Here is a 72,089-nt window from a genome sequence, read left to right as displayed (position 1 = left end):
GGACCCGGTAGAGGGCAATGGTCAGATGCCCTTTCGACGTTCGCCAGCCAAAGCACCTTCAGCCAGAAACTCGGCAGACAGCCATTCCCGCGCCCTGGGCACTGTCTTCTCCCAACCACGTCAGCCTTGCTTCTCCGTTCTTTCGAATATTTTCCACCGTGGCGGGCGCTCATTCGTTGAGCTTCTCTCTTGCACCGTTACGTACCGCAGGTGGAGCGTCTCATTTTCGTCTTCTTCTAATTACAGTTGCCATTCCTCTCGCGCACCACATCACAGTGGCATAGTCTGCGGCAACGGCAATCCATCTATTTCCAGATACAAACGTAGCAAGCGGACCAAGTAAGTTGATCCCGACACGATGAAATGGCTCATATAGAACGTCTTACCGACCAATACATCTCTGGCCGGTAGAACCGACGGCGTGCACGATCACAGGTGCAGGAACTTCCGAGGTGCCCCGATGTTGGCGCATCGTGAATCTGGGCCCGAACAGGCGAACGAAGGCGTGCCGGAATCACATGCAGGAGGTAAGGACCGTCAGGTAGCAAAGTGAGACGAAGCAAGGTGTCATTGTGTGAGCACGAAGCGACGAAAGCAAGAATCAGGAGTCGGTGAGCTGAGGCGATGGATGATCTTGCGTAGAGTGGGGTCACGGCGTTGCACAGCGGAAATCAGGTTTTTTGTTGAAGTGAATAGCGCAGGATAAAAAAAAAAGCACTTTAATATCGTACTCCGCAAGTGACAGAAGTGCGGTCGCGAGCGAAAGGTGAGAGACTAACTTGTTGCAGCCATATCTTGTTTGTTTTCTCTGCAGCCTCCGTATGTTGGTTAAAATCAATTCTGCATCCTGAGTGCACATTATGACTGGCTTTGCAACACACACAAGGGCAAGGATACTTTACTTCGCTTACTACTATTTTACGCCGCTTTACTGAAAAAATTACACATCATCTCCCCCTACGGACAAGCATGGTGGGATGCAAAAGCATCGCGGGGTTGCGCATCGAGTTTCAATTTCTCTTATGTGACTTATGAGGCGGTGGTTGTCGAGGCGTTTGAATTACCGCTTGCAGACGCTGACGTTTACGTTCGGCCTCCCGAGCCTTCCTCTGCTCCGCAGCGGTGGCGCTGCCGCTGCAACTACCGCCGACGTTGTTCATGGCGTTTCGCAGACCGTTGCAGAGAGAGAGAATGACGGAAGCACAGCGATCGCGCGCTTTCACTGCTGGTCACCAAGCTGCATTCCGTCATCGACAGTGGCGTCGATGTCCCCCTGCATTGGGTCCCATCTCATATGGGTATTCAGGGAAATGAGCGAGCAGACGCACTGGCGAAGGAGGCGCATCACTGTACCGTCGCTGTCTGCCCTGCTGTGGTCGACTCAGACTATTCGAGGCTGACCTTGAGGCGGCTGTTGCTACGCTGCCACCCCGACGAACGTGTGGCGAGGCTGGAACCTCCGACCCAGCTGCCTGACAGGGGCCTCTCCAGGAGGGAGCAGTCCCTTCTACTGCGTCTATGCATCGGCTGCTCCTGGCCTGCGGCACGACGTCATCGGCTAGGCAGAGCTTCGTCACCTGCGTACAGTGTGTGTGGGGCAGACGAAACAATAGCTCACCTGTTGTATTGTCGTGTGTCTGCCCAGCGCTTCAAGCACAACGAGCTGCCTTGCTCGCCGCACTCCGTCGCCAGGGTATTCCCGCGGCTACACAGAGGGACCTCCTATTCCCTGCACAGCACCACACCCAGTTTTTCAGGGCAGTTCTTCGCTCCTTGAGGACACTGTCTGGCCAACCGGCTATAGTAGCCGCCCGCCGCGTCCTCGGTCATGGACAGCATTCCTCCTCTACTTCTCCTCCCTCTTCTCGTCTTTCTCATCTTCTCATGATGCAAGAGGGAGAAAAGAGAGAAATTTGGCACAAATTTTCGCAGTTCGGAAGATTTTTTTTGCGTATTTCTATTTTTCATATTTCTTCAGAGTGCAATCCTGTCTACATTCAGTTAGATTTTTGTGTTTAATGACATTTCTTATTGTGCCACTTTAAACTATGTATTTGTGTTCGTTTACATGTTTAGATGACTTCATGAATGCTGTAACTTTTTCTGCCTTGTATTGCTGGAATGTGGGGCTAGTCAAGCTGCGTTTGTATCACAGCTTTTTTTCCCACGTTCCACACTACACATTCTATCTTTGTTTCATGAATGACTGCAAAAATGGAAAAAAATTATGTAACAATCTGGTGAAATAAACTTAAACTTCAACTTTGTCGACCGCCCTTGACGTAACGCCGTGTTCCATCGTAACCAATGGAATTCAGCACGCACTGAGGCACGGATTTTAGCTTTTTCTACTGTTAGCTCGTTCAAAAGGGGGCGTCGCCAGAGCTCGGAAAGATTTTGAGTCGCCAAACTCGGGCCATCCTGTATAGCACCGCAGCCTGTGCTCTCACGCTTATCTCGTCTATCGCAATGTTTGCGTTAGACCACACGAAGGTCACTTCGGTTGCTGCAGCGGCCAGTTTGCTAAAGGAGCGAGCCGCTACCCATTCATCGTGGGATCTTCAGATTCATTGCTATCGCATTCATTGCTTCGGTCTCCCGGCGAAACTCTGACTTTTAACAGCGAAGCTGTTCTTGCTCGAAGCTTTAATGTCCGGGATCCGTGGTAACGCTTGTGGGCATCATAAACGGGTATGCTCCACAGACATTGGGTAAATCCCACTACTCACCACTGGTACGCTAAAAATGAAGACAACAGTTAGCCGAACAAACGGGTATGTGCCACAGAAATCTCTGCAGCCTATCAGAAAACTATGATCATCCTAAACGCGTATGTGCCACAGATATTGGGTAAATTTCACAACCCACAACTCTCACTAAAAAAGAAGTAAGCAGCAGTCAGCCCAACAAGTGGCGTGCGCGTCACCACAGTCACACCACTGCCAAGTGACACTTTGTGATTATAAAAGGTGCGGCTGTACTTACCACCCCAAAACTCACCAAATAGTTTTTATGAAATAACAGTGGTACAACTTATCGGAGCATCTTGAGCGAAGGCTTCTTTGTAAACCAGTGTATAAGAGTGGTATATACCACCTCAAAGCGTAGCGGAAAATGTGTATAATAAAGAGCAGTAGTGGAACACATCTGAAAGACTTGCAAAACATAGAAATGCGTTAGCCAGACGAAGGGATGGTCACCAGCTTCGCAGTTTCATCGGTGCCCGCGAAGCGGAGCTGGTTGAATTTTTTGCTCGCGCGTGACGTCCCAAAACACAATATGAAGGCAGTAGAAGCGTAGATGGCGCGCTAGCGCAATTTTCCTTATTTTTGTCACGTATGTGACACCGCTCAGATAGGTATTCTTTTTCACAATAATTCGTGGACCTGAAACTACCTCGGAAGACGTAGACATTTGTTATAGGTTTTCGTTTTTAGAACCAGATGATTTTTTGCACAGATGTTTGATTCGGAACCGCCGCACCCGATCACAAATACAATTGTTTGGGTCTCAACAAATCCTTAGCACTTACATCAAGCTCCGTCACCTTTCATCAATGTGGCCAGTGCGAAGGGATGAAAATGAACATGACAGCAAACCAACCGGCAACATGAGTGATAACACAGTCACAGCGCGCGAACAGCCGCTCGGATGCTGCAGACATCGCTGCGATCGACCATTCCTTTGTTTTGCGTATAGATGTGCGCACTGGAAGGGACGATGAAGGAGGGACATGAATCTTCTTTTCTACTTGGTGTATGCTTGTGCAAGCAGCATATGGCAGGCCATATATCACCGTGTAAATGACCTCAGTGAGCCCTCAGACCATGCACCCTGCGTAAAACAACAGACTATCTATCCCTTCGTTAGAATCCTAAGAGCTCTTAGAAACTGGAACTCATGTTTGCCTCATGGAACCCATGTTTGCCTAATGACCCCTGCTAACTGTTTCCTTCACCCGCCAGGGTGCTCTCGATCGTGGTTATGATGCACGACTGCTGACCCGCAGGTCGCGGGATCGAATCCCGGCTGCGGCGGCCGCATTTTCTATGGAGGCGGAAATGCTTAACGCCCGTGTGCTCAGATTTACGAGGACGTTAATGAACCCCAGGTGGTATGAATTTCCAGAGCCCTGCGCTACAGCGTCTTTCATAATCATATCGCGGTTGTACGACGTTGAACCCCAACAATTATTATTGTCAACAATTATTATTATAACTGTTTCCTTCCTCCATGACGGGAATCAGACCTTTATGCAGGTGCTTGGTGTCGCGCAACACTTCAGTTGGTGCAGGCAACAACGACGGCCGTGCATTCATATCCAAGCAACAGTGAAATGTGGCAAGTGAAATACCAAGCCACCTCAATAAAATATGACATTTCATTATGAGAAATGGCTGATCGCCTAAAAGGCCACGATTAAGAGCGCATATATTATTATAAAACGGCACATACAAATACGCTGGTTACCGGCGCACCTCCGAGAGCCGCATTTTTGTACGCTCGCCAGCACAGCGTTTTTCGCGTACGACGCCGCCACTGAAATCTGTGGGTTATGAAAGCTTCGCTTAGTAGTGATTTACCCCGCACACGCTCCAGCTCTGCATGCAAAATTGCATGGAAGTTCATTTTTCCAAGGGTATGTCTATTAAAAACTAGCCCATACCAACGTTTTCTGCCTGTAAATCGTTAATCAAATAGCTCGTTCGATAAAGGAAGCGCGGAAAACGACTGCATTTTATTTTGCTGCATTTTAAAGTTGCTGCGTCTTGCTGCATTTTAAAGGCTCAAAACACCTGAAACTCGCGCTCAAACCTGCGTTGTGTGCCGAAAACAATGAAATTTGAAAATTGCCTTTTCTCTAAAAAAAGGCCACTTTTATTTTGTTTTTATCTTTATTGTTGAAATCATGCGCATTTTCTACCATTCTAAGTAAAAACAAAAAAAGAGAAAAAAATACATTGCATTATTTGAGTGCCTAACAACTTTTAATGCGATAAATATGGCCAATGCAGCCTAGTGGCTATGCCGTTGATTTTTCTTTGCAAACCGGATACAGTTTGTGTAAAAATACGTGCACACCACATCGTCACCGAAGAAGCTGTAAAAGAAGGAACAGATGCGCAGCCAGGTTGCATGGGTACTTGAGTGGACGATGCTTAGAGGCGGCGCTCGTATCATACCAGTGCCGCTTCTATCGGGCACGAACTCCACTTGCACGTGATAACAACGTTCAGGGGGTGAAGGAGATAAGGAATGCGTCAATGCAACCGGAACTCTGCCGGTAGTTTAAGCGAGCGGATTTGCACTACAACAGGCAAGTGTTTGTTGCTCAGCCATGATAGCCTAAAACTTATTAGGTACACTTTATCAGCAGCAGATGACCCTGAAAGCCAGCCTATGCTGCAATACTTGTTCAAGCTGTTCGAATAACACAAAGTGCAGTTGTTCCGCATCTCGCGCTGGCACATATTGCATGGTTTCAGGCAGGCGTGGCCTTGACAGAACAGTGTTTGGGTCCTTCTGTACGTAATAAAGTACAATTGATACTGCAACGGGCAATCAACAAGACAGCACTGTGCGCAAGTACCTTCCGAAATATTTCACTGCTCCAAGGAAGCTCTGAACGTCTTTCTTGGTCTTTGGCACAGGTTGGTTTAAGAGGCATTTTATCAGGCCGGGATTAAGCTCAATACCTTTAGAGCAAATTTTATCGCTCAAGAAGGTGATTTCATTTTGTCCAAAAATGCACTTTTCCGCATTCAAACTAAGGGCCTCATTAGAGAAGCGAGTTGGGCTAGTTGTTGCGTATTAACTGCGAACATATCTACTAGCGCGAAAAACACACAAAGGACGAGGCAAAGACGGCAGAACGCCTGTACAAAGCGCTAGCGAGGGCACAGGCATCAGCGTGTGCCCTCGCTAGCGCTTTGTACAGGCGTTCATCGTGTTCCTTTTTGCTAGAACCCCACACAAGCACGTCGTCGATGTACTACACACGCTTTCCTGGGAGGTCATCGAATATCTGGCTCATGGTACGCTGGAAAACTTCGGGTGCAGGTGCAATACCGAACGGCGATCTGTGATACCGATAACGACCGAACGGTGAACTGAATGTGCAGACTTCTGTAGTCTTTTTATCTGGAGAAATTCGGTGGAAACAGCTATTTGCATCAAGTCTGCTGACATACTTTGCTTGCGCTAGCTCACCCTTCATTTCTTCCCGGCATGACAACTGATAGTGTTCTCTTTTCACTGCCCTTTTAATTGACCTCGATTCCATGCAAACACTTTATGTCTCCATTTTTCTTCCTCACGATAACCAAGGGACTTACCCAGTCTGACGGCTCTTCCACTTTCTCAATTATGTTCGCGGCGCACATCCGGTCGAGCTCTGTCTTGGGTGGCTTTCTGAGCGCGGAAGGCACACGCCGGGCTGTCTGTACTACGGGGACAGCGTCCTCTCGAAGCACCATTTTGTAATCGCGCCGCGTCCTTCCAGTGCCGCTGAATAGCTTTGGGAATGTCTGCTTTAGGCTTGCGTATCCGTCATTGTTTCCACCGCGTTGACTCTGTTGACGAGACCAAGTTGCTCACTAGCCTCGAGGCCCAAAATTGCTTGCTTTCTCTTTACTATGAAGAACTCAGCCGGAGTATGCCACTTGTCTAACTGCACGTCGAGGCGAACCTTCCCACAATGAAGCGACATGCAAAAAATTGCAGCTTTCTGCTTCTTACTGCGTAGTTTGACGGGCTCCGTAGCTATCAGGTACATCCGCCACGGTGGTCTAGTGGTTATGGTGCTCGATTGCTGACCCACAGGTCGCTGGATCGAATCCCGGCCGCGGCGACCGCATTTTTGATGGAGGCAAAAACGCTTGAGGGCTGTGTACTTAGATTTATGTGCACGTTAAAGAACACCAGATGGTCAAAATTTCCGGAACCCTCCACCACGGCGTCTCTCATAATCAAATCGTGGTTTTGGGACCTTAAACCCCAACAAAAAAAAAACTATGAGGTACAGCTCGATGCGTTGCTTGAATGTCTGCCAGGACGTCGCTGCGTTGTCGCCCAGTTGCAGTGGCTCGGGCGGCCGTAGTCACGATGGCGTCCCGCTTCCACAGGTCGGCAAACTCACTCATGAGTCGACTCACTCAGACTCGGATCGAGCCATGAGTTTCAGTCAGAGTTAGTCCGGATGAGTAATATTTCGGTGAGCTTGAGTCCGAGTGATTCCAGTTGAGAAACATTTTAGTGAGTACGAGTGAGCCCTAAGCGTAAAATATATTTCTTGAGTGAGTCCGAGTGAGCTCCGTACTTCTTTGCCGACCTATGTTTCTATCTACCCAACTTCAGCATTACTATCAGCCGTATGTCAGCTCAAGTTTATACTCCCGCCGACTCACACATACTTCAAAGCTCTAGGGTTCATACGCCAGCTCAATATTTATTATTCAGAGGCGTGAGTTACGTAGAAGGGGGGATGGGCGCAGGTTGACCTCCCCCCATAAACACTTTCACAGGAAGTTCTTGATAAAAATATCTCGTGTGAGTCGCCATTTTCAATAAAAAATGTCCTTAATGGATTGCGACTGATAACTCATATTTGAAGGTTCCAGATCAAAAGCCGCCAAGTAGAGCACCAAATATGCGAGATATTGGTGTTAAATAGCATAAACGCCATGGTCAAAAAATCCAATTATACGCTAACGTACTCATGATTCGACTCACTCAAAGTCACTCAGGCTCAGATAGAGGCGTGGGTCTGAGCTTGAGTGAGCCTGAGTGAATTATTTTCGGCGAGATTGAGTCCGAGTGAGTCCAGCTGAGAAAAATTTCAGTGAGTCTGAGTCTCAGTGAGTCGAGCTGAGTAAAATATTGGTGAGTTCAAGTCCGAGTGAGCTCTAAGGACAAAATATACTTCATGAGTGAGTTTGAGTGAGCGCTGCATTTTTTTGCCAACCTATGCCCACTTCTGACAGCATGCGTTCAGTGTGTTCTGCGTGTTCAGTGTTTTCTGTGTGTGTTGCCTTCAATGCAAAGAGGATGCAACGGGCAATCAACTGGACAACACAGTGCGCTGTACGCCAGCGTTCTTTTTGTTATCAATAAACTAGTCTTGTTGTGTCCACCACTATATGCAGACGCTTTCTAGAAGACGCTTGATACAGATACATAATTGTATTCCTGCGTATCTAGAGACATTAAACACAATACAAACGCTTCTGTCACCACAGCACAAAAAGGAGAACATGTCAGCTGTACTAGAGGCGCTGACTCTAAATCGCCGACGCGGTTTTCGTAGCCTAAAGTGACACTCCTAGCAAAATGAAACTTATCTTCAGAGACTGAAGAATGAAATCAATTTCTTTGATTGGGTATTGCACACCTGGCAGCTGGTAGTTCACGTCACCACGCAGAATGCTCCCACTCTAACCCTTGTCTATGTCTTTTGTTGTCATTGCCTTGGCGATCACTTGTTGATCTCCTAAGCGATCAGCAGATTCTCTAGCACCGTTGCTTTCGCACTGTGATAGAACCTCAGCATTGTCCCCCTGCACATCCTTCACGCGCGACACGGTACATGAATGTACTACATTCGACGCATTTTAGCTGAGACCCCCCTGGCTACCACAGCCGGGATATGCGTGGCTAACAATGTGGTACAAGCAGTGGACGCTGGTGAGCACCCGATGTCCGCCGCGGTACTGTTCGAGACCTATGGAACTGCACCCGCCCACGGTAAACAATACGCCACACCATGTAACCATAAGAACCATAGGCGTGCGCAGGGTTCCCCATCAGGGGGGGGGGCAAAGGTTCATCGCAGCGCCCCCCCCTACTAAGTCAATGTATGGGGCGGATTTTGCGCACCCCCTCCTAGGTGATCAGGGGGGGGGGGTCGCCCCCCTGCCCCCCCCCGTGCGCACGCCTATACGAACGCCGCCATTGTTCTTAGAAAATATGGCCGCTATGACGTCATTTTCCCGATACGTTTCTCCAAGCGTGTAGGCAGGGCATTAGCGTAAGGCTATGCTGGCCCTCTGCAAATTTTTCCTTCTTCATTGGGATAACGAGAGTCACTGAAAACAAAAAATTGTTTCAGTAATTACAGGGCTAGCCCGACGCCAGATCCTCCCGGGTAATAGCTGCGTGCACGTGGCATAGTCTAATTGCATCTGAAAAGATCAGGGTCGCACGACACGAGCCCAAATGCCACATGTCACGCCATTGGTAGAGCATAGTGTTGTTGTATATTAACGCGATAGCGTTAAAGAGCTCGTTTCGCAGAAATTCCTCTGTCGGCGTCGGTGTCGGCGTCGGCGTCGTTGGTTGTGAGCGAAAAATCAGCGCTGTGCGTGACCGAGAGATTCAGTGAGATGTAAATAAGATAAATAATAAAAATCCTTGGTCCGAGTGAGAATCCAACCCAGACCTTCTGTGTGGCAAACAGGTGTTCTACTGCAGAGCCAGGCCGTTACTTGAAACAGCTTCGACAAAAAAAAAAAACACTATATGAATGTATTGTTGTGGGAGGAGCATGCTTAACGCATGTAATATTGCGTGGTAGAAGCGTACAATCACGCCAGGCGTCAAAACATGTGAATTGCGCAACGAGTGGTTGTTTCAAAGGCCTACTCATTACAAAGCGCTGAGACATATTTAATCATCATCCTGCGAAAAAGCATCCGCAAAGTGTGCAGCTGTGTAGGCTCACGTGTTGCCTTATGGACGCGTTTAGTGGGCCGTTTCGCCGATTCCCAAAAGGAAAAATTACGGTGCGCAACAGTACTTGCAGTAGACATTCTAGGATAGTTTGAAACGGTCAATATTACACGCACATGCGTTTGTTTCCTTGCGGTACGGTTCAGGCATACATAGAGAACTCAAGCCCGGCTAGCAATTGAGAAGGCGCGGCGCACGGGTCCCGATTACGCTATCGCGTTCTACTCTTGAAGGCGAAGCTCAAGCGTCCTCCAAGTTTTTTTCTTTCTTCATTGCGCGTGCCTCACGGTCACGATGAGCTATTCCACATTTATGAAAAGACGACTTATTCTGATTGCTCAGGTAGCTCGTCCGAAATAATGCAAGATACATGACTGTTTTAACTAAAGTCGCTAATCGTGTTGAAGCAGAACAACTGTCACCTAAATGACGCCTTTTTCTCGAGACAAGTGTACGGTTATAGGTTTACTACCTAGTTGAGCGGCAAAATCAGTTTTCTCATACATCAATAAATGCTGAGGCACGTGGATGTTCCTGCTCGGTCGAATGTATTGAAATAATGAATTGTATCGCCCACGATCAGCTGAACAGGGTTAAGGCAGAATTAACTGCCTGCGGCGCCGTCATAAATCAATACAGTTGACCGCAGCGCATTCTGTCGATATTTCAAGCAGCCTTGCAACTGTGCAGCTATCGGACAATACAAGTATGCCCCAGCACGTACCTGTACACACTGCTGTGAGATAAGACCTAGGGTACTCACTGTCCTCCACAGCAGAATGCGCCTTATTCTCGCTTGTATTCCGTGGAAACGTAGCTTCCTTGTGCGTGAAATCGCTTCTTGCGCGGGAGGAAGTGAACGTCAACTAACTGTATCAGCTCCTGCGCTTAGTAAATTTCCGCATTTCGAGATGCAGGTACATCTGCACTAAAAAGTTCATCAAGTTGATTTCTTGGAGAAGCGAGCGAAGGTCTCTTTATGGTCGATAGAGGAACAGGACAGGCTACGTGGAATTCATGCACAAACATTATCGCGCACTGTTGTGATAACGTCAGTGCATACATACATGCATACGTACATACATACATACATACATACATACATACATACATACATACACACATACATACATACATACATACATACATACATACATACATACATACATACATACATACATGGGCTTACTGTCCAGAATCGTATCGTAATCAACTTACGCAGAAAACAGAAATTAGGAAAATACGACGTCTATAGATATATTCAGTGACGCCTTTACAGAATATAGACCGCGGGTGCGATATTACATGGAAGTGTACAGAACGTAGACCAAAGCGATCGTGTTGGCTAGACAACATTCAGTGACACCCTCTCTTATAAACCGTCGCTTCTTAAATTCTGCGAATGCGCAAAAATTGTGCACACTATTGCTAAACACTAAAAAAACCAAGCACATTGTTATTTTAGCTCATTCTATGACACTGCCGAAGAACAATGAATCACAATTGTACTGATTATTCGTTATTCGTTTCAGACTTAAGCATTATAAAACAACATACCGTCTCCTATACTGTGCTGTTAATACTGACAGAGTCATTGCGTTGGCTTCGGTTAGATATTGCGGTTAGATATCTGAGCTGGCATCTGCATCAACTGGAGTAAACAGCAGTCTCCACGTGTTCATTCTCAGAAAAGCCATTTCTATAGTAGCATAACCAGAGGGGAGGTGTAAAAAAACGTGAAAGATAAGGTATTGATCCGGCCTCTAATGCTTCCTCGTCGACTCTTGTTATTCCAAAGAAGCTTTCACGGGCGCTTTTCTCATCTGTGAGGAAATGTTATTGTTTACGAAATTATGATTGGTTTAAACCTCTTCAGTTTGTTTCCACAGAACCAAGGTTATATCAGACATGCATATAATGTCGTGAAAATACTTCCAAATCAACGCAGAGAATCCTTTAAAGGAAGGATCCCAATTTGCTATCGTGGGTTTCATCACATGAAGTCTACAAATTAACGAGGTGAGCTCTTAGTCCAACCTCTGAAATTGAAAGCGCACACGCCGTGCATTCAAGGCGTTGCGTGCAATAACACACAAGAAACATTAAAAAAATAGATGTCAGCCTTTGTACCCCCGTGTTTTGCGCTTTTCGCTCAGAGCAGTCCGCGTGAAATGGCATTGCCTAGGCCAGATTTACTTGGCTTACTTATTTTTACCGCTAAAGCCACTGCGTTCCTGAGTAGCACATAAGGACAAGCCTCCAAGTCATGAACACGCACACTCGTCAATAACATAAAATAAGCAAATGACATTGGGTGGAATGTATTTGTACCAGCTGTATGATTGGAGACGCAGTGGAACCTCGATTAGAATTTCTCGAACAAAAGAAGCCACGTTTGTTTGGCGAAGTGATACGCTCTGTACTCGGGATTTCGCGCCGACGTGTCTCGCAATGAAATCAGCTGGCAGACGTGATTAAACATCCGCCTGCCCAATCACTCTGAATAAGTAAGTAGAATGTGGGAGGCGTCATGCTCCAGTGCAAATGCGCGCGTGGCCGTGGTGGTTTCAGGATAAGTTATCTATTGCAACAAGTGAACCAATTGCACCCGGCTATAGACAAGGGCTACTTCAAATATAAAAAGGCCACGGCCACCTGATCAGCTTCACTTAACACACTGACGAAGCAGTGTCAGCAATGAGGTTTCAAGTAGCAGTCGCCCTTCTCGCTACAGCCTTCGCTTGCCTTGTTGCGTCCTCAACAGGTATGATTGTACGTGTTCAGTGTATCTGCACATCATTTGCACGTTCTATGTTCACGTTATATAGCCTTTTCGCCGGGAGGTGCTTAATTCCACTGAAGATTGATGCTCCCTGGGCGTATTGCACTAAAACTGGGCGTATGAAGCAGTTGGGCATGCGGGTTTGGCAGAGTAAATGTGTGGACACCGTCCGTTTAGAAAAAGGCGGGGAACAAACTTCAGAGTTGCGTACCCTATTTCCGAATTTTTCAAACCGGCTTTGGAAAAACAGACATGTGATTATTATTTAGATTTCAGAATTTCTACGGCAAAAATTTTGTTTTTCGTTCAACCTGAAATTTTCCCCTTCAAAATAAAAAGCTCTGAGAAGTCTTGAAAATGCAGGGATCCCATTTTTGCATTTGTCTTCCCATGTCCCAGACGTCTATTATTTCACACTATTGGTATGCATTGACCTAATGTATTACGGGAAATGTGAGCAATTTTAGCGGGACACCACAGTGCTATCTACATATTCTTTGGTGGTTGATTTGATGCATAATTTCCGTTGCATGCATTTTAGAATAGACTTCTTATTCTGTAACTTCTTTTTCTTTAGAACACATGGTATTTTTTGTGTATATACTCAGTGAGCTGTGAAGTTTAATATACCTGTATACTCAGTGCCTTTTTAGCGTACTGTAGTTTATTCACTACCGATTTACAAAGGTCCTTGGTGTACGCGCCCAACAGGACAATATCAAACTTGTCTACATTACATTGCCTGCTTATTTCGATGTCGCGAACCCGCCATTCAGCTTGTTGCCGGTAAAGTCCCCGCACGTACTAAGTGCCTCCAAAATATGTGACACCGCGTACCGCAGAACAGGTCATATAAGCATTTATACATTCCGTTAATATATTCGCGTGAGCCTGAACAGAGAATTTTCTTTCGATGTGATGTCGCGTGTTTCGCATACACTGGATGGTTGCCGTGAGTTCTGATAACCTAGGATGCAGTAGTCAGTATTGTCTCACACTGTGCAAATTAGGAAGACAGCTTGTCGTATTGAGCAAGAATTAAGGTGCACGACGTAAAATAACACCAGACGGTTAAAATTTCTGCAGCCCTCAGCTACGGCGTTCCTCATAATCATGTCGTGGTTTTGGGACACAAAATGCCAACAAAAATTGTTATGTATTGAGCAAATAATATAGTCGCATTTTTTATTGTAGGTCTCGTAATGCGTCATCTACTTCTAGTATTTTTCTTTCTTCTGATGTTTCATTGCAAGTTCTGAGCGATATTTTTTTTTTGGTCGCATTGAAAAAAAGAAAGGTAACGATGTCGTTCCCCATGTCGTTCCCCTTAACTACGGCGCCACTGCGGTTAACCTCACTAATCATGAAGCTCACGTCAATATGTGGCCTATACTTATAATCCTCGAATCTTTATTGAGCGTCGCGGAGTCTGTGATTATGAGAAACCCAAAGTTGCATATTATTAAAAGAAGCAGAAGAACATTTTATTACCCTACTTTTCGGTAACATTTGAACATGCGGTCATATATTCGTCGGCACCCAATGGTGCCAGCAGAAAATGTATGCATCGCCGCCCAGATAAGGTAAAAATTTTACTTTCAAACCCTGTTGTTCAGCACAAATATGTCACTATGTAGAACACTTCAAGGTACTGCTCTATTAACTGAAAGTTTCGGTTTTTCATTCAGGTCAAGGAGACGAAAGGAAATGTGCCCGAGCATTTCCGCTGCCACCGGTAAGGGAGGAATATTTGTCACCATGGATGACTCATTAACTAACGTGAAGCAATGAATAGAAACTTTATTGTTCTACGGCCCAGTAGTTTTTTCCCTTGTAGTGGGTTGATATCGCCATTATTTTCAAAGGATTATATTCTAATATCGACCAGTACTGACATTTTTATTGTGTGGACGATAGTTATGGCTGTTCTAAGAGTGCAAATACGCATTCAAATCAAATGGTAGTAATCACGCAGTAGGGGCTGTAAATATTGTATCAAATATGAAATGTTTTTCCTTTTCAATAAACAAAAGAGGTGATATTTCTGCAAAGTTCACATTGCGTGAAAATGGGGCAGATAACGTGGTCATGTTTACGCGCACGTGAGCAGCAATTTTCACTTAAATGTACGGAGAGCGAAAAACCAGTAAATAAGGAGCATCTGCTTTTTGCTTACCTGCAGCGAAAGTATTACAAACTGGGCAAGAACACGTGAATCGAAACGTGCGAAATATTCATTACTGGAAAGATATTCGAAAGTAGACCTAGCGAGACATTTGAAATACAGTCGACCCACCATACAACAATGTCTTACTCGCTGCCGAAAACGTCGTTAAATGTCAAGTTTCGTCTGCTTCTGAAGTGCAAATAAAGATGATAACGCTTCTGGCATATGGCACCTCGTAGTGAACATAATCGAGCTATAGCAGCGATTATGTCGCCTGCCTTTCCTTTTCATCACCACAATCGTGAAAAGATAAAAAAAAACAGAGTTTAGCCGCAAGAGCGACGCAATAAATGCGATGGCAGCAAATTCTAATGCCACACGGAGAACAGCAAGCAGTTCTAAACTTCCGGCGCGCTGCTAAAGCACAAAGGATGCACGAAAAAAACGCGCAGATTTACACAGGGCGAGCACCAACTAACAACTGTCACACTTCTTTGTGTTTGAGCAGCGCGCTGGAAGTGTCGACTATGCACAACCAACTAGCCCCTACTTTGGCTCTTCTAGCTAGCAGCTCACTCATTTCGCAAACGCGGACTCTCCTACGAGTGAAGTGACCTTCGTGCGCTATATAACTTCAAGTTTAAGGTGAAAGCACAAGACGTATATACAAACGGCCCCCCTCACGAAATAAGCGTGCGCGCACGGGTGACCACGCCCTGTAGGGCCAAGTACAGGTGGTCCCAGTGTAGGCGCGCGCGCATCGCGATTCCGGCGGAAAACGAGCGGGGTAACGACCTTTATAACACGTCCTTCGTGCCACCTCGCTGGTGAAGAAGAGTAGGCTGAAGCGCGTCCGAGCTCTGTGTAGCGCCAGCGGTAAATGGTGTATATATTTAGCTCGCCGTTAGTATGCTGAAGGACGTATGCTCCGTGGCCAATTTGTTTAACGTGGAGCACTGCCGAGCGAGGGTCGCAGCTGGAAATTGAAAAAAAAGGTTACTCGATGGTTTCGTTAAATCGCAGTTCGTTATACCGAGCTTACACTGCGTATTAAAAAAGTGACTTCATAGCACTGGTACCAAATCGAAATAAACGCGATTATACAAAACTAATTTATGAAGGGCCGCCTAAAAGCAATTCATTTACTTGCATTGAGCAACTTACAGAAAATAATTCAGCTGTTATCATCCACCCCTTTGAGAAGCTCAAATTATAATTCCTAGGTAGTGACAGCTCAGCTGCTGAGAAAATTATTTACTCAAAACAGTACGTGGCATCATGGAGAGCGATCCCCTTGTTCAAACGCATGATTGGAACAGGGAAGATGAATTTCCTGCATATGCACACATCAGCATGGTTACAAGCGCTGCAAAGTAACAAGTGAAACTCGTTCGAACTATTTTCATACATTTCGTTATCGCGTGTCGAGGTGCACCTATTATTAAGTCTACATCGCAAATGAAACAAGCACAAGAAATAGTGGGCACGAAATACGCTATTCGCGCTGTAGTCTTGATCGTGTTGAACCAACCAGCCCAACCTTGAACCTAACTAACTGTGCATGTTGTTAAGCAGAGCTTAGTAAGCCTACTTAACATGATGAGAAACAGCACCACGAACAAAGTGAGGTCGACTCGCTTCTTGCATCTCGTGGTGAAATGAATGAAAAAAGTCACATCTTCGCCGCAAGGGCGAAGCAATGAATGCGATAGCAAGAAATTAATGCTATACGAAGTGAGGCTCGCCAATGGATACTCTCAGTCTGAACAGCGCTCCTGTTACAAAGGCGGCCGAAGCAGCGAAGGAAACTAGCGTGCTTCAAGTGTCGAGCTGTGACACTTGATAGTTCGCGCTCATCTTCTGTTTGTTCGTTTGTGTTTGTGAGTTCGAGTGACTTTCGTACGCTCCGAAACATGAGCGCGGACATTACGGTGAAAGCGTGAAACATCCCTCTTCCCCTCAGCACGAGAAAACCGCGCGAGCAGACAGCGCAAGGGCAAGGTTCTCCCTGCGCAAACATAACATAAAGCGAGCGAGCTCGCTGACGACTTTTAAATGCGCCTGTCGTGCTCCTAACGCCATCTCGCTGGTAATGAAGAAACGCTTATAAGCGCAGCCGTCTCTGAGTTCGTCAAGCGGTAAAGGGTGTGTATATAACGCTCGCCGTTACCTACGCGGAGGATCTGCGTTTCGTGGCGTAGTGGCTAGCGCCACTCGCTGCGGAGAAAGAGGTCCCTGGTTCGATTCCGCGCCTCGGAAGCATTTTTCTGAATGATTTTTCTTTGTGGCTTTTATATATATATATATATATACATACTTATACATATGCGGTGCATGACGGCGGCGACGGCAAAACAAAATCCAGCCGATACTGTCCATATAATTGCTATCGCAATAAAACAACTTAATTAGGTCCTGCAGAATGCAAATGATGAACATTTCTTGAACATGGTGTGTCGCTGGCGCCGAGGTTCGGACAAGCGGTCTTCACTTCTTCGAGACCCGCGGCGTTGTGAAAGACAAGACCTCTTTTCGAAACGTTGACTCCAGCGACCCACTGTGTCCACTAATTTGTCATCCCTTCCAGCTTCCATCTTAACTCCTCCCTTGTTGTGGATATCATGTTAGTGTATCATATGCGAGTCAAAGCCCTGTGTACGTTTTGTGGATTACGCTTCGTTTTTCATCCATGAATTACAGTGGCAGTTCTTGTGTCATCCGTGGTAATTTTACCTCTCTGCTCTGCGCGTGCAGTGGAAATCGTCTTACAGGACGGGGTGCACGTACCTATGCCGAGAGTGGCCATTCCGGTATGAAAACGAGCCCGATGGAATTCATTGTGGGGTGAGTGGTGTTATTCTTACCTTGTGAATCCTAGAATGCCGCAGCATCTACATATATATATATATATATATATATATATATATATATATATATATATATATATATATATATATATATATATATATATATATATAACTGAATGAGATGCTCTTGGAAAACACGAGCAGCTGAAAGTTTTCTTCCCGTCCCGGAGCCTTTACCAGAAATGACGAAGGCCGGAGCCCGTAAGAGGATTGCCTTCGTAGTATTACTACGCCCACGGCCACTTCACCACATCGCCTGCCTTACAATATATATATATATATACGAGGGTTATGCAAAACGTAAGAGACGTAAGGGCTGTTTAGTCCCCCAAAAGTAAATATGCCTTAGTAAACGTTTTCATTGGATGGTTTAGTTTAGCACAAGACTACTTCATTTTCTGCATAATCACCGTTAAATTCTAAGTCCTTTTTGTACCGCTGCACCAGTTTCTTTAGTCCCTCTGCATAGAAGTTCGCCTACTGGGAATCCTTTGGTGTTTGAGTTGGTCTGTCAGCATACTTAAATCCACCTTTCACACACTGTGATACCTGGGCTTTTCAGTCACAATCGTCCAAACTGTAGTGCCGCTGACAAGAGGAAATTTAATGCACGGTCCACTTGTTGAACAGTTTCATTGGTCTGGATTCTGGCCCTTCCGCTCCGCCCTTAGTCGTGCACATTCGTGCGGCCATTTGTGAAGTCTCGACACGATTTTATTACCTTTCCTTGACTCAGCACTTCATGTCCATGAACTGGGCACAATTCCGCATAAATTTGAGAAGCTGAAGATCCTTTTTCAAGCAAAAATTTAAAACGGCTCGCACTTCACAACAGGTGCAACCAACAATTTTCGCAGACGTTGTCGTTTGCATTTCCCGACAAGCAGACGAGTACTGACTCAGAACAATGAGTTCAGTACCTGCGCGAATAACTAAGAGACGGCGCTGCACAATTAAATCTTCAGTTTAATGTATAAATATATAAATATTTGCAAACGGCTCTTACTTTTCGAATAGCCCTCGTGTAAATATATGCGCCCGGGGATTCTTCGACCATATCCACTCATGCTGAAAAAAAAGTAGTAGGCTATAGGATTAGGAGTACTAGTTACTCGGGCGCATATGCTGGCAACCTCAGTCATGATAAGTCCGCGCACTCAGACTCACATCGAGCCCTGAATCTGAGTCTGCATGAGTCCCGGTGAGTAATAGTTGGATGAGTTTGAGTCCGAGTCCGAGGAAGTCCGGTATAGCAAAATTTTAGCGAGTTTGTGTCCGTGCGAGTCCGTTTGAAGAAAATTTTCGTTAGTCTGGGCTTCTGCCACAGAGCCACGTCCAGACTCACCAAAAGTTTCGGGCCTACGACCAGGGGCGACGGAGGAGGTGGATTTTCTCCTGACGTGCATTGACTGTCTTTCTAATAAAGTTTTTTTCTCTTTCTCTCGTGGTGAGTCTAAGTCCGAGTGAGCCGAAGGCCAAAATATATTTCATGAGTGATCCTGAGTAAGCATCCTATTTCTGCCGCTATATTCTGGGGCGTGATGTCTCGGGAAAAAAATTTGCTGACGCTTGAGGGCGCTTCGAACTTTGTACAATGAAGTTAAACTTTTTCACGCAAAATAATTTGCACAAAATTACTTCTTTGGGTCTTTCCAGACAAATATAGTTTATTCGTTTTTGTTTCAGTTTTTATTACTTTTGCCCATGACGAAACGTCGCAAAATGCTCGAGGCTTAGCGTTTTTTAAACAAAGCACAATTTGTTTATAAGTTCATTATAAGGCATTATAAGTTCATATAACACATTATAAATTTACTCTGGGAAAGAATGACGCAGAAACACTGTCACATATCAATACATAGTTGGAAAGAATACCATTTTGACGCATACTACGGCTTCATTCTCGCAGTGTAGCCTACCGGGTAAAAATATGACTTTTGCATCGTTGCGTACTATGCTTTATATTTTATTATATACAGACACTTCGAAAAGGGTAATTTTTGTTTGGAGCGAAAAAAACATTTTTTGAACTGAACTACCACAAGGATGTGCAAAGTTTCCCTTTGCCTCTCCTTCATTGCATAGCACGTCTGCGCAGCATTCGAGCAGGCGCGTTCTCACAGCGACTAAAGCGAGTTCTTGAACCGCTTGTCACTTGTTTGAGTAACATCTCGGTACACACAATAATAACAGCAATGACACTTCAAAAACACGCCAAGCGCCTTAGCGTGCGGGCTGGCATAGTTGGCTTTCACGTGGGGCATTTTCAAATATCGTTTATTTAACTTTAAAGCACCTGCGGCGTTGTGATTACAGCATTGGGTCTCGTCACTGTAGACTATAAATCTAAAGGTTATTGTTGAAAGACTTTGATTTCCCTATTTATTTATTTAGTTAGGAGATCTATGTCACCGGTGCTCCCTTTTCTCTTCTCGAATCTATGTTTTTGTGCACGGCTGTACGTTTTAAGTTTGCCTAAAATGTACTGATGAGCTAGTTGATGAGCCATATTTTTGAATAGGCAGCGCACAAGAGGGCAACGAATACGCACACATAAAAAACAGCGCTTGTGTTTGCGTCTTTTTATGAGTACGTATTCGTTGCCCCTTTGTGCGCTGCCCATTCGGAAAGTACGTTTTAAGTATTCGTGTTTTTTTTTCTTTGTTACATCGAACCGAAAGGCCATACGAAACCTTTGACTTAACTGGCATCAGATTTATTGATAAGTACTCAAAGGTACCTAAGTACTATTCGAAATACTTTTGAAACAGCAGTTGCCCTTATGAAAATAATCAATACGCACGTCGGCGGCTTGTACTTTATTCGTATCTTTGTAGAAAAGCAAGAAATAAACAATGCCCTTAACATATCTGCGGCCCCCCAATTTATCAGGTTTTTCATTACAAGTCTGTGGCAAGGTCGATTGGCCGTCCCATTGGACTACGCCTTACTTAGTCCTTTTGCGTGTCCTATCGACTGTTATAACGCAAGGTGCCTTCACCATTTTTTTTCCATGCAGGCCTTGGCAGGCTTTATTAAAACACACGTGTGCCGTGGCGGAAAATGCGTGAAGGCTGAATACGTTCAAACCACGGCTGCTGTTGAAGAATACTTCCGCACTAGGCCTTCGACCAGCACTGAGGCACCCCAAGAAACCGAGTTACCCCAAGAAAGCGAGGTACGCCAAAACACCGAGGCGCCCCGAGACACCGAGGAGCCCCAAGAAACCGAGGCATCCCAAGAAACCGAGATGCCGTACATCACTGAGAAGGTTACCGTTATCCATAGTGACGCTACCACCAACGAGCCCACTGAAGATCTGCAGTTCTCAGAGTTGTCTACGTCTCAAAGCAGCGATCTTGAGTAGGATTATCGACACCTACTTCCGGCGCCTCTCTGCTGAAAATTACTTATTATTACTTAAATTTCCGGTCAAGAAACCTCTAGAAAACATTTTGAATAAACGCAAGCTTGCTCCTTAAAGATATTCTACATATCTCATTATTTTGCTTTACACATAATATGCACCTACAATGTCCAACTTTGTTTTGTTTTCTACATCAAGATTTACTTTGCGCAGGCTCCGCATCCCCGAGTTTTCCTAAAAGCTAAACATATCACCCGACATCGAGTTAAATGCCCATAAATAGACACCTTTCTTTCTCTTGAACAGGCCTCGAATGAATCAGTTGAAGAACTTATCCATATTATCTACTTACGTGCCACGGCATGCTCGGCAGGAGGTAAAGTAGTCTTTGCAATAAATGCAACCACCCTTGAAGCACACGGAATGTTTATGGTCCAGAAACAGTTTTAGAATGGTCCAGTGGTCCGCCACGCTTATATTTCCTGCATTGCTCTTGTCAGCTGTTCGCGCGTGGGCTGTATTCAAGGCATGTTCACATGCAAGGAATTTATGAGAAACATGCGTAAAATAAAAGTTATGACATGTGCCAGCACATGTGAAAGTCTTTGTAGAAATAAGATACCTTGCATAGCTGAAATCTAATATTGACGTCCCTCTTAGAGCATTTAAAACTTTTGTTATACTGTGTGCTTGAGTTTTTAAAAAAAGCTCATAAGGTTTTACAGGGGTCACGTGACAAGTATAGCGCTATATTTCATAACGTGCTTGTGAAATCATACTTGTGTATTTCCTATACCCTAAAATGAAATGCGTAAAATTACAACACCTCTGTTAATTTCTCAGGTGCACTGTTGGAAACTTGATAGCATGCTTAAAACCTTCGAAAAAGTTAACATATTTAATACTAAATATACCGCTTAAAACTGGACTTGCTAGAGTCACTATATCTTGATTTTCACCTTTGAATGTAATAGACATCACATTTTATAATGTGCTTGCCGGAGAAGAGGAAATCACATAAGGCCGACATCTTGGATATGAGTAGACAAGCCGCATGCAATTAATTATTATTGAACTAGTTCCACTCTTTATGTTCCATAGTGATGGATGGCTCACTATTGCGATCATGTGCAAGCGTATACACCTAACATGCTTGAGCCACTTCGCATGTACATCTATCTTTATACCTCATGGCATTAGGCAGTTTTAGCTTGAACGTATAGTTCTTTACGTTGCCGTGTTACCGGATTACGTTTACCGTCCCAGACAACGCAAAGGCATCCTAGGGACATCCAAATGACATCCCTTTTGGGAGTTCGGGACATCCAAAAGACGTCCCACACAAGGTGGAAAAACATCCCAAGTGATACAAAAAAAGACCTTTTTGGGATGTCCCAAAACTGCATGCGTGTGGGATGTTATTGGGACATGTGGCTACTTTTTACTGCAGGATTATTTCAAAAGGTTGGGACATCTGCTCCCATAACATGTTAACTTGCTTCATCGCGCTCGACCACCCCCTACCTGAGAGAGCCAGTTGCCTCTCCAGGAAAGCATATTCCTCGTCCAACCAACCCACTTTTTTTTCACATATATAACTAGATAACTTAAAACCAAGTCATGTGTTCAGAAACCAAGCAACATGCATGGAACATCAAGTGACCAGCAAAAATGATTTATTGCCTCACTATTATATGGCACTACAATCATGCCGAGAAGGACAGAGAACTTGGTATTGATGAGCGTGTAGTCTAAGGTGCACACTTTCGAGTGGAGGGCCTTCCATGGCGTCCAGCAAAAGGGCTTGCAGAGGCAGCTGAGGACAACAAAAACAAAGCCTGCATGTATGTATACGCACTGCACACAAGATGCATGAAAATGGTGAACAACAGGAACATAGCATGACTATATTGTCTTATGTCTCCTGAGACAGGGTTAAACCTCATTCCAGATGCACAAGTGCCTGCTTTTACTTATTGCTTTGTCAACACTAGAATCATGAGAACTCTGTATTTATGAGCATGACATCTGGGGTGCACGCTTTCAAACGCAGAGCATTCCAGCTGGCGTCGAACAGCAGGGCTCGCAGAGGCAGCTGAGAACAAAAACAAAGCCTTAATGTACATGCCCATACTGCACACACAAACGCACAAAGATGGTGCACAACGGGGATATAGCATGCCTATTTTGTCCTGTGTGTGTGTTAAGAGGTTAAAGGGACCGACAACCAACTTTTATGGTACCTATTTTCTTTAACGCGACAGAAAGCTTACCAGTCATAGTGTGTATAATCAAGGAATGGTGATGTGGAAAATGCCGTGAAACATTTGTAATTCGAATTTTTCTATCTGCGACGGACATGAAGTCGTATACACACGTGACAAGACATGTTGCAAACAGTGAGCGTGACAGCGGTTCGTGTTCGAGCGCGGCGGTTTACTGCGTGTGTGTGTACTCGCGCGCATGCGCTGCGGCTCGACATGGTCCACTGGCTACCGCGAAGGCAGCGCCGTTACTTGTCACCATGCAACTCCTTTTACCTCATAAGCAGCACAGAATAGAGCGGGGATGGATAGTAATATACATACTAATATTTTTAGGACCAATAATGGCACACATGACGGTATCAGACTACGTGACTTTGTACAGCAAAGTGATCAACTCCGCAATCTAGCTTCAAGGCTCTTGCGATAGGTTGCACAACATGCCTTTTTTTTGTTACTTTTAAACACAATTTAGATATGTAAATCCTACTCACAGCGCGAAAAGGATGCTGGAATATGTCAGTATATAGCGTGGTCTTTTCATTTCTGACAGGATCTAATCACAAGTTCTGGCCAGTTGTCGGTCCCTTCTCCTTTAAGCCTGGTTCATACTGAAGTGCTTGTAAACAACAATGCACAATTTTACTTATTGCTTTACCAACGAAATTCATGCCAGGAATGACAAAGGAATTGGTATTTACGAGCATGACGTCCAAGGTGCACGCGTTTAAACACAGAGCCTCCCAGCTGTTGTCCAGGAGCGGGGTTCGCAGAGGCAGCTGAGGAAAACAAAAACAAATCCTTCATGTATATGCATATCCACTTCAAGCACAAATATGCATGAAAGTGGCACACAAAACAAACATAGCACAACTGTGTTGTTGCATGTCTGCTAGTTTAAGAGGAGTAAAACCTGCTTCATAATTACTTGCTCATAAGCAGAAATTTCTCCTTTTAGCTTACTCTAATTATGTCGGTTACGACTTTCGCATTTACAAGCATGAAGTCTAAGCTGCACGTTTTCCGTCTCGTAACCTGCATGCTATGTCCAGGAAGCTGAGCACATTCTATGTCATTACCGGTAGGCAAAGGTGCAGACATTTGGGGTAAAGGTGCACACCAGGGGCACCACTACTAGAAGCAGCTGAAAAAAAAGAAAAAAGATCATGTAATATGCGTACACAGCTAGCACATGCAAAAAGAATATCATTGAGCAACAGTGCATATCACAAATGTGCTACATTTGTTTGGAAGTAGAACCTACTTGACAAACAGAGTGGGCTAGCTGGTCATTTCGGTTGTGTGAAACTACTTGACTGCTGGTAAAGGATGAAAACAACATGCACTGAAAAAATGCGGAGGTATCGGGAAGCCAGACAAGGTGCCAGTTGCTAGTATGCACCAAGTGACTGAGAACAGGTTCTGCTGCTTCATAGAGATGTAGCAAAAACACCAACATACACTTTTCAGTTTCTTGTTTCAGTAAGACAAAAATCATGATCATAATCACAAACGATACGGTATATACCAGCACAAAACTGGGCTGTGCCCTTTTCTTCTGATAACCGGCTAACTGATGGCCAGCAGCAGGACTCACACGTGCAACTGAATAAAAGAATAGCAAGAATATGCGCTGTTTTGAACATAAGTTCTGGCTTTTTCTTACAAATGGTGTCATAATGAGAGCAAAAAATTTGGTACTGGGCATAAACTGAGGGCAAGCCAGTCTTGTGTGCAGCAATGCTTAATTCATGTCCACAGCCCACTACAAATGGTTAAACTTGACACATGCATTTGACCATTCCAATTTTTTTTACGTTTATGTCAGTTGCCGTGGAAAACATGTAAAACAAACCTTTGAAGTTTTTTTTCTTTGTCGTCCAGGACTTCTGATCGTTCTCCACGGCACTACGCACGCACCGGCTTGCAGTTATTCGAGGCAGATCAGCCATGTGTTCCACGATCGCGGTGTCAATCTACACACGTGGCCGACAGCAACAACATATCAGCATTGTGAGCTTAACAGTTTCTGCCGAAGATAAACCAAATAGCGTCACAAATAAAACTTACTCCCACGTGCCATTCTTGCGGCGAGGGTCCAGTTCAGCGTACGCCAACCTGCGCGTGGTGGGGAGCCAAAGAAGAAAGTGCTAAGAACGTGCTGATTGCAGTAATCCAGGCATGTCAAGTACTTACCGAAGAGGTGGAAAAACGTTGAAATCGGCAAGATCTTGCAACCAGGCAAACACCTACGGCATGCGCGCTTGTGATTTTTCGACGAAACGTCACGGATCAAACACCTAAAAACGAGGCCAACCCAAACACGCCGGGCGCCATGATGGCGATGGCAATGTCTGCGCAGTGCTCGCAGCAAATCGTCCACTATTTGAGCAGGTGTTGGCTCGCAGTAAGCGCAATTAAAGAACAATTGCGTATTAAACCTAAGAAAGAAAACAGTACAATAACAATATTTCATTCAATTCTTCTAAAGTTAATATGTCGGTGTTTTTATAAATACGACACCACCACACCACCGTTCGTGCGGTGCGGCCGCCGTTCTCTGATCTTTCACGAAAAGCACGGCGTGCGTGGCGCGAGTACGTGCGCCGTACCGCTGTACCGCCCAATTCTAGTAACGTTGGTACCGCCTTTACCAAGTGCAACACTTGCTCACGCAGACAGCAATCGATCCCTCGTCCCAATAACGGCGCAACATTTAGAAAGAAAAAAAAACGAACACTTTCACAAAAAACGCGGATATATTGTTTTTCATGTGCATGTAGATATGCAATTGTGCACGCGCGCCAACCATGCTCTCCGGCGGAGTTGCTGTTTCCGATTGTTTAGGATCGCCAATTTTCAACACGGTAGCTTATTTCACCGCTAACTTGAAGTCCCAATCAGATCCTACAAGGGATGTTTTAGGAATGATCCCTATGCACATGTCTAAAGGACATCCTAAAAACCACCTTGTTGGGATGTGGGACGTTTGGACTTTTTTGGGAAGTCCCTGGGATGTAGTGTGTTGTCTGGGGTGTTACCGGAACTCGAGTTTCAGTAACGTTTTTAGCTACCCAAATGTAAACCTTTACGCACGTACGTAAACATTCTCATTTTGCGCAAACCACTAAATGGTGATGATAACTGCATTTAAACTACATTTAATTTAGATAATTTTGATTTACCGTTGCGGCAAAATCATAAAAGAGGTTTTTAGCGTTGGCAGTATCCCAGTATACGCAAAGGCGTGTAGCAATACCGGGTTACCGCACGATTGTGTCGACATCTTGTGACGCTTCGTGCAACCACAGTCATGGACACGTTTGTTTTCACCTACTGTTCTTGACGGAAAAGATGATTAAAAAGGCAACTCATTCGTGATTATGCCGCTACAAGGCATTTACATTGGAAGTAGAATGCCCGATGTTTCTGCAATAACAATTTCTGTTTGCCTGGTTCACCTTGGCCCCGCTAGATGGCGCCACCTATCCAGCCTGTAGGGGCTTTAGGCCTCTTACGTTTACGGATTCTTTATTCTAGATCACTCTAGCCTCAGTAATCCGGCTGAAACAAGGTGATCGTAAGTGGCGCTCGCACTTCGGCTTCTTTTGATTCGGCGGCTGGAGTCTCCGCAAACCGGATATCGCGAGTAGCCACGAACGAAGGTGGATTCGCGAGATAGGGCCGTAAACGTAAAGCCTAAAAGGCGAGTAGTTTACGTTCCGTAAACCTCTACGTTCCGTAAAAGTTCGCGCTTGCGCAGAGTTCAACCGTTATCCGGTAACGCGGTAACGTAAATAAGTATACGTACAAGCTAAAACTTTCTAATATAGGTACAACTAAAAAAAGTCACAGTTTCACCGCAAGGGCGAAGCAGTGAATGCAATAGCAACAAATTGTGGTGTTACACGAAGTGAGGCTGGTAGCTAAATGTTTTGTATCCGCCTCGCGTAACTACGAAACGATGGTGTAAGAAAATACGGCCGCTCCACAGAGCGATGCTCTCCGCATAGTCACTTCGCTTTGAGAGCGCAGAACGTAGAAGGTATGCGAGCCGCCCGCCCCACTGTGATGGCTTTCGAGAAAGCGCGCGCCAGTGATCGCGACCGCGCCCCTAGATTCAAAGTTTAAAGGTGCTTATCGCGCCCCGCCCGAAAGAAACTTCCCGACTAATCATAATTAAAGTTTATTTATTCATTAATTCATTTCCTGCAGCTTGAGTATGTTGGTTGAAATCGAGTGGTGCAGCGTAAGTGCACATGTTTGGCCAATGCAATCTACTACATCAACCCTACGCGGTGGAGCTATACAAGGAGAAGTTTTAATCTTCTTCTGTATCGTGGTCCCTAAACTATTGCTCGCGACTGCAACGTTGGTTGCTTTTCGTGAAATTTCTTGACCGAATACGTACAATTGCGTTAGATGTCAGATTGCTGAACCGCTTAGCTGCTGTTCTTCTACACATAGCTCTGGCAGAGGAGTAATAATGGTGGCAGTGCAGTAATTAATAGTCATATGCGGAGTCTTGCGTACTCGCGTACGTTGATATTAAAATGAATTATTCAAACCTACATTGTCTTCAGCGGGCTGGGATTGCTGCTACAGTTAACGAGTAAACTGTACGCATGGAACTGTGAAAGAATCGGATACTTTATCATTGCGATAGCAATTATATGGACAGTGTCAGCTGGTTTTCGCCGTCGCCGGCGTCATGCACCGTATATGTATAAGTATGTATATATATATATAAAAGTCCCAAAGAAAAATAATTCAGAAAAATGCTTCCGAAGCGCGGAATCGCAGCGCGTGGGGCTAACAACTACGCCACAAAACGCAGATCCTTCAGGAAGCTAACGGCGAGCGTTATATACACACCCTTTACCGCAGTACTGAGAGATGGCAGACGCTGATAAGCGTTCCTTCATTACCAGCGAGATGGCGCCAGGAGCGTGACGGGCGCATTTAAAAGTCGTCGGCCAGCTCGCTCGCTTCTTTTAATATTTGCGCAGGGAGAACCTTGCCCTTCCGCTGTCAGCTCGCGCGGTAGTTGCTGCCGGTAGGGGGGGGGGGGGGGGGGCACATGCAAATACGCATGTGCCCGGCGCACCTTCGCGAGCCTCATTTCTGTACGACCGCCGTGTGGAGGGTATTTCGCGTACGATAGCGCCACTGAAATCAATGAGTTATAAAACCTCGCTTAATAGCGCCGGCCCTGCACACGCTTCAGCTCTGCATTCAAAATTTTATGCAAGCACAGCCTCCTAAGTGAATATCTATTAAAGACTACCCCATACCAACGCTTTCTTTAAGGTGGGGTGAGACTCGTTTAGTAAAAAAAAAACATGATTTTGAAATTTTGCGATCATGTTATAGAGAATTTCTTTATCTTGCAGAAAACTTATCACACTTGGGTACTCGCGCTTTCAACGATAATTCTTGGTCCTTTATGAAAGTTTGTGAAGTTTCTTCTCGGAAACTATAGTGCACAAAGCAACAAAAATACTCGCATATGTTAAGTAACGGCATTTGCATGAATGGAACTAGAATGAGTAGCCTTGGCGCATTTGTATATTTAGTTTGAAAAAAGAAACTTTCCTATGGTGGCGATTTTCATATATTTACCAACCTAAAAAACATAGCAAATTTAGTTTTTGCTGTAGGCTCACTATTTTCGTTCCAGTTTTGTAAACTATTAGTAGCTACCTTCGTAGAAACTTACAGTTCTTGGCAGATGATCGTAACAAAACCTACACATGTACAAAAAAAATAAAAAAAACGCTTAACAGAAATTAAAATTAATTTTCAGCTGCAATGCAACCTACGTAAATGTTTAAAATTCGTTGCAAATGTTGTAGCCATAGCTTTTATTACCACTGCTGTACAGCCACATTTCGAAATTCACTTTAATAGTGTCACCCCACCCTAAGTGTTAAAGGTATGGACTTATAAAACAAAGGAACATTGACAGAAAATGCTTCCACGGAGAGTCAGCTCGCTAAGAATGCGTGAGGTAATGCATGTGCAGTATGGTGGGTGAGAGGGAAAGCGCTTGGCTTCCACGGCTGAATCATTAATCAGGACTCCAGAAAACTGCCGACGCAAGAGCGGCGCTCTCATTTGCCCACCACGCACATGCCGTAGCATCGAAGCTTCGGCATTTTCTGAGCATTCTAGAAGGACATCACAATGTTCGTGTCCCACCTTTCACTGTTCGTAAACCGATTAAATGAAACAGCTCGTTTGTAGGTTAAATGAAACGCGGAAATCGGTGATGACTAATCACTTTGCATTTGAAACGGCTCAAGACACCTGCAAATCGCGCTGAGGTTTGCGTTTGTTTACCGAAAACGTTGAAGTTTGAAAATCGCCTTTTTGACCGCAAAGCTCTTCAAATTCGCAGAAGAACTTCCCTGCTGCGCAAAAGGTTATCATCACCATGAACGGATATCTGCCACAGAATTTGGGCAAGTCCCACTACTCAACGCTCCGGCGTGGCCTGTAGTAACCTGATGGGTGTGAGAACGAGTATATAGAGAGATGAAGAAACAGAGAGACAGAAAGAAAGAATGAATAAAGGAAGAGACAGAGATAAATTCTTGCCGAAAAAAATGCTTCACGAGGCGGGATTCGAACCCGCGTGCCCTCGATCCGAAGGCGAGCGTCCAAAACCATTCAGATGCCCAAGCACGCTAGCAGAGCACAGCACAGCATAGCCTTCTATAGCATAGTGTAGCAAGGGGGTGGGAAAGGAAAGCGAGCGTGAGGAGGAGGAATGTGATGCCGAGGAAGAGGGAAAGGAGGAAGGGAGGGAGTAAAGCGTAGCACAGAAAGAATGAGAAAGTGAGAAACAGAGAGAGAAAAAATGCAGAGAGAGAGAAGATCAACGAAAGCGAGAGAAAGAAATAGAGAGAGAGAAAATAAGAATGAAAGGGGGAGCAATCGTCGCCTCGTCTAGCGGACAGATATCGCACCACCTGACCAAGCCCTGCGTGCGGAGTAGCTAAGCCACGTCCACCGACGGAGACATTGCTCGCAACCGCCGCTCTACAGTCCATAGCCTGGCCGCGCCCGATCGTGTCGAGACAGTCATGGGGCGTCCTGAGAAAGTGCGTACTCCCGAGCAGGAAGCCGTGCATCTCAAACCTACACGTGTGCATCGACGGGAAGTACGAGCGGCGACGGGCCCATGCATCGCTGTGCCAAGCTTTGCGCGACCTAGTGTGAACCTTAAAAAAAGGCCATTTCTTTTTTCAATCTCCATGGTTGAAGTCCAGGACTCACGCAACGTCCCACGTAAAAATTACATTGGATTACTTGAGTACCTAGCAGGTTCTTGTTTTCTGTTTTCAGCTATATATTTCCAGGTGTAATAAATTTACACAGAGTTGTTCGTCAGCGCTTGTGTCGTGTGTTCAATCTTTCTCCGTCCCGTTTTTTGCGCTGTTCCCCTCAGCATCATGTACCAACTGGCCCTTCAAGAAACCCTTCTAGCAGGTTGTGAAGAGTGAAATGGCCAATGCTGCCTCGTGACCGCGACGTTGATTTTTCATTAAAAATCGGATGCCGGTTGCGCAAAAATACTTGTACAACACATTTTCTTCAAGAAACTGCTAAAAAGGAACAAATGCGCAGCCACGTTGCATGGGTACTTCAGTAGACGATGCTTAAAGGTGGCCGCTCATATCATATGAGTGCCGCTTCTGTTTGCACGCGATAAGAGCGCTCAGAAGGTGAAGGAGATAAGGGGTGTATCACTGTGAAAAGTGAAAGCCGCTTATCGCCAACAAGGTCAATATCATGCAACAGGAACTCTGCCGGTCGTTTCAAGCGAGCTCTTTCATAGTACAGCAGGCATGTTTTTCTTCCTCACCCATGAGAGCCTAAAGATAATTAGGTACACTTTAACAGCAGCAGATGACCCAGAAAGCCGGCCTGTGACATTAATAGAATGCTACAATACATGTTCAAGCTCATCGAACAACTCAGAGTGCAGTGTTTCCGCCACTCGTGCTTGCACACATGCATGATTTCAGTCATGTATCGCCTTGACAGAACAGTGTTCAGCTCCTTTACGTTGTAAAAGTACCATTGACACAAAATTGTATTCCTGTATGTTTTAAGATATTCAGCACAAGATGCACGTTTCTCGCTATATTTTGTGGCTTCTGTTATTACAGCAGAAAAAAGACAACGCACGTGCTGTCCTAGAGGCGCTCACTGCAAATTACCGGCAGTGGTTTCTTAGCCTAAACTCATGCTACTAGGTAAATGAAACTTGTCTTCAGAGACTGAAGAGGCAAATCTATTTCTTTGAATCGGGATTGCACACCCGGCAGCTCGGAGTCCACTTCATCACGCAGAATGTTCCCATTCACTCTTGTTTATATATTTTGCTGTCATTCCCTCGGTGATCAGTTGCTAATCTTCTTGGTGATCAGCAGGTTCTCTAGCACCATTGCTTTCGCTGTGTGATAAAACCTCAGCATTGTCCCGCTGCGCGCCGTTCACGCGCGGCACGATTCATGAATGTACTACATTCCACGCATTTGAGTTGAGACCCCCCTGGCTACGCGGTGGAAGCGGCGTGGCTAGCAATGTGGTACAAGAAATAGATACTGGCGAACATGTGATGTCCGCCACGGTACTATGGAGCCGCACTCGCCTACGGTACACAATACGCCGCACCACGTAACCATAACGCCACCATTGGGCTCAGAAAATATGGCCGCTATGACGTCATTTTCTCTACACGTTTCTCGGAGCGTACCGACAGGGCCTTAGCGTATAAGGCTCGGCCCTCTGCTCAGTTTTTCCTTCTTCGTTGGGCTAACTAAATTCACTGGTAAAGAATTTGTGCCAATAGCTCTAGGGCTAGCCCGACGCCAGCTCCTCCCGCATGCGAGCTGCGTAAACAAACGGCCTACGTGTGGGATAGTCATTTGAATGTTAAAATATCAAGGTCACTTGGGGCGAGCGGTAATGCCATGTATTGCGTCATTGCTAGAGCATAGTGTCTTGTACACTTCATTGCGTGTGTCTCACAGTCACCATCAGCTCTTCAGCATTTTTGGAAATAGGACTTATTTTCATTGCTCAGGTATGACCTCGTTCGAAAGAGCGCAAGACCTTTGATTGCTCTAACTAACGTAGCCAATCGTTGAAGAAGAACAACTGTTACCTAAATCTGAATCAGAACAACCTTACCTAAAAAGACATGTCTGCGGTTATATGCTTATTACCTGTGTTGAGCGGCAAAATAGGTTTTATGATGCATCATTAAATACAGAAGGACGTGGAGGTTCCTGCTTGGACGAATATTGTGAAAAATATGAAATGCATTGTTCACGTTCTGCAGAATACGGTTAACGAAGAATGCATTGCATGCAGTGCCGTATTCAAGCAATATAATTGAGCCCAGCGCATTTTGTCGAGGTTTAAATGAGTCTTGCAACTGTGCAGCTACCAAATAATGGCAAGCCTGCCCTGGCACATACCTGCATAGACTGCTGTGAGATATGACCCAGGGTGTCCTCCACAGCCCAAAGGGCATTCATCTTCGTTTTATTCTGTGCAAACGTAGCATCATTGTGCGTGCAATCGCTTCATGCGCGCGAGGCACTGAACATAAACTAACTGTATCAGCGCTTGCACTTATTAAATTTCCGCATTTCGAGATACAGGTAGATTTCCATTGAAAAGTTTATCAAAGTGATTGCTTGGAGGAGTGAAGGTGTTTTTCTGGTCTATAGAGCATGAGGTAACACCACGGTGTCGGAACGGAACGAAAAACGAAAAACGGAAAAAAACTATATTTTCTACCGGCACGAAAACGTAACCGAAACTTTATCTACTTTTTCGTTCCGGAATGAAACCGACATTTTTTCAATCGTTTTTCGGTTCACGAGAAAACTTCGCAATCCGGAGCAACTGAGCTTATGCAATGAGAGCATATCTCAGGGTACGCTATTATCACGTACCTCAGGCAGGAATTCCAAAGCAAAGATATGTTGAAATTGTGCGAAAAACGAAAACAGTGGAAACCAGAAATATTTATATTAACGCAAATTGATTTTTGCGCGTCACGCAGGCCAGCGTAGAGAGGGCATTGTCGGCGCTAAAGTTTGTTACAGCGAAAGCTGTTATGAGATCACAACAGCTGATTTTGACGCCGTAGTTGTCCACCACCACCGTGTCCGTGACTGCTATCGCGTGATACGAGAAAAAATTAAATGCGAAATAAATTTCTAGTATCATATGGCATTTCAACCCGCACCCACTGCGTGGCTGTCGGGTCTTCCACCACAGTGCAACGCTGGTGCTTGTAATTCCTTCACAAAAATTATCTATACAGGCGTCATGTCGGGCAAAGAATCATGTTAATATATGTAATATAGCGTGGCAGAAGAGTCGAATAACAACGAGTCATCACACAATGCTAATAGCGCAATGAATGTGTTGTTTAATGATTCCCACTGGTGTTGCGGAGTTGCCCGACCAGAATTGGAATGACTCCGGGATAATTCCTCATTTTCGCGACCCAGCAATGGAATGGGGACAACGCTCGGAGGAATGGAATGGGAATGGAATTAGGTTGTACGGAATGAAGTGCGAATGAAATTACATCTTTGTCCCAAAATACAGCACGTTTTCGCCTACGTGCTGTTTTTCAAACTTCAGATATTAGTAAGTCAGAGCCTCAAAATTAACAATAAAACATTATTTTTAGAATGGCTTGGCTGATTACAAGCACGGTACATTTATAAGCAACGCGCCTACTAGAAACCGAGGCATACGTTAGTGTACAAACAAATGCATTATCCCAGCAGATACTGAAGGGAGAAACAAATTACCCCTGCGCGTTGGTTCCCATTGATACCCCCCCCCCCCCCCCCACGAAAGTGGCGAATACTCTTTGCACAACCTGATCTTTATCTCACGAACACTTTAGTACCTGACACACGTAAATACCCTTTACGACGAGGAAGACATTGCATACCTGCGCGCAGGCGAACACAGAATGTTCTCTTCACCGCATCCATGCTTGCGAGGAGCGCTTGACAAGCGTGAGTTCTGACGAGCATTGAGGCCCAGTGTTCGTTTTTGATACAAAGGCACAAGGTGCCCGAGTGGTGCACTGCTCCCACTAATACCAGCAGATTTAGAGGGTGTTATTCTCTATTAACCAGATCTTAGTTTTCTCCATACTCACGACCGCTGCAGACGTGTGGCAAAACTGATTAGTCTTCTTGAATACTACTTTTGTCAGCCTAAAAATGCGCTATGTCGTCATTTTAGCATTAACATATTTAAGCTTAAACAATATTAAACAACACCATTCATTCAAACATGCTGACCTGGCAAATACTATTGGTAGCGGGACAACTGCCACTATGGGAATCAGTAGGGTGGTTGTACTGCACGAGTTATGTCACCAAGCTACTATCCCTCGACCTTGGTAACGTGTTTTGCCTACTTTTGCAGTTTTTAATGCATCTGATGACATTATATTTATGGGGCGTTCATTCTTAACTCGATAAAACTATCAGGATGCAATTGCTGCGTTGAGGAATTACAGGAATGGAATTGAGCTGCGCGGCCATTCCCGGAGAGGGAATGGGCTGTTTTTCTCATTCTGAGAAATTGAAAGGAATAGAATTGCGGCAAGTTGCAATTACCCGGAATGGAATTGGAATCGAATGGAGGCTCCCATTCCGCAACACTGCTTCCCACCCTCTGCAAAGGGCTCAGCCATAAGTCTTTATCATTATCAGTCAAAGCACAAAGTGCACATAATGCCTTACAGATGTGCAGCGTGTAGCACGTGACTCCGAAGAATGACGAAAAATGTCATAGTGGGAACTTCTCTATTTCAGAAAAATTGGGCTGATTTATGGCGTAGTGGGTACCTTGCAGTGTTGCAGAATTGGTGCCTGTATTCCATTCTAATTCCATTCCGGGCAATTAGAACTTGCCGATATTCCATTCCCTTCAATTCCTCAGAATGAAAAAACTTAGCCCATTTTCACTCCTGGGAATGGCCGGGTAGTTCAATTGCATTCCTGTAATTCCTCAATGTAGAAAAGGCACCGCGATAGTTTTATCGAGTCAAGAATGAACGTAAGCAGCTGTCATCAGATGCATTAAGAACTGCAAAGATGCGCAAAACACGTCACCAATGTCGAGGGACAGTAGCATGGTGACATATCTCCTGCAGTGTAACCACCCTACTAATTCCCATAGGGGCAGTTCTCCCGCTACCTGTAGCATTTGTATGGTCAGGAAGTTTGAACGAATGGTGATATTAAGAATATTGATTAAGCCTAAATGTGTCAATGCTAAAATGACAACATAGCGCATTTTTATGCTGAAAAAAGTAGCGTTCAAGAAGACTAAGCAGTTTTGTCACGCCTCTGGAGCTGTCGTGAATATGGAAAAAACTATGATTTAGTAAATGGGGAACAAAGCCATCTAGATCTGCTGGTATTAGTTGGAACAGTGCACCCCTCGGGCACCTTGTGTCTTTACACTGAATACGGAACACTAGGCAGCATAGAGTTTCATATAGATACACTAGAGGGAACTCTGACCCTAGTATCTATGGGAGCTGCAACGCATGGCGCTTCAGCCAGCATGGGAATGATGGGTCGTAGGCGGATTTGTCTAAACTTCGTTCTTTCGGCTCCGTTTGGCTCCGCGTCGCCTGCATCCGCTTTGTCACAAAACAAAGTTCAGAAAACGTCAGCAGTTCCACTTCACCACTTTAACTTTTTTAGGCTCACCAATTCAAATCTGGTCATGAAGTTCACAACGGTCTATTAATTTATCCGAAACGAACGCGAAAACACAGCAATAAAGCCACAAGTCCGTTTGAAGCCGTAAGCACGAAGATTAGGCAAATCCATGTACTACCCATCATTCCCATGGTGTCTGAACGATCGCAGCGCCAGAGTCCCCTCTAGTTAATTTTAGGAAACTCTATGCTGGGCCGCACTGCACGTCAGCACTCACGCTTGCCAAGCGCGCCTCGCAAGCATAGATGGGGTGAGGATAACTTCCTGTGTTCGCCTGTGCGCAGCTACGCAATGTCTTCCTTGTCGCAAAGGGTATTTACATGTGCCAGGTACTAAACTGCTCGCGAGATAAAGATCAGGCTGTGCATAGAGTATTCGCCATTTTCATGTGGGGGTATCAATGGGAGCCAACGCGCAGGGATAATTGCGCAGTGAAAATACTGCTTTATTGTTAAATTTGAGGCTCTGACTAACTAATGTTTGAAGTTTGAAAAACAGCGCGTAGACGGAAACGTTCTCTATTTTCGGAAAAAGACATAATTCCATTCCCATTCCATTCCGTGCAAAAGGCGCTCAGTTCCATTCCCATTCCATTCCTCCAAGCGTTGTCTCCATTCCATTCGCATTCCATTCCGGGGTCGCGAAAACGTGGAATGATTCCGGAGTGATTCCAATTCCGGAGTGGCAACTCCGCAACACTGGCACCTTGCATGTGTACTTGTATTATTCCCCGAAGAGACTCTCCAGCGGGCTCTACAAAGTCCGCTCTTCCAGCTTTCGTTGTGACTGTGCTACGTGTTCCGCGCAGGCCTGGCGATCTCTTTAATAGAGAACAGCGTTCTCGCACATCAGCGAGTACACTCAATGACGTGCTGCTTCTGAGATCGTGCTCACTCCCTTGACACAAAGCATTGAGCCCACTAAAAAATTCGTGTTTGTCTTTTGAGAAAATAAATACTATAACTTTGAAATTAATACTGGTTTGTGTTAGTAGGAATTCGTGGTACAATTACTTCCACTCCTCTGAAGAACGTGTTTTACCTTTGTCCCACTCTCCTAAAAGGAGGGCAAGTAACTACATCACAAATCCAACGTTCTTTATGATTACTTAACTTCAAAGTTTTCCATAAAAAAAAACCGTTACGACACGTAACGGAACTTTTTTTTTCTTTGCGGAACAGAAACAGAACGGAACTTTTTTGCGGTGGAACGAAACTAAAACTGAAACGAAAAACATTTCGTTCCGACACCATGGGTAAAACTACGTGGAATTCATGGACAAACATTATCGCGTAGTGTTCTGACAACATACATACATGCATGCATACATACATACATACATGCATACATACATACATACATACATACATACATGCATGCATACATACATACATGCATGCATACATACATACATACGTACGTACATACATGCATACATACATACATACATACATGCATGCATGCATACATACATACATACATAGATACATGCATGCATGCATACATACCTACATACATACATACATACATACATGCACATACACATACATGCTACATACATACATACATGCATGCATGCATGCATACATACATACATACATGCATGCATGCATGCATACATACATACATGCATACATACATACATGCATACTGCATACATACATACATACATACATACATACATACATGCATGCATGCATGCATGCATACATGCATGCATGCATACATACATACATACTACATACATGCATGCATACATGCATACATACATACATACATACGTACATACATACATACATAAATACATACATGCATGCATCATACATACATACATACATACATACATACATAGCATACATACATACATGCATGACATACAGACAGAATGCACTACATACATACATACATACATACAATAACTAATACATACATACATACATACATACATACATACATACTACATACATACATGCGGCTTACTGTCCAGAATCGTATCGTAATGAACTTACTCAGAAAATAGAAATTTCGAAAATACGCTGGTAAAGATATATTCAGCGACGCCTTTAGAGAATACAGACTGCAGGTGCGATAATACATAGAAGTGCACAGAACGGAGACCAAAGGGATTGTGTTGGCTAGACAACATTCAGTGACACCCTCTCGTGTGTGACGTCGCTTCGTCGCGAATGTGCAATAAATTCGTGCACACTATTTGTAAACACCGAAAAAAACCAAACACACCGTTATTTTGGCGGACTCGGTAAGACTGCTGGGCAACAATGAATGAAATCGTTTTGATCAATTCACTGTAAGAATTATGTTATTCGTTCAAGACCTAGGTACTATAAAATAATGTACCAGCTCTTTTACAGTGCTGTTAATACAGACCAAGTCAGTACGTTGGTTTCATTTAGATATTACGGTTATATACCTAAGCCAGCATCTGAAAAAGTGTAGTAAGTACCAGTATCCTCGTGTTCATTTTCATAAAATCCATTTCTTTAGCAGCATATCCAGAGGGGAAGGTTATAAAATGACTTGAGAGGCTCGACTCCCCCTCGACTCTTGTTATTTCAAAACTTTCACCAGCTCTTTCCTGATATGTGAGGAAATGTTCGTCTTTACTAAATTATCATTGGTTTAAACCTCTTACATTTATTTTCACACAACCGGGGTTATATCAGAGACATTTATACAATCAAGTGGAAATACTTGCAAATCAATGCAGGAAATTCCTCAAATGAAGATACCCAATCGTGGGCTTCATGAAGTCAAGTCTGCTATATAACTAGGTGACCTCTTAGTCGAAGCTCGGAAATCGAAAGCACACACGGCGTAAATTCAAGACAGTGCACGCAGTCGCACACAACGCATAAAAAAAGGTGCTAGCCTTTCTATCCGAGTGTTTTGCGCTCTCCGCTCAGAGCAGTCCGCGTGAAACAGCGCTGCCCAGGCCACACTTCAGAGGCCATTGAGCGCAGAATAGGATGGTCTTTCTATTTGCTTGCTTGTTTACTGAACTGACTGCGTGTCTGAATAGCACATAAAGACAAGCCTCGAAGCACTGACCGCGCATACGCGTCGATAACATGTAATATGCCAATGACATCGCGTGGAATATGTTTGTAGCAACTATAGGATTGGAGCCGCAGTAAAAGCTGAATGACAACTTCTCGAACAGAAGCAGCGTTCGTTTCGCGAAGTGCTATGCCGTGAACTCGGGATTTCGCGCCCATATGGCTGGCGATGAGGTGAATTGGCAGACGCGATGAAACATCCGCTTGCGAAAGCACGCTGAGTGAGTAACCAGGATGGGGAGGCGTCATGGTCCAGAGGAAATGCGCGCCTGGCCATGGTGATTTCAGGATAGGTTATCTATTGCAACAAGTGTAACAATATCACCTGGCTATAGACAATGGATACTTCAGATATAAGAATGCCACGGCTACCTGATCAGCTTCACTTAACCCACTGACGAAGCAGTGTCAGCAAAGATGTTTCAAGTAGCATTCGCCCTTCTCGCTACAGCCTTCGCTTGCCTCGTTGCGTCCTCAACAGGTATGATTATACGTTTTCAAAGTATCCGCAGATGGTTTACTTGTAACACATATCGCTTTTTCGGCGGGCGGTGCTTGGTTCTGTTGAAGACTGATTTTGCCTGGGCCTATTGCACTAAAACTAGACGTGGGAATTAATTGGGCATGAGGGTTTGGCGGAGTCTCGAGAGCTTCTGTTTGGAAAAGGTCGGGGAACAAAACCATCAAAGGTGCGTGCCGTATTTGCGAATTTTTTCAACCGACTTTTTTAAAACATAATTTGTTGGGGTTTAACGTCCCAAAACCACGATATGATTATGATAGATTTGGGAAAATAGGCACGTGATTATAAATTAGATTTCAGAATTTCTAAGGCAGGAATATTGTTTTTCGTTCCACCTGAAATTTTTCCTCTTCAGAATAAAAAGCAGCGATAGTCCTAAAATTTCAGGGATTCCAATTTTGCATTAGGCTTGTCATCTACGACATATCTAATATTTCACAATAATGATATGATTGATTAGGGGTGTGCGAATATCAAATTTTTCGAATACAAATCGAATACGAATATCCACCTTCGAATATCAAATCGAATATCGAATATCAAGGAAAAATGCCTCCACAGTAACAATATTTTTTTTTAACATGTAGCTATTTGAAAAAAAAGCATTAACAGCCTGACTGGCAACACAACATACACTGCTATCTGTAGTACACAATGTCCAGGCTAGCACAATGCACATCACAACACAAGCAAATATCACGGCACTGTGAAAGTAATGACTACATGTTATCATGAAGAAGTATGAGTTTCTCCACATGATCAGGCAGCAGGCGCTCCCTTCTAACAGAGACAACCCACCCCCCCCTGCCACCGAAAAGGCACGCTCGCTTGGAAACAGAAGTGGCTGGTATAGGGAGGTACAAGGGGCAAAGCTTTGCCAGACTGGGGTATCAGAAGGTGCCTACAGCCCCGCCACGGTGGTCTAGTGGTTATGGCGCTCGACTGCTGACCCGAAGGTCGCGGGATCGAATCCCGGCCGCGCGGCTGCATTTTCGATGGAGGCGAAAATGTCTGATGCCCGTGTACTTAGATTTAGGTGCACGTTAAAGAACCCCAGGTGGTCAAAATTCCGGAGCCCTCCACTACGGCGTCTCTCATAATCATAGCGTGGTTGTGGGACGTTAAACCCCAGATACTACGAAGGTGCCTACAGTCCGCCACCACTCCCGTGGGTCACTGTCTTTCTTCAGAAGTGGTGCCGCATAGTGAACGAGTGGTAGTGCGGCACGTTACGGCCGCATAATATTGCAAATGCACGGTTACATGATCGCCAACAGCTCTGCACGTCGGAGATGCACCAGCAATAAATCATACGCATTGGGGCGCTCGTCGCAGGCAGATATCGTGCCTCCGTGTACTTACGATGTTGATCGCTCCTCTCGGCAACGTTTTTAGCGATACGAACGCGGCAGAAATGTGGAGGATGAGTTATTTTATGCATGATAATAAAATCGCATATTCGAATTTTTCGAATGTTCGAAGTTATCGAATATTCGAGACCTTTCGAATACACGATTTTCGAGTCGAATACGAATATTTCGAATGTAATATTCGACGAATATTCGAAACTTTCGAATATTCGCACACCCTTAGTATTGATGTAATGTATTACGTGACGTCGGAACAACATTTCCGCGACACCGCCGTCTTACCTACATATTCATGTCACTGTTTTTTTATGCATCATTTTTACCACACATGTTTTAAAGTATGATTCGCAATGTGTAACTTTGATTTCTCTTTAGAAAAAGGTCATTCTTCGTGCATACACTCAGCGAGGTGTGAAGTCTAATATATTTGTTCACTTAGTGCCTTTTTGGCGTATTCAAGCTTATTCGCTACCGATTTAAAATGGTCATTCGTATACGCGACAACAAGGACATTATCCAACTGTTCTGCATTACATTGTGTGCTTATGTCAATGTCGCGAATCCGTCATTCAGCTTGTTGCCGAGAAAGTCGCCGCACGTATAAGTGGCGCCAAAATCTCTAACAACGTGTACTAAAATACAGGTCCTGTACCTATCTATATCTTCCATTAATGTATTTTCGTAGGCGTGAGCATAGAATTTTCTTCCGATATGATGGCGCGTGTTTCGCATGCACTGAATGGTTGCCGTGAACCCAGTTAACCTAGCATGCAGCAGTCGCCAGTGCCTCACTTTGTGCAAATGAGGAAGATATCTTGTCGTATTGAGCAAGTATTTAGGTGCACGTTAAACACCAGATGGCCATAATTTCCGGAGCCCTGAACTACGGCGTCGTTCATAATCATGTCGTGATTTTGGGATACAAAATGCTAACAATTATTGTATGTATTGAGCGACTGCTATTCACGCATATTTTTTGTTATCGTAGGTCACGTGATGCGTTACCTGTTTGAAGTGTGTTCCTTTCTTGTGACATTTCGTTGGTGTTCTGACGATATTTTTTTTGTTTTATTGGTCGTATTAAAAAAATAACGATGTCGTTCCACTTAACTACCGGGCCACTACAGTTAACCTCACTGAGTAAGACGCTCACGTCAATATGTAGCCGAGACTTTAATGTACCAACCATCATTGAACGACGCGGATTCTGTGACAGAAAATTGAGAAAACCAATGTTGCATAACATTAAAGGAAGCACAACATTTTCTCAGCCTACTTTTCGGTAGAAATTTGAACATGCGGTCATACAGTCGTCCACACCAAATGATGCCAGCAGAAACTGTGTGCATCGCCGCGCAGATGAGGAAAAAATTTTACCTTCGAGCCATGTTGTTCAGCACAAACATTTCAATATGTTGAACACTTCAATGTACTGCTATATTAACTGAATGTTCTGTTTTTTGTTCAGGTCAAGGAGACGAAGGGAAATGTGCCCGAGTATTTCCGTTACCACCGGTAAGGACAACAATATTCATCACAGTGAACGAGTCATTAGCAAATGTGAAGCAATGAATAGAAATTTTCTTGTTGTATGGTCCAGTAGATTTTTCCTTGTAGTGGGATGAGATAACCATTGTTTTCAAAGGTTGAAATTATACACTATTTAGTAATTTTGACCAATTATACCCTAATATAATCACTTTTGACATTTTAGGTGCGTGGGCAATAGTTAGGGCTCTTCGACGAGTCAAAATACGCATTCAAGTGTAATGTTAGTAATCGCGCAGTGCGGGCTGTATTGCGCGATAAGGTTTGTGTTGCGGGCTGTATTGCGTTTTGTTTGACCAACTGCTCAAACAAAACATGGTCAGTGAACGTTGCTCGTAAATCTCCTTCCACTTGACGCCTTATCGTTCCGACAGGCCGATGACGGGATAGCTTGACGCGTTGCGGAGCTTTCGAGGCACTCTGGCAACCACAAGAGCAGCGTGCGTGCTGCAGCTTTAATATGTAGCAGATGGTCAGTGGTACGAACTTGTGCATTTAAGGACGTATATGAAGCGCTGCTTGTCCCACCTCTTTTTTTTTTATCTGCTTCCCAAGGAGGCTCCTGGTACATGCGTGTGATGAGTGAGGACTTCGTTTAATCGGGAGCGCAGTATAAATTTACTTCGTTGAATCCCAAGAAAAGATACCTGGTTTTCAAAGAGGCGCTGATTGGTAATTGAAAAAAAAAGTTACTTCGATATTTACGTGAAATATAAGTTCGTTATATAGAGATTCCACTGCATAATAAAAAAGGGTTACGTAGTGGTGGTTCCAAGTAAAAATAAACGCGATTATACAAAAATAAATCTAGTTTATGAGGGGCCGTTAAAAGGAATTTATTTACTTGAATTGAACAACTTTTTGAAAATAATTCAGCAGAATATAGCTACCCCATCGGGTGGCTGAGACATAATTCCTCTGCACTGCCACTTCAGAATCTGGGAAAATGATTTATTGAAAACAGTACATGACATCGTGGAGAGCGATCCTATTGTTAAAACTCGTGATTGGAGCAGGTAAGGTGAACTTGCTGCTTATGCACACACCAGCATAGTTACAAGCACTGGAACGTGTGGGCACGAAACACGCTATTTCCGCTGTTGTCTTGATCCTTTTGTATCAATTAGCCCAATCTTGAACCTTACTAAATGTACCTATTATTAACCCATTCAGGGTCAAAGACGTACATGTACGTCCTACGCAAACATCTTCAAGATGATCAAAAAAGTACATGTATGTCATCGCTCGTATGTTTAAAACGCACGCCTTTTTCGGCCATTTATATTACTTGGCATATGCTGCCAAATTGCGGGAATACATGGAATTTTTTTCTTGTGCCGATGTCTCTCCGTTTGTTTTTAATGTTTTACTACAGAGGTTCGCCGGCTAGTTTCGCTTTCGTCCTTCGGGTCGTTCCCGCTTCTCGCGCCCCGCAAAACTGATGGCTGTCTAGTTTAGAATCTCTCTGAGGGTGACCGCTTTGTTAATGTCTCGGTTATTGCTCGCCGAAGCGCGATTACGCCTACTTCCGTGTAGGCGCTGACTGACACATACGATGCTGCTGTGGTTGCGTTTCCTGTTTTGGGGACTCGCAGAAAGATTTGGAGAGGGGCGAAGCATTTAGGGAAGGGCTTTTCAGCTCCACTAACGAGAAACCTGTGGAGGAGCGAAGCATGCAGTGTGCGCCGGTGTTTCCCATAGCAAAATCACTGCTAATGGGTATAGAGATTAGACAGAGCCCCGCAGTCCGCTGTTAGTTAACGTGCATGCTGCGAATTTTATTCAACTACGCACAAGAGAAATCTCCCGCCGGCAGTATGTTGCAGCTCAGGATCCAGTGCCTATATATACGTGGTGGCAGGTGAAGGTTTGTTTAGCGCGACCTGTCGGTTTTTTCAATCAAGAAACTCGCTAGCAGATGCTGCCTGCGTCGGCGTTGTCTCTCGTGGGCGAGGGCACGTTCTCGTTCTTTGCGAGTTGGTTCCTTGCGAGTTGGTTGCGAGTTGCGAGTTGGTAGTTCAGCGTTCATCACATAAAGAGTGTTTCCAAAGTCAGCGAGCGCCGTTCGCTCTCTCTCTCCACACGGTGAGCGCTGAGGCGGTGGCATCGTGAACTCCACACCCAATTTCCATTTTCATTTCCTTCTTCCTTTTAAGAATCACCCCCCCCCCCTCTCTTGCGCTCAAGCAAATGGACCGTCCCGACAGCAGACGACGATGCACGCCGCGACAGCAGACGTCGCACAATGCACGCCGATACGCCGAGACCTTAAGGAGGTTCGCCTCTTAAACCGCTTCCGTCTCGTTGGCGATAAGACGAAGGGTGGACAAACAGCGCGAACACACGACGAAGGAAAAGGACATGAGGACCGGCGCTATCCTCGTGTCATCTTCCTTCGTCCTGTGTTTCGCGCTGTTTTTCGACTTTTGAATTATACAGCAACTAGCGCGCCTTTCGTCGCGTGTCCATTTTGTAAGACCAAGGATGATTGTAGGTTTCTGACTTGTTTTTTTTTTCGTACACGCGTACAACCATACAGTTTTCTTCAGTGAGCTCACCAGCGCAGTTCGCTTGAGCAATGGAAGTGCAGTGTGAAAACACACAGCGCGAAACACCGACGGGGACACAAAAAAGGAAACACACGCAGCGCTGACTTACAACAGTTCTTTCCTTTCTGTGTCCCCGTCGGTGTTTCGCGCTGTGTGTTTTCACTGTGCTACACCAACATGCCCAAATTCGCTCTATTGCAAATGGAAGTGCGCGCTGGTTTCTTTCATGCAAGCGAGTCTAGCTGCGAATCCTCCGAGTCGCAGCTCGACTGCCTAATCAGAATCGCAATACTTGGATGTCAGCCCGTCATACGAGGAGTTATTGACAAGTTCAGACTCAAATTTTGTTGAACGAGCGACATGTTTTTTTAAAAGCATGCGCAGCGAAACGATGCTGCTTTATCAAAGGTGACTTTTCCTCCTCCGTGTTTCCACTTGACGGCCCTTCATGCACTTATTTTTCTATTTCCGTGAACTGCATGCACAAACGTTTATTGCAAATGATAATTTTTAAACAGTCATATACCCTTTTCTAGAACTTATCTTGCTGTTAGTCATGCATAAACCATGTGTCTGTAACAACACAACGATTTTTTGTGACTTTATGGTAACCCCCCAAAAATTACGAAAACTTTTTCAAAAATTTCTGAACAATTTAAATCAGCAATAAGAAATTCGACCCTCAAAGGGTTAAGCAGCGCTCAATAGGCCTACTTAGCATAACGAGAAAGAGCAACACGAACCAAGTGAAGCCGACTGGCTTCTTACATATCGTGTTAGTAGTGACAAATTCGTGAGCACCGTGTGTCGCTTGAGGGACCATTTTTACAAGCGGTCGTGTCTTTTTCAAGGCTGCAGCTTTGAAGAAGAGGAGACCGCTTGTCGAAACGGTGGCTCCAGCAACACACCGCGTTCAAGCATTTTCATTTCTTCAAGCTTCAATGCTTCCCTGAACTTCTGCCTTTTTAGGGTCTCGTTTTTGTGCATGATATGTGCGCCAAAGCGTTCCTTGCTTGCTTGCTTGTTCCATGTATTTGCCTCACACCCACAACGGGGGATTGGCCAAGAATCCGGCGGTAATGTAAATTGAAACATTAAGTGTAAAATTCAGGGAACATGCCTTTTTTCAAATAGAATAAGGTGATTGTCATGATACGGAAAAATGAAATAGAGGAATAAATAAGATCCTTTTTTTTACGCTTCGTCTTTCATTCATGCTGTTTGGTGGCAGTTTATGTGTCATTTCTACTATTCTTATTTCTTTCCGCGTACAGTGTAGATCGTCCTACAGGACGAAGTGCACATACCTATGCCAAGACTGGCCATTCCGGTTTGAAAATGAGCCCGATGGAATTCCTTGTGGGGTGAGTGTTATGTTTACCTTATGAATATCATTTTACAGCACGCCTGTAATAGGCGAGCTTTGTCGGGTGTCGTAGATAGAAAATGACCCTCATCATGAACCGGCGGCCCCTCCCTTCGTCCTCTTTATCGCCCTCCTCTTCTTCCTCTTCTGTTTCGTTCGCAGAAAACGAGCGCCAATTTCTCTCGCGTGGGATGCAATAACTCTGGTGCGTGAGACAACAAGTACAGGGAGAGAGAAAGAAAGAGAGATTAAAAAATACGGCAGGTCCCACTCACGTGGGAATCGATGTAACGCGAAGCAGCCGACAGAGAGCTGCTATATCACCTTTTTTTGTCTTTGATGCAAGTGAAATATTTCATGCCATGGCATCTAGTTCACTATATATCGCATGTTTGACATGCATACATGCATATATAATCCAGTATATGCCATGTTGATGAAACGTATAATACAATACAATGCATACAATATACAATGTATATACAATGCATCTTTTGGTATATCATCTAGTTAACACAACACGGCCGGAAGCACACTATTGAGAGTGTCATGTACATCATGTCGTACATGACATGCATGTCTGATATTCATGCCACCACCCCTCATTTAGGTTGGCCATACGACACCGTCACGCCATACCAATTTTGGTGTATATCAAGCGAGCGAAATGGCCCCCGAAGGCACCATGGCGTAGCATGTGAACCATGTCGTACATGACTTGCATTGATGATTTTCAAGTTTCCACCTCTCATTTACGTTCATCATGCAGTCGCGTTGCGCAATACCAATTTTATTGCATATCACGCGAGTGAAACGGCAGCGATCGGCGAATGCGCATAGCATGATATCATGTCATCTTGCATGTCACGATTTTTACGATACTCCACCTTGATTAACCTTCATCATACAGTCTCATCACGCAATACCAATCTTGGCGTATATCAAGCGAGCGAAATGGCCGCGAGGGCACTGCGTGGCATGTAAATCATGTCATCTATGACTTGCATGTCATGACTTTCACGTTACCACCTCTGATATATGCTCATCATACAGTCTCGTCGCGCAGTAGCAATTTTGGTGTATATCAAGCGAGTGAAATGGCCGCGAGGGCCCCATGAGCGTAGCATGTAAATAATGTCGTACATGACTTGCATGCCATGATTTTCAAGATTCCACCTCTCATTCACGTTCATCATGCAGTCGCGTCGCGCAATACCAATTTTGGTGCATATCACACGAGCGAACGGCAGCGTTCGGACAATGAGCGCGGCATCTAAATCATGTCGTACATGACGTGCGTGTCATCATTTTCACGTTACCACCTCTGATTAACCTTCATCATACAGTCTCAGCACGCAATACCAATTTTGGCGTATATAAAGCGAGTGAAATGGCCGCGAGGGCACCATGAACGTGGCATGTAAATCATGTCGCACATGACTTGCATGTCATGATTTTCACGTTATCATCTCTGATTTACATTTATCATACAGCCTCGTCGCGCAATACCAATTTTGGTGTACATCAAGCGAGCGAAATGGCCGCCAGGGTACCATGAGCGTGGCATGTAAAGCATGTCGTACATGACTTGTATTTCATGATTTTCATGTTACGATGTGTCAGTGATGTTCGTCATACAGAAATGTCTTATCATACCAGTTTTGGTAGGCGTCCATTCATTTAAACGGCCACGAGCACCCTGAGACCATATAATCTAAATCATGCCGTACATGGCTTGGTTACCATGATTTGCACATTAGGACCTGTCAGTTGTGTTCGTCATACACTATTGTCACGCCATACCAGTTTTGGTATACATCAAATTAACGAAACGGCCGCAAGAGCCCGAAGACTGTGGCATGTAATTTATGCTGTTCATGACATGCATATCAAGATTTTCATGTTATCACCCGTCATTTATGTTCGTAATACGCTCATGTTATGTTATACAAGTTTTGGTATACATCCCATTAACGAAACGGCCAGGAGAGCTCAAAGTCGTAGGCGGCTAGATAGATAGATAGATAGATAGATAGATAGATAGATAGATAGATAGATAGATAGATAGATAGATAGATAGATAGATAGATAGATAGATAGATAGATAGATAGATAGATAGATAGATAGATAGATAGATAGATAGATAGATAGATACGCTCAAAGTCGCAGAAGTTCACTATGAAATGCTTAGCATTAAAAAATAAATTCGTGACTAGAAAAGTTGGTTGCCGAGGTGGGACTCGAATCCGCGTCCCGACAATCCGAGGGCGAGCTTCGTAACCACTCGGCTGTCCACGCACGCTAGCAGAGCCCAGCATAGCCTTGTACAGTATAGTACAGCAATGGGTTGTGAAAGGGAAGTGAGGGCAAATAGATCAGATGTGAGGGCGAGGAAGCGGGAAAGCAGGAAGGGAAATTGAGTAGAGAGAGAGAGAGAGAGAAAGAATGCGGAAGAGAGCAATATATTGAAATAAAGGTAAGAAAAGTAAAAAAAAAAGATAGAACGCGAGAGAACAGCTACAGAGGGATAGAGAGAAAGAAAGATATAGGAAGAAACAGAAAGAGAGAACAAAAATAATTGAAAGAATGACAGAGAGAGAAAATAAGGAGAAACGAAAGGCACGTTCATATCTTAAAGCAAATAGGCGCGCTATGGGAACAAGGACAAAAGGGAGGAACCGACGACACAAAGCGCACACTCGCAACTGAAGTTTTATTGAAAGAGTACACATAAATACGTTACAAAAAAAGGGCACGTGGTGCAATTTCCCTCGCCGAAACAAAACAAAACGAGATGGGTATCCCCTTAACAGATCATGAAGGCGCATGCGTCTATACACAAAGGAAGTTCGAAGAAAACTGGACTAAAGAAAATTCAAACTGCGTGGGGGGGGGGGGGAGAGGGGAGAGAGGAGGGCAGACAAGTTTAATGCAGTGTGTTGATCAAATATGAATATTCTATCTCTGTTAGGGCGATAGAAGGGTAGCTGACGCATCTATCCCCGCATCTCTTTAACAGGGGATGGGTATCCCCTGTTAAGGGGATACCCATCTCGTTTTGGTTTGTTTCGGCGAGGGAAATTGCACCACGTGCCCTTTTTTGTAACGTATTTAGTGTACTCGTTCAATAAAACTTCAGTTGCGAGTGTGCGCTTTGTGTCGTCGGTTCCTCCCTTTTGTCCTTGTTCCCATAGTGCGCCTATTTGCTTTAAGATATGAACCGTAACCAACTAGCCCAAATGGCTCTTTTGCTAGAAAGGCAGGTAGGTTAACCCAGGGCTGAGCCCGGTAGGCTACACTGCACTGGGGAAGGGGGAGTTAGAGAGGAGTTCACAAACGTCACTGTGCCGTCGACCTAACACAGTTCCGTGCTTTACATCACAGGACGGTGAGTCAGCCCCGCGGCTGAAATTCCGAGGTGCGCAGTCGTTTGCTTCATGCAGCTTGTATGCAACTTGTACCAGTGGTTCCGTGCCCCAAAATGTTTCGAGGGTTAAAACGGCGAAAAACACAGACAAAAAAAAATTGGCCGCGTATCTGCGTGCTTCGCTGCAATGTAGTCTAAAGACGATAGAAGAGGCGCTGCGTGAGATATGGACGCCATCTGGCAATACGTCGGGAACCCTGAGTGCTGTGATGCGGGCTCGTAGTCCCGGCGCAGCAGCAGGGCGAGGACCGGCGGGGACGCCCGCCAGCCCGACACGCGGTGTGGCGCGAAGCGCCGAAAGCAGGAGAAAACATCCGCACTCAACGATGCTCTCCAACACGCTCTTTTATTTACACGTCGCCTGGTAAAACAGGAATGCCAGACCGGCGCCCCATGGCATTCGTACATTGCAATACTGAACCGTAACCGAAACACAACAATGAGCTCGTGCAGAGGGCACGGAGGAAGGCGGGTTTCAGCGCAGTCGCAGTTTTAGCGCAGCTGAAGAAACTAGGGTCTCTAGAATTACGTATCTATGAATTTTCTATTAAAGGAACCACCACCTAATACTTACCTAGTGATGTTGCGCCTCAGATATGCGTAAGGTTTGCTTTTTGATCAACAATGTACACAAGTATGGACCTAGTCAGCCGTTCAAGATGACTGGCCCTTGGCAAGTGGTTCAACTTTGGCCGGGTGGCTGAATCGAGTGACGTGCCGACAAACAGAAAGACAGACAGACAGACCAAAAATTCTCAGTTAAGTTCCCCAAGAAAGACTATCGTCTTTAAAACCTGGTGATCCATCCCTCATAGGAGTCGGTATAACACGAAGTGGAACGTGTTCTTACAAGGTAGATCTATGTTCATTGTACATTGATAAATGAGAGCTTGTACAATCTGTAACTTGAACTGATGGCGCAAGTTGTTAGACAGGGACGATGAAGACACGCAAGACACGGAAAAGCGCACCGTGCGCTTTTCCGTTGTCTACTTGACTTCTTCGTCCCTGTCTAACATTTCCGCCTCAGTCAAGTTCAGCTACGCAGCAACGAGCCCGACAGCAGCGTTTTAAAGATTGTACAGTGTGGTGTGTTGGTGATTGGCGGCTATAGCACCTTTTGATGTGGACGCGCCTTGGTTGACCCCTAATGGCACATCTCCACCCGGACGGCTAATGTAATGATCATGATTACGCTTTGTGTAGCTGACGTGGCTGACGTAAACCGGACAGGGCGTATGGTGAGTCCCGTGCAAAGATGGTTTCAACAGGGACATCATCACTAGTACTCGATATGCACTCATGGAAAGCGTCGTCATTTGAAGAGAAAAAGGGCAAGGTGTGCGCTCTCCTACAATTGGGTACCTACCCTTCTGCTCATGCATACACTACCACACAACGCTTCTGGAACGCGACAGGCAGAGCGTTCCGCTACCCGCTCGCGTCTCTCGCTGCAACGAAGCGTTAACTAAAACTATTGAAAACGAAACGGAGTTGCAATCGGGGAGCCAGCCTCCACTGCGCTGAGACTACCAAAGCGCGTCCTGTCGGCGCTCGTTAGTGTGACGAACACAGTACTTCACTTCACCTCTCTAAGATGGCGACACCGCCCCCACATAGTGAAGGTCACGGTGGAAGGAAGGTGTGGAAAATATGAACCGCGTTGAAAAGACTCGTGAATGAGTGTCGGCAGCGCAGTAGCCAAAGCGCCTGGGTCTCATCGTCGAGGGCCGTGAGGTTGTCGGTCCGACTCTCAGGTCATCCAAATCAACAAAATATTTTATTCTTGTTTTTCTTTGTTATCTTATTTCGTCATCTGTATATTGATGTATGATATGTCGGTGAAGTTTTGGTGGACCCCAGCATACAACACTTTCGTGTTACAGAAAGATAAAAAAGGTGAGCAAGCCGTGTATGGTACGTATAGTCATGTGTAGTATAGTATATGATTTACTCAATTACATCGTAATGTAAGCCAGTTTCCTTGTTCGGTCTCGAATTATAGAAAATTTCGTACATTTGTAATTGCGAACGCTTACACTCACGTATTAGCACAACGGTACCCTTATTGCTTTGTGAAGTTGTATATGTATGCGTGTTGGTATAGGTGTACATAATTAGGTATGTGCATATACTTATTCTGAGGATGAATTGCTATTGAATTATGCGTAAATTTCGCTACTGACTATCAAGTGCTAGTATGTGACGCGTCTATGCATAAGTGTTTTAGTTACGTACGTGTGTATATGTGTGCCTATGCTTATTTTGGTCATGAACGCTTATTTTTCTGTCTGTACAAGCGATTGTGATTAACTCTTGATATGATTCCTGCATAGGCGCTATCCTGAGCCTGCAGTATCCTGTAGATAATAATAATAATAATAATAATATATAATAATAATAATAATAATAATAATAATAATAATAATAATAATAGGAAGGGGTGAGGAAGATACAGGTGAGAGATAGAAGCCTAACCAAGCGAGGACCAGCTAGGTAGCCACCAACTCTGCTGTGTCCCAGTCTTCCGCGACATTGTGCAAGCTGTGCTAATCTTTTTTTGTGCTGTAGACAGAATATGCTCGTATACGTCATCTCACAGATAAAGATAGATAGATGCGCCCGGTGGTTTTTAGACCATATCCAATCATGCTGAAAAAAAAAATCATGTAGCATATATGTGTGTAAGTATTGTTGAGGCGTTATTTTTCGGGAAAAAGCATTTCGGGCGCCTAGCGGCCGCTTAGTATTTTGTCGCACGTATGTTAAACTGCGTTGCGAAAAATAATTTATAGGAAAGCGCTGATTTGAGCCTTTACTAAGAAACATTTTTTTTCTTAATCTGAAGGTGGCAGTCCTTCATGGTAGTGATAGTTTATTCATTTTTGTATCACCTTTTCTTATTTTGGACATGACAAAGCATCTCAAAGTGCTCCACGTTTAGCGTTTTTTAGAGAAAGCACAGATTTTTTTCGCGAGTAATACATTGTCATTTCCGGCATTATGAGTTCATCAAATACACAATAAATATGCTGTGGTAAGAAATGAAGCAGGAATATTGTCATAAATTGTGACGAAGTTGGGAAAAAACTTCAATTTTGACACAATTTGCGGCTTCAGTTTCGCAGTGTAGCCGTCCGTGTCAAAATATGGCTTTTACATCGTTGCGTACTATGCTTTATTGGTATTATATGCAGACACTTTCAAAAAAAAATTCTTTTAACCGAAAAAAAGTTTTTCCAACTCGCCTTCCCTAAGGCTCTGCAAAAGTCTCCCTTTGCCTCGCCTTTAGTGCATAGCACGTCAGCGCAGGATTCCATCGAGCAACTTCTCGCAGCGACCTAAAGCAAGTCCTACAACAGCATGGAACTTATTTAAGCAACAGCGCCATATACCATGCCAAAAACGGCAATGATGCAGTGAAACGCACCAAGCGCATCAGCGGGAAAGCTGGCTTTCACGTGTGGCATTGTCAAACGCCTTCTATTCACTTTAAAACACATGCGCGTGCGGCGTTGTAGTTACAGCTAGGTGTGTGCTAATATCAAATTTTTCGTATACGAATCGAATACGAATGTCCACCTTCGAATATCGAATCGAATATCGAATATCAAAGGAAAAATGCCTCCACAGTAACAATATGTTATTTAACATGTGGCTATTTGAAAAAAAAAAACACACATTAACAGCCTGACTGGCAACACAACATACACTGCTATCTCCAGAACACAATGTCCAGGCTAGCACAATGCACAACACAAGCAAATATCACGGCACAATGAAGTAATGACTAGATGTTATCATGAAGAAATATGAGCTGCTCCACATCAGGCAGCAGGCGCTGCCTTCTCACAGAGACAACCCCCCTGCCACTGAAAAGGCACGCTCGCTTGGAACAGAAGTGGCTAGTATAGGGAGGTACATGGGGCAAAGCTTTGCCAGACTGGTGTATCTGAAGGTGACTACAGTACGCCACCAGTCACATGGTCACTGTCTTTCTTCAGAAGTGGTCCCGCATAGTGAACGAGTGTAGAGCGGCACGTTGCAGCCGCATAATATTGAAAATATACGGTTACATGATCGCCAACAGTGCTGCACGACGGAGATGCACCAGCAATAAATCATACATATTGGGGCACTCGTCGCAGGTAAATATCGTGCCTCCGTGTACTTACGATGTTTATTGCTCCTCTCGGCAACGTTTTTAGCTATACGAACGTAGCATAAATGTGGAAGACGAGTTATTTTATGCATGATTATTGAATCGCATATTCGAATTTTTCGAATATTCGAAGTTATTCGATTATTCGAAACTTTTCAAATACACGAATTTCGAATCGAATACGAATACTTCGAATGTAATATACGACGAATATTCTAAACTTTCGAATTTTCACACACCCCTAGTTACAGCATTCGGCCTCGTCGCTATAGAATATGAACTCAAAAAGTGTCGCAGATCGGTTTTATTTTCTGATTTCTTTATTTTTAAAAAGACACTAAAGAGGAAAACGATTTTTCTCGCATTAGTAAAGTAGTCTTCCACGATACCAAAAACACCACGCTTTCTTCGCGAACACGCTTAATCAGCGAGAAAACGCGCAAAAAGAAAATACAGGTGGCGACGCCACCTTGGAATTCCCGCACCATTTGTCGTGACGTCACATATCTTTGACGGCGCCTGCTTGGGCCTACGTAGTTCCTAATCGGTTAAATCGAAGTACATTGTCCTCTGAGGGGGCCAGAGCCTTGACATAACGACTTTGTGGAAATTTCGTCGAGCCAGTGGCGCCAAAATACGTTAAATGCTCTTTGAAGTCTTTTCGTCACGAATTACAAAGTTCGGCGCCAAATTTAAAAATGAAACTTTGAACTTGGTTTTATCCTCTAATAATAAACCTATGGTGGTCAAATAAACTACACAAGAGTTGTCCGAGCACAGTTTATCAATCTAAACCAATTGATTGTTTCTCTTTAGTGTCCCTTTAAGGAGCGCTACGCCACTACCGATGCCCTTGCCCTCTGACCAATTTTTCCTTCGAATCACCATTCTAAGCTACAGTGAAGGCATCATCTTATGATCGACATTGCTGATATTTTTCTCCCATTGCCATGATCCCACAGCTAAAGCAATAATATTTTGCCTATAGTTGGTACCACGTACGTCGGTTCATTTCGTGATGCTCAGTGTGTGCCAAATTTATGAGTTTGTGCATTTGTTTAGGCGTGTACGTTTTAAGTGTTCGTGTTTTTGTTACATTGAAATCGAAGGACATATCCAGCCCTTAACTAACATCTTCTTTAACGTTAAATATTCTTGCGCTGGTGCACTCAAATATGTTTAAATACTAAGTGTAAAATACCAAATATCAGTATGAAATATTTGAGCATGTAACTTGTTTGCAGTTTGGATTTCATTCGTCTCTTTGTACAAAAGCAAGATATGAACAATGCCATTAATAATGCCGTGGCCGCCCAAATTATCAGGCTTTTCATTACCATTCTTTGGCAATATCGATCCGTCGTCCCATTGGAATGCGCCTTTCTTGTTTTTTGTGTGCCCTTTTTATTGCCAATTTTTATCTCGCCATTTCATTTCCATGCAGGCCTTGGCAGCCTTTATTAAAACACATGTCTGCCGTGACGGAAAATGCGTGAAGGCTGAAAACGTTCAAACCACTGCTGCTGATGAAGAATACTTCAGCACTAGCCCTTCCACCAAGCACTGAGGCACCCAAGAAACCGAGGCACCCCAAGAAACCGAGGCGCCCCGAGAAACCGAGGCGCCGTACATCACTGAGAAAGTTACCGTTAATCTGAGAGACACTACCACCAATGAGCCCACTGAAGATCTGCGGTTCGCAGAGTGGTCTCCGGCTGAAAGCGGCGATCTTGAGTAGGATTATCGACAGCTACATAGGGCGCCACAACGCTGGATATCACTTAATGTTATGTAAAGTTCCGGTCAAGAAACCTCTAGAAAACGGTTTGAATAAACGCAAGCTTGCTCCTTAAAGATGTTCTATATCTGTTATTATTGCTTTGCACACAATATGACTCCACTATGTCCGCCTTTGTTTTAGTTTCGACATCAAGATTAACATTGCGTAAGCTCAGCATACCCGACTTTCAATAAAGCTAAATATATGACCTGATTTCAAGTCCACCTATTGACGCGTTTCTTTTAAAAGCGAAGCTGTTCTTAGTCGAGGCTTTCATGTCCGTGGGTCGGCGTAGAACTGATCACGTGGCCTTTGGCCTTGCGCTATCGCGAGAGTCAGGCTCGCTAGGAAGGGGAGCGCTGCGCCGTGCTGCGAGATGTGATGGTGAGGGCGGATGATTTCGAGGAGTGAACCTTCGAGAGACGGCGCCAAGTTGGGTGACGGTGAAGCGCAGTGGAGTGTAAGATAGCGGGTCAGTGTTCAGAAGTTCGCGTTTTCAAAATGGCGAACATTTCTCGTTTGCCCGACGTGAGCGTCAGCGAGAGCTGACGCGAGAACGGACATGTCGCCGAGCCAAATGCAATTTTCGCGCAAGGCAGGCTAAAGCTAAGCACCCGCGAAGAGAAGACCTGAAAAAGAGCGAGGTACGATATCCTGATGTATGACGGGCATAACCTTCGCTTTTTCGAAAGTGTTCGCGAAGTGGAGCTGGCTGGATTTTTTTTGTTTGTTTAAGTGGTCTCGAGTGAAGCAGATGTTGAACTTTTCTATATTGTCTACATACGCGCCACTCCATGATAGGCAGGAGGGAAAGTATTCTTCGCAATAAATGCAACCACCCTTAAAGCACAGATAATGCTTATGGTCCAGAAACAGTTACAGAATTGTCCAGTGGTCCGCCATGCTGATATTTGATGTATTGCTCTAGTTACCTCTTGTTGGCGCTTGGACTACATTCAAGGCACGTTCATATGTCATGGAATTTGTGAGAAACATGCGTTACATCAACGTTATGTCATATGTTGGAGCGTATTAAAGACTTCGTAGAAGGAAAACACCATGGATAGCTGAAGTGTCATTTTAAATCCTCTCAGAACATTTAAAACGTTTGTTATCGGAATATGCAACCTGCTTCAGTTATTACAGCGGAAGCTGTTATGAGGTCACAAGCCGCCGGCGCCGTAACGGCTATCGCGCAAAATGAAAAAAAAAAAAAAAACTGCAGAAGCTTGCACCAAGTTCCGCAAGTCTAGAAACAGAGGAACTGGACGATTCTGAATACAAATCTGGTTTCTGGTTTCTTCTAGGTTGTTCCTATGACTTGGCTATGTGATGCAGGTTGTTTATAGGTTGCTTCTAGGTCGTAGCAAGACTTTATTTAGGTGCTGCTAGGTTGTTTCGACGTTGATTATCAGCCAGAGCAGAGAGGTTCCAGTTAAACCGCAGTCACCCACAGTCACGACAAGGGCACGTCGTCGTTGGCGTAGGCCTTCCATCGCTTTGGGGTCTTATCTCAACCGCCATTGCCTTTCCCGTTCGCTAGTATTCTCTCGTTGTGCGTACTCGGGGTGTTCGGCTCGCCGCCGTCGCTCCACAGCCATTTGTTGGGCTAACTGTTGCCTTTTTCATTTTCAGTGGACCAGTGGTGAGTAGTGCGATTTACCCAATCTCTGTGGCACATACCCGTTTATGACGATGATCGTTGTTTTTTTTTGGAACGGGATGAACAAGGAACAATTTGCTAACAGATTCTCCGTTAAAATTTGGCAGATCCCAGGCCTTGTGGGAATGAGCTTCGTGTGAAGCAGTCAGCAAGTAGTTCTATGCTTCCTTTTTTGTCGTTGAGCCAAGCGTTACGATGTGGGTCGATGTCTCTTTGTAAGTGTAGTAGTTATGTGCACATCGGCGGCCTACCAGGCAGTAGATAACACTGGCGTTTTAAGGAAATTTATTCTCCGACGTAACTGAACACTCACGTTAGAACACGAACGTATTATCAAAACGAAGTGCACCTTACAGTGCGACGATGTGAATATCATACGTAACTTTCGTTAGCGTATTACTCCGGGGTCGAGCAACGCTTGAATAAAGCATGCTGAATCATAAGAATACAGCTGTAATGTTTATTAGGCTGCTATAAAAGCGCAGCCAACACTGGAACCACATACGTCAACCTGACATGACGCATGTGTCGTAGGAGTACATACGTAGTGTTTATTGCTCTGTTGTAAAATTAAATAGCCGGCACCACAACCGCAATTGACGTCGCAGCGACATTACGCCTGCATATGGTGTTTTTCCAAAGCAGTTTCTACACCTCGCGCGGATCTGTGGCACACGCCGAATGCTTGGGTTCGATTCCTGCTTCGATCCTAATTTTTATTTTTACATTCGTCGGGTCAGGACTGCCGATGTCGGTTTTTTTAACGCTCTCGCATTTAAATTGCCAATGTTTGTTCTCGCCGCTCCTGGGTAGATATAAACTGTCATTCAGCTGTGGCGCGCATACGCGTACACCGCGGCCCGTGGTATACGGGTATGTGCCACACCTGTCTGGAGGAAAGGGTTTCAAGACGTGCGCGACAGGATTTTCATGTTATTCATGTCATAACCAGGCAGTCATATCAGTCAAATCATCTTACCCTCCCATACCAATTTTGGTCTACATCAACTTAATGAGGCGATCATGAGAGCACCCAGACGTAGGCGGATAGATAGATAGATAGATAGATAGATAGATAGATAGATAGATAGATAGATAGATAGATAGATAGATAGATAGATAGATAGATAGATAGATAGATAGATAGATAGATAGATAGATAGATAGATAGATAGATAGATAGATAGAAACGGCCAAAGTGCCTTGGGTTCGCTAAGAAATGCTTTGCATTTCAAGATAAACTTTTCGATAGGATGTGAACCCGGGCCTTACGCGTGGCAGTCGAGTATTCTACCACGCAGCCATCGAGGTACTTGACACTCCTTTGCAAAAATATATTACACAGACGTTAGGTCGGGCAACAAATCGCGCATCTGTAACATATGTTATAAATATGTAATGTAGCGTGTTGTGAAGAGTAAAAATAAGAACTAGGCGTCACCCAATGTGAATTGCGCAACGAGTGTGTGTTTAAAGCTTCCCATCACTACCAGGTGCTCAGCCATAAATCTTCATCAGCCACATCATCCAGAAAGTGCGCATAATGCCTTACATATGTGTAGCGGTACTCCACTTTCCGCAAAATGACGAATGATGGCATAGTCGGTGCTTCCTGCTTCATAAAAATTACGATGGATTTATGGCGTAGTGGGTACCCGCATGTTTACTTGTATTGTGCCCCAAGAGGTCTACAACTGGCTCTAGAAATGCCGCGCTCAGTAACAAGCCGTTGGGCAAATAAATTTTATTCAAGTGAACTCCAGCTTTCGCCGTAACTGTGCTGCGTGTTCTGATCAGTTTGTGACATAGTACTTGTGTATTTGGTATACCTTGAAATTAAATGCGTAAAACTATAATACCACTTTTAATTTCTTAGCTGCACTGTTGGAAACTTGATAGTATCACACTTTAAACCCTCGCAAAAGGAAAAAAATTCGGCAGATCCCACGCACCGTGGGAGTCGATGTTATGCGAAGCATGCGGCGGGTAGCCGACTGTGGCGTAACTTTTTTTAATTAAGCGACACGTTACAAAATGACGCTAAAGATTTGTATAAATTTTACACGCACACATATATATGTTGAAGAACCGCATAACCAGTTGTTTACGGTTGGGTAACGCTGCCAATGGCAACGTCGGTATTACCAACACCAGAAGCGGTAAGCTGATACGTAGTGCTGATACGTGTCCTGAGAACGCACGCACGTTTCACGAACCCGTGTGCATGTGTGCAAGACGTTCTTGACAATTCTTGAACAAGGGAATCATCACCGTGATCAGTGAGCACCAGGAGCTGGTCATGACTTAATTGTTATAGGATCCGGTCGTGATCATGGTGACGAGGGGTCCATGTGTAGTGAAGTATGTGGTATAGTAGAGCTGTTAATATTCGTGGATGCCTCGGTCATTTCGTCGACAAATTGTCTGTCGACAGAGCCGGCGACATGTCGGAACCTGAAGCCACCCTTCGTGTTGGTGAGGTTTAGGCCGTCGAGGCTGGTAGGCCTGGATAGTGCTACGTAGACCAACATCAGTGGATGGTGTTTGTGGTATTCGTCGAATACCTGGGCGTATGTGGCCTACGTAGCCTAGTCTACGAAGCGGCTGTCAATCAATCTGGCATCATCCTCGGTCAGCATGAGGCCATTGCCCAGCCTCGTAAGAAATGAAGAGGACACTGCGTCGTTCTCGTGGACGAAGTGCACTTTACGGTGTGGTGGTCTGGATATCACATGTAACGTTCGTTAACGTATTCCTCCGGGGTCGAGCAATGCTTCAATATAGCTTGCTGAATCATAGGAATACAAACGTAATGTTTATTAGACTGCTATAAAAGCGGAGCCAACACTAGAACTACAGATGTTAATCTGATATGGCGCCTGTATCGTAGGAGTACACATCGTAGGAGCATCATGTAGTGTTTATTGCTTTCTTGTAAAATTAGATAGCCAGCACCGCAACTCCAATTGACGTCGCACCGATATTACACCTGCGTAGGCTGTTTTTCCAAACCAGTTTATAGACCTGGCGTGGTTCAGTGGTAGAATGCCTGATAGGCACGCAGAATGCTTGGGTTCGATTCCTGCTGGGATCCTAATTTTCATTCTTTCCATTCGTTGAGTCAACGCTGCCGATGTTGGTTTTCCTTACCGCTCTAGCATTTAAGTTACCAATGTCGGTTCGCGCCCTTCCTGGGTAAAGATAAACTGTCAATCACCTGTGGCGCATACCCGTACCCCGCGGCCCGTGGTAAACGGGTATGTGCAACACGTGTCTAGTGGAAAGGGTTTGACGACGTACGCGACAGGACTTTAAAGTTATTCATGTCATGACCGGCACTCATATTCGTCAAATCCTCTTACCCTCCCATGCAAATTTTGGTCTACACCAAGTTAAGGAGGCGATCATGAGAGCACCCAGACGTAGGCGGCTAGATAGATAGATAGATAGATAGATAGATAGATAGATACGTAGATAGAAACGCTCAAAGTGCCAGAGGTTCGCTAAGAAATGCTTCGCATTTAATATACCTTGAACTAAATTGACCGCATAAAACTCGACACGCTAGAGTCACTGTATCATGATATTCCTCCCTAATTGTAATGGACGACATCAAATTTTAAAATCTGGTTGCCAGTAAAGACAAGAGCACAAAAGGCCGACGCATTAGACATGAGGAGTAAAGCTATGTGTAATTAAATATTATCTAACAAGTCCAACTCTTTCTGTTATATTATAATGGAGGGCTGACTATTGCGTTCATGTGCATGCGTTTACACCAAACGTGCTTGAGCCATTTCACATGTGTATCTATCTTTATACCTCATAATACTATCGGTACAACTGAAACATAGTCACAGTTTCACAGCAAGGGCGAAGCAATGAATGCGACAGCAAGAAAAGCGGCCCGTGATGGACGCGCTGCTACGCTGCAAAAACATCTGCCCCCCGGCAGCAACTACCGCGCGAGCAGACAGCGGAAGGGCAAGGTTCTCCCTGCGCAAATATTAGAAGAAGTGAGCGAGCTGGCTGACAATCTTAAATGCGCCCGTTGCACTCCTCGCGCCATATGAGCGCCTGCCGCCTCTGAGTCCTGCCAGCGGTAAAGGGTGTGTATATAACGCTAGCCGTTAGCTACCTGAAGGATCTGCGCTTTGTGACGTAGTGGTTAGCGCCACGCGCTGCGCAGGGAGAGGTCGCTGGTTCGATTCTGCGCTTCGCAGGAATTTTCTGATTTATTTTTCTTTGGGACTTTTATATTATATACATACATACATACATATATATATATATATATATATATATATATATATATTTATATGTGAGAACTAGCAGGCAATAATGCCAAGGAAAGTATAGGGGATGTTTTTAGTAATAAATGTAAGGTAATTGTGAAGAAAGAAAAGTGGACGAAAAGATAGCTTGCCGCGGACAGGGACCGAACCTGCGACCTTCGAATAACGCGTCCGATGCTCTACCAACTGAGCTACCGCGCCGGCCATCCCCCCGTCCACTTTATAGGGTATGTGCATTTAAACGTGGGAGCGTCAGTCAGCGCCGCCAGTAGCCATGAGGGCGAGCGTGGAACACTCTTTTTCTGCCTTGTTGGCGTCACGTAGCACGTGAACTTATTACGAGCTGGCAGCTGACCAATAATCCCTCCCATACTACCTGAAAGCATCAAGTCTGCCAGAACGAGACCCTCGCTATGAATGAAGGAAAGAAGTGTTAATTTCAAGGGCTCGTTTTTCTTTGTTATACACAATATTAATGAGAACTAACAGACAATAATGCCAAGGAAAGTATAGGGGATGTTTTTAGTAATAAATGTAAGGTAATTGTGAAGAAAGAAAACTGGACGAAAAGATAGCTTGCCGCGGGCAGGGACCGAACCTGCGACCTTCGAATAACGCGTCCGATGCGAGAGAGTATTGGTCAGCTGCCAGCTCGTAATAAGTTCACGTGCTACGTGACACCAACAAGGCAGAAAAAGAGTGTTCCACACTCGCCGTCATGGCTACTGGCGGCGCTGACTGACGCTCCCACGTTTAAATGCACATACCCTATAAAGTGGACGGGGGGATGGCCGGCGCGGTAGCTCAGTTGGTAGAGCATCGGACGCGTTATTCGAAGGTCGCAGGTTCGGTCCCTGTCCGCGGCAAGCTATCTTTTCGTCCACTTTTCTTTCTTCAGAATTACCTTACATTTATTACTAAAAACATCCCCTATACTTTCCTTGGCATTATTGTCTGTTAGTTCTCATTAATATTGTGTATAACAAAGAAAAACGAGCCCTTGAAATTAACACTTCTTTCCTTCATATATATATATATATACATATATATATATATATATATATATATATATATATATATATATATATACTGTGCATGACGGCAGCGACAAAAACCAGCCGAAACTGTCCATATAATTGCTACCGCAATGAAAGGGCACGTAACCAGATGTATCACTGTATTTGATACATGCGTGTCTCCGCTGAAGAAGTGTGGTGTTTCGACAGGCGAATGTGGCTGCAATGCAGTCCACGCGATTCAGAATTTGAAAACGAAAAAAAAATATTCTACTTCGCACGCACTAATTGTGTCAAGAGGAATAAATCTCGAGTGCGCTTTGTCAAACAGCCAGCATTCCCGTTTTGAAATCTGTCATACATAGCTCGCTGCGTAGACGCGTTTTGTCTCCAAACACACACACACACACACACGCATCAACTTCGTGAGTAATGCCAATGTTGATACGGTGCAACACCTCACGGACGTATACACTAAATTACTGTGAACTTACGCTTATTGTGCGGGTGGGTAGTTCACTAGGCCTCTTTTTTGCTGTGATCTTGCCCCGGGAAATTCCGTGAGGTATACTAACCTAAATTTTGGAACTTTAACCTGAAAATCGAAAATTCGCCTGAACGAACACCAAACTTCCGTTAAAAGCACATGAATCTATCACCTGTGTAGTCAATGCGGAAAGCGTGATAGCCTGCGTCTTCGCGGTACCACCGGCATTTTCGCGAAAGGACAATGAGGAGCGGAGATCTGCTTACGCACTAGTAACCTGAAGCGTATCACACCGATAAACATATCACAATCGCTTGAGTAAGCCTTCTAACTTTAGAAAGGTTGAGCTTATGGTGAGTTCTGTTAGGGCGACGACGAGGTAGAGCATCCTCAGCTTCGTGTGCTCGAGTCTAAGCACGCGGGACGAACATATGGCCATCAGCGGAGCATCTTGAGGTAGCCGGCGTTCAGCGGTACAAAACATCGACAAGACAGAACGCCTGTCTCACCTCAAAAATTCAAGACTTGAATAATGTTTGAAGGGCCCTAAGCCAGACTGCCTGGCTTGACATTAAACGGCCTTTAGAAGTTGTGTGATATCCCTTAAAAATATTTAGTGAAAGGTGTTTCCAACAAAAGATTTAGCAGGAGCGAAGATATCGTGACTCGTACATTTCCATTTCGCATTCTCTCTAAACGCGGTGTGGTGGGGCGCGTCATTGGATCTCCTCCGATATCTAAATTGCTTTCCCTGGCTTCATTCTTGTGTTTGCTTCCCGAGCAACGTAGCAGTGAAGACGGGTGGTACTGGCTAGTCGCAACTCGGATTCCCTGCTTCTCGTCAGGCGGCTGTGCATGGTGGTGCGCAGTGCGCGCCGGCGCGATATCCGTGCACTGTTTCTTTCCTCCGCTTGTCACACGCGTACGGTCTTGAAGACGAGTCCGCTAACGTCTAACTAGACGCGTGCAGGGTCCTCAGTGTGCTTAGGTACGTTTACAAGAACTGAAATTTGGGCTAGTTTGTGGAAATTTATACTTGAACACGTAGCGCAGAAGACGAGGATACACGGAGAAAGAGGAAGACCAGACGAGACTAAACAGACACGAAACCATACTTAAATTAGCGCTCGTCCGAACTTCCTGTTTCTCCTTGTGTTCTCGCCTTTCGCGCTACCACTTGAATTACGGATATGTTTTCGTGCGCCGCTTGTTCTAAATCATGAACGCGCAGCAGCAGCAGCAGACGTTACGCAACACACCGATGAATCCCGCGCTCCGAGTAGGACTGAGCGTATGGCTCAAGATATAGGTTCGGACCCTTACGTTGACACACCACGAAGATGTGCAATTCAGGAATCACACTTCGGTGGGACAGTTCCTTGTAATGAAATTGTTCCCGTCGCACGCCCATGCCGTGCAGCATTTCCGGATCATAACACCATGTGCAAATTATCTACAGCTAACACTTGTGTCTTTCCGCGCCTCCGTAGACGGAAGGCCGGTGCGCTGTAGCCAAAGCAGACCGCAAGGAGTCATCTTAAGGAAGCTTATATCGGCCCCTGGCGTCCTTTTGAACTGACCTTGCACCCGTTTACAGCGCAAGGCTGCACTAGCGTGTGAACAGCAGCGGTAGCAAAGCACAACCGCCAAAAGACGTTTTCTTTCGCTATGAAAGCTTGGGTTTTCAAGCATTTGCGCATGCTCGTGGTATTCCCACGTTTCCTTTTAATAGATGACATCAAAGGTGCACGTAACAAATGACGTCAACGGTTCGCTTAGTCAAAGGTGGACCGATCCCAGAGGCACTGCAAAAGCTCATGAAGTTTCGAAAGCTTCGAACGCCTCCGATCTCGGAGACTGTGTGAAACCACGTTGGGTACAGAAAGGTTTCGGGGGACATCGGGAAATCAATAATCGATTGCGAAGAAAATAAGACGACGGAGTTTGCCTTCACGTCGTTTTAGGCAAATGCATAAGGTTCCGTCTGGTCTTTCATTGGGATGCTGGGCTTAGATATTTTTTTCTTTTCATTTATGTTCTAATATTGTTAAATATATTGTACACCTGTTTGCAAAAACCATCAAATAATTGTTTAATCGGCTCTCTATAACCGGGTGCAACCGTTTATGCAGGGTGGTCGGCCATTAATTGGGCACTGCATTGGTTTAGAAAATAAAGAGCCGAAAGGAAATCGACGGGAGTGGAATTGAAATAATAATTGCTAAATTGTAATTTGCGACGAAATCACTAGATGGCACCGGACGAATGCGTGCTATAATTAGTCCTAATTGTTACAATCAAATATTGCGTTCCAAAAACATAAGGTGAATTTTCACACGATCACCCCTGGGGCAAAGTACCAGTATGGTAGCGCCAATGTGATGAGCCATTGGAAGTGACGACTTCAAGCCCAGCTTTAAGAGAGGATTTTCTCGAAATTCTATTCTGAACAGGTACCATGCATAAAATATTGTTGCAGATATTCACTCTCATTGCAATAGAGCCACAAAAGTGACTGAACCAGATGAGACCTAAAACATAAATGTTCATGGGCGGGCCACGGGAACCTTATCTTGAATTTGATACATCTCTTTTTTCTTCTAAAATACAGGATGTCGTACCAAAGAGAGTTTAGATGCGGTAAGCCAGATGCAGGTGAATACGAATTTGCAGCATGACTAGAATGCGGCAAAATTAGTTGATCGCAACGGAATGAAAAAACGCCGGTGCCGGAAATGTCTAGAATTCGCAGCGTAATTATCGCGTCATACTGCGAGTCCAACCGCATATACAGTAAGGGTTCAACATTTGTGGCGTTGTAAGAGCACCAAGCAAATGAGACCTAAATGTCTTTTAATGAGGGAATTGAAGGCCTCTATAGTACTTAATGAAATAGGCGCGCATAATGCATAACGGATAAAAAACAATTTCTTCGAATCATGACCGATGATGGTTCCGCTATGGCAAAAGCAGAGCAAACAACACGAACGAATGAGACACAACTAGCGCTCGTTGCGCCTCCTTCTTCGTCCGGACTGTTTCTCTTGTTTTAACTAAAATGGAACAATACCAACTAGCCCAGTTGTCGGCATTGCGACTGATGATGGAGATGGTCCTAATCTGTGTAAAGCTGAGATAATTGTCAGTGGTTCCGCTTTTGAAATAAAACAGCAATAAATCAGGCAGTTGAATAGACGAAAAGAGCGATTCAGAGATTATGATTCAATGCTAATGCTTGTCTCATGTTCACAGGTGGAAGCATCGGTTCCTATAACGATATTGACTTCTTCTAGATGTGACAAGTGGCTTTATGAAATATGATTTAGGCAACGATCGACGAATTGCGCTTTTGAAGGGTGCCTGGGTCCAATGCGTCTTCGCTTTGCTTTGTGCTCGTTATATAGAGCTCATATTGCGTTTAACTAGTACCTAACACTGTCTCAAGAGCACAGCTTTGTTATGTCATTATGGCACAAGAACAGCTATAGGTAACAATAGTATCTGGGTTTCAACGTCCCGAAACCAAAGAGCGTATAGGAACTGATGAATACACACAAACACAGAGCGCTCTGTTTTTGTGGTGTATTCAGTCAGTTCCTGTACGTTTAAAAAAGCGCGATTACCCCCAAAAGGTTAAGGTTATTATGTGCAGCTTTTTTTTTAAGTGAAAGGGGCGCAGCATTGATCAGGTGCTGCTATTAAACACACACCACACACACAACACACACACACCACACACACACACACACCACCACACACAACACACACACACACACACACACACACGCACACATTCTACTCCCTGACCTTCCATGCCTGCGCTACACTGAGGCACTGCTATATTGCCACAGCTGCTTGGTAAACAATTCAGCAGCGTCTGACTCTGCTCATGCGCAGAAACTGGGTCGTTTCAGCCTTTCACTCCCAAGCAACTACACGGCCGCCCTATGTCACATGAAACCACATAGTGCTCAAACAACTGCTGTTACAAGCGACGTTTTTGACGCTTGACATTTAATTGCGCGCCGTCAGGTTGCCAGACCTAATTTTTTATCATGGCCATGAAATGAGAATCCAATTAAGCGCACACAGATGTTTGGTAGTTGGAAAAGAAAGTTTTTCGAGTCGACTACAAATATGTGAGATATTAGGCACGCTCATTTATCAAATAAAAGAGAAAATGGTTACTCGGTTCGAAGCAAAAGTGACTTAATGGCAAAGGTCCTTCTGGCGAATAAAAAAAGACAGAGCCAAGCGGTATTGTTAAGGTATTCCTACTCATGACTGAAATTTTGCTTTAATGGAGATCTTCTACATAACACATGATTGAAAGACGCTGGCTCGTGATTCACTTCCAAGAACAGCAACGAAACGTGGGATCAGCGAGTCAATGAACGCACTAAGAGCGTAAGATTGTTATAGGCGCGAATCGAAATGAAAGAGCAACGAACAAATGAAAGGTGGGAACATGCGGTATATTCAAACAATGATTTCTTGCGCCTAAATATGGAAAGACATCGTTGAAATCTTCCCAAATTCGCATATGCTCACTGCAAAACAACGACCAAGTGCGCAGACTGTTGCGACTCCATTCGTTTGCTCAGAGACGGTGTGTTTACGTGTAGAAACTGTTTTTCTCACCATGGAAAAGAACTAAACTTAATAATATTGTACGACGTATCACTCGTAGATTTTTGTTTATGTTACCATCAGTGATACTTGAACGGAAACGAGTGTTCGAGAATATAAAGGAGTAGCTAAATATGCGAGTACAATGCGAACTCAACGGGAAGGACTGTTCGTTTTACGGATTAACACTGGTGACTGATGTAAACAATGCGCCTTGAAAATTTCGAATAATCAGACGCACCCATTTTTTCTAAATCAACTCAGAGTCATAAAACAACGCTCGCTTTTGCCTAAAGCAGGGGTCTCCAACTCACCGCAGCTAGCGGGCCGCAGTCACGAACTGTAGTCTCACAGGGGCAGGGACAGTTAAGATGGTGGGAGCGGAGGGGGGGGGGGTTTAGTCACTAAGGTTTTCATTGGCAAGACTGTTTTTCTCACGTAACGTATGTGTGTTCTTTCGGTCCACTTCGGTGGAACAGTGGTTACGGTGCTCGGCTACTGACCCTAAGGTCGCGGGATCGATCCTGGCCGCGGCGGTCGTATTTTGGTGGAGGCGAAGTGATAGAGGCCTGTGTACTGTGCGGTGTCAGTGCACTTTACTGAACACCAGATGGTCGAAATTTACGGAGCCCTCCCCTACGGCGTGCTTCATATTCATATCATGGTTCTGGCACGTAAAACTCCAGATCTTATTACATGTGTCCTTTCTCAAGCGGACTTCACGTCAGGTTTCAAAAAACACATCGATACTGATTTGCACAATGGCTAAAATCTGGACGCCGACTTTGAAATATAAAGTTCTCCCTCCAAAGTGATGCTTCAACTCCTAGTGACCTCATGGGGTGCCTCACGAAAATACTTGAGACAAATCCCGTCTCTGTAGCTTACCTGAAGGAAGCGCTATTAATTTCAATAGGCGAAAAAATATTGCGGATGCTATTTAGCAAAGTCACAACACTTCATTTCGTGTGAAGTCGTGCGCCGCGTGTTTGAGACCCCTGGTCTATAAGGACAGCAGTTATACAAAACACACAAAAACTATTAATAATGTAGAAGGACGTGTTGTTGGGCGAGTTGGTGTTTGCTGAGTGAAATAATGTAGCGCTAAAATATACACACCACAAAGTAAGGACCACAAACCGACGGGACAGGCGCTGCCCGTCGGTTTGTGTCCTTACTTTGAGGTGTGTGTTTTAACGCGATAGCGTTAGAGAGCTCGTATCGCAGAAATAGCGCCGTCGGCGTCGGTGCCGTTGGTTGTGAGCGAAAAATCATCATCTTGTTCGTGACCGAAAAATCGCAAAAGCTGCAAATAAAATATGTAATGAAAATGGTCGGTCCGAGTGAGAATCGCACCCAGGCCGTCTGCGTGGCAAGCAGGTGTTCTACCACACAGCCACGCCTCTGCTTGGAGCTGCACTAGAAGTAACTTTCATGCTTCCCAAAAATGCGCGTCCTGTATACAGGCGTCACAGTACGAGATGTAATATCGCAGTAATATTGCGTGGTACAAGCGTACATTGCCATCGGGCGTCACACCATGTCAATATCATAACGACTTGGTGGTTTAAAGACAGCTACCCATTACAAAAGGCACATACATCACTGCGCGTGTTCCCTTAAGACCACGTAGTGGGTGTGTCGCAACTTCCAAAAAGTTTCTCGCGCATAATTGCTCCTGATTTAAAGCATGTTACCGATTACAAAGGCACGCACCTTAGTCCGCGCATTCTGTTAAACACTCGTAGTGTTGGAAGTACGCACTAGAAGCAGGATATCGCTATCGCGTTCAACTCTTAAAGGCGAAGCTTAAGCGTCCCCCAATTTTTTTAGCGCTGCATTGTCACTTATTAATAATGTGTGATGGTATATGCACACATATATGAAAAAAATATGCGTCCATAAAGGCGTACACAATGACCAAACAATGCGCATATAAGAATTAACTGTACGTAAAGAAAACACACTCGTTTCCAAAGGAGAAAAAATTGGGAAGTTAGAAAAGCCGCAAGAGGTGGTTACCTCATTTTTACATAAACGCACCAGGTAGACATTTAGAGGAAGCAAATAACGGCAAGGTTCACGCGCTCGTTGCGCATAATCTTTTAGCTGTGCGGACGCTAATAAAACCGGGGCATTTTTACTCCGAAATTCACCACAATTGCACTTTTCATGTAGTATGCCAGAACAGAGGCAATAAGCAGTAAAATGGAGCGATGTTCATTAACGGGGACTCGGTGCGTTGCGTGCGGTGGACGTCTCGCGCGAGCTCCCATTGCGACCTCAACTGCAGCGTCAAAGAAATTTCTTTTGTTTGAGCAGCTGTTTTTCTTCTTGCCTTTTTTATATGTCTCCTTCTTTGTATTTATTTATCCCTGCGTGCAAATGCCCTGACAGTCACTCTCATATGATCAGACTTATACTGCACGCAACTACGCCGACAATCTCAGTTGGGTACGGGAAGGCGAGCAGTCACAGTGTACTGTTCACCGTAGCAGGTTACCCTTAAAATAAGGACGACGCGGGTGTTCTCCGATGCACACACACATACGCACATTTTATAAATTCCGAAAACACTCGCGTTATACACAACACAATAAAAGGATGTTATCTCTACGCTCCACAGTCCACATAAAAGGAGGAAAAGTCAATAGACCCACATCACCCTGATCCCCGGCTGGTCATGAGAAGTGTTCCGGAATGAATGCGACAGATTCGTGGATGCTGTGCTCGACCTTTGAGAGTCCGGTGGAGAGGGTGCGTGTCATGAACGGGTGCCCTGGTTGCACCGCAGGACGACTGGAGTAGGTGCAGTGTTTGACTACTCAAGGACATGCTCCAACCGTTTAGAGCCATAGGCTCAAGAGCAGCCAGGATTCCTCGTCCTCATGGCTGCTTCTGCCGTTCCTTTTCATCTCGCCCGCCGCTCCCACTTCCTTGCGCTGCTCCTGCGCTTCTTTTTCGTTTTGCAAGATGCTCGCGCCACGAGGGTTTCTCGCGTGGCTATTCTTTATTTTCCCCGTTGTTTGTATTACGGCGTCTCAAAAGCGCTCTCGTGACATCGTCATTGTCGTCTTCACTTTACCGTTGTCCTTATCGCACCACATGGCATCGTCGCACTCAGTGTAGCGGTCCTAGCGCTGTATCATGCGAAAATGACTATAAGGGTTCACTCACAGCGCATGTTCGACCTTGCGCCGATTCCGGATTCATGCTAACAGCCATGACGAAGCACTGCTTAACCGGATAGCGGGTTCAGTTTACTCGAAGCACGTGGTCGCAGAATATATTGTAAATGCGTTCCTTGAGCTCATTAGCAATATTTATGTTATTCGAGTGGTTGACTGACTCGACCTAACTCTGCCATTTGCTAATATCTTAGCTCAATTAGTAGAGCGACCACCACGGAAAGCCGCTGGTCCCAGGTTTCGATATCTAGACCGCGATGAATTTTTATTCAACTAAGAAGCTTTCCTTCCTGAGAAATCCGTACGCATTTCCTTGTTTTTACATAGAGGAAGTTGTCAATTATCCCTCTCCTAACCATTCCGCCACCTTTCGGGATTCCGCAGAACTCATTCGCAGTTCTACAGTGCTTGGAAGAACATATAGACACGTAGTGCTGCTTACAAAAATTAATAGAGGGGTCTCTAGTACAAGTATCTACGGGAGATGGCGGTTCAACCCTCATGAGAATTGCGGGTAGTAGATAATTTTGCGTAAGCTTCGTTCTTCTTCCTTAGAACACATTCGTGGTTTTGCAAATTGGTCACTTTCAAAAGCATAACAGATTACAATCGGCGAAATCGGCACTGGTGGTGTCAGTACGCTGAGACTAACTGCCTTGTGCTTCAAAAACAACGTTTGCTTGGAAACTTGCAAAAAATAAAGTACGATAAGCAGCGTCATATGCACGTTTGGAAACACAAAGATGAACCATATGCTAACCATCATTTGGTGTGGACGACCGTGGCTTCGTGGTTCCCTCCAGTAATTTTTGTAAAGAACTCCATGACCTGACAGCACTGGTCGCGCATATCGTATAAATATGTAGTGTTTTCCGGAGGTATAAATCCAGAGTCACGTGCACTACTGTACAGAGGGATTTCGTGCGGTGGTAGAAATACTCGAAGGCGTGGTGACTGGCAGGCGGTCAACCGAGTCACCACCACGTAAACCGGAAATGTTTCGAGCTAGCATTCGGACATATACACGTGGATTATCGGATGAAC

At 44.7% G+C, this 72,089-nt stretch overlaps 2 protein-coding genes across 3 annotated transcripts; one reads left to right on the top strand and one right to left on the bottom strand.

The window, feature by feature from the left end:
- Positions 1–12,273: 12,273 nt before the first annotated feature.
- Positions 12,274–55,554, top strand: LOC119389077 (uncharacterized). Its single transcript, XM_049415395.1, has 4 exons — positions 12,274–12,490; positions 14,197–14,243; positions 17,430–17,519; positions 55,432–55,554. The coding sequence occupies exons 1-4, from the start codon at positions 12,424–12,426 to the stop codon at positions 55,552–55,554; spliced, it is 327 nt and encodes a 108-aa protein (XP_049271352.1). The 5' UTR covers positions 12,274–12,423.
- Positions 22,569–25,143, bottom strand: LOC125758130 (uncharacterized). Of its 2 annotated transcripts, XM_049414961.1 has the most exons (4): positions 25,029–25,143; positions 24,253–24,317; positions 23,875–23,952; positions 22,569–22,725 (listed from the first exon to the last, which is right to left on the bottom strand). In XM_049414961.1, the coding sequence occupies exons 1-4, from the start codon at positions 25,123–25,125 to the stop codon at positions 22,600–22,602; spliced, it is 366 nt and encodes a 121-aa protein (XP_049270918.1). In that variant the 5' UTR covers positions 25,126–25,143; the 3' UTR covers positions 22,569–22,599. The 2 variants fall into 2 exon arrangements, with proteins under 2 accessions (XP_049270918.1, XP_049270917.1); XM_049414960.1 differs by lacking the exon at positions 22,569–22,725 and having other exon boundaries at positions 23,725–23,952.
- Positions 55,555–72,089: the final 16,535 nt, after the last annotated feature.

Source organism: Rhipicephalus sanguineus, chromosome 4, assembly GCF_013339695.2.
Source record: "Rhipicephalus sanguineus isolate Rsan-2018 chromosome 4, BIME_Rsan_1.4, whole genome shotgun sequence".
Lineage (NCBI taxonomy): Eukaryota > Metazoa > Arthropoda > Arachnida > Ixodida > Ixodidae > Rhipicephalus > Rhipicephalus sanguineus.
The sequence above is the reverse complement of the archived record's forward strand: the minus strand, read 5'-3'. Positions and strand labels throughout refer to the sequence as shown.

Bases quoted from the DNA above. Each gene is read 5' to 3' on its own strand.
- LOC125758130 (XM_049414960.1), bottom strand. From the start codon at position 25,125: ATGGCTGATCTGCCTCGAATAACTGCAAGCCGGTGCGTGCGTAGTGCC. The intron at 24,318-25,028 runs GTTTGTTTTACA...CTTTTTTTTCAG, and splicing joins AAAGAAAAAAAACTTCAAAG to CTGCTTCTAGTAGTGGTGCC. The intron at 23,953-24,252 runs GTAATGACATAG...TGTTTTCCTCAG, and splicing joins GTCTGCACCTTTGCCTACCG to CTGCCTCTGCGAACCCCGCT.
- LOC119389077 (XM_049415395.1), top strand. From the start codon at position 12,424: ATGAGGTTTCAAGTAGCAGTCGCCCTTCTCGCTACAGCCTTCGCTTGC. The intron at 12,491-14,196 runs GTATGATTGTAC...TTTTTCATTCAG, and splicing joins CCTTGTTGCGTCCTCAACAG to GTCAAGGAGACGAAAGGAAA. The intron at 17,520-55,431 runs GTGAGTGGTGTT...ATTTCCATGCAG, and splicing joins CCGATGGAATTCATTGTGGG to GCCTTGGCAGCCTTTATTAA.